This window comes from Histomonas meleagridis, assembly GCF_020186115.1.
Source record: "Histomonas meleagridis strain 2922-C6/04-10x chromosome Unknown contig_104, whole genome shotgun sequence".
NCBI classification, from domain to species: Eukaryota; Parabasalia; order Tritrichomonadida; family Dientamoebidae; genus Histomonas; species Histomonas meleagridis.
This window is the reverse complement of record NW_027150750.1, coordinates 328,166-400,254: the sequence shown is the minus strand read 5'-3', so window position 1 is coordinate 400,254 and position 72,089 is coordinate 328,166. Positions and strand designations below refer to the sequence as shown.

The 72,089-nt window shown below is 29.0% G+C and overlaps 15 protein-coding genes across 15 annotated transcripts; 9 read left to right on the top strand and 6 right to left on the bottom strand.

Annotated features, from left to right (window-relative positions):
* Window positions 1-10,819: 10,819 nt before the first annotated feature.
* On the top strand, window positions 10,820-13,450 carry GO595_000579 (Clan ME, family M16, insulinase-like metallopeptidase; the record flags this gene model as incomplete). The annotated part of the gene is made up of 1 exon (XM_067919063.1): window positions 10,820-13,450. The coding sequence occupies one exon, from the start codon at window positions 10,820-10,822 to the stop codon at window positions 13,448-13,450; it is 2,631 nt and encodes an 876-aa protein (XP_067779359.1).
* Window positions 13,451-13,904: 454 nt separating this feature from the next.
* Window positions 13,905-14,291, bottom strand: GO595_000578 (Adenylate and Guanylate cyclase catalytic domain containing protein; the record flags this gene model as incomplete). Its single annotated transcript, XM_067919052.1, has 1 exon — window positions 13,905-14,291. One exon carries the CDS (start codon window positions 14,289-14,291, stop codon window positions 13,905-13,907), a length of 387 nt encoding a protein of 128 aa, XP_067779358.1.
* Window positions 14,292-19,255: 4,964 nt separating this feature from the next.
* On the top strand, window positions 19,256-21,151 carry GO595_000577 (RasGEF domain containing protein; the record flags this gene model as incomplete). Its single annotated transcript, XM_067919042.1, has 1 exon — window positions 19,256-21,151. The coding sequence occupies one exon, from the start codon at window positions 19,256-19,258 to the stop codon at window positions 21,149-21,151; it is 1,896 nt and encodes a 631-aa protein (XP_067779357.1).
* A 1,682-nt stretch (window positions 21,152-22,833) lies between these two features.
* On the bottom strand, window positions 22,834-24,675 carry GO595_000576 (V-type proton ATPase catalytic subunit A; the record flags this gene model as incomplete). The annotated part of the gene is made up of 1 exon (XM_067919031.1): window positions 22,834-24,675. The coding sequence occupies one exon, from the start codon at window positions 24,673-24,675 to the stop codon at window positions 22,834-22,836; it is 1,842 nt and encodes a 613-aa protein (XP_067779356.1).
* A 9,708-nt stretch (window positions 24,676-34,383) lies between these two features.
* Window positions 34,384-34,998, top strand: GO595_000575 (small GTP-binding protein; the record flags this gene model as incomplete). The annotated part of the gene is made up of 1 exon (XM_067919020.1): window positions 34,384-34,998. One exon carries the CDS (start codon window positions 34,384-34,386, stop codon window positions 34,996-34,998), a length of 615 nt encoding a protein of 204 aa, XP_067779355.1.
* Window positions 34,999-35,475: 477 nt separating this feature from the next.
* GO595_000574 (Beige/BEACH domain containing protein) lies at window positions 35,476-36,771 on the bottom strand (the record flags this gene model as incomplete). The annotated part of the gene is made up of 1 exon (XM_067919009.1): window positions 35,476-36,771. The coding sequence occupies one exon, from the start codon at window positions 36,769-36,771 to the stop codon at window positions 35,476-35,478; it is 1,296 nt and encodes a 431-aa protein (XP_067779354.1).
* A 7,248-nt stretch (window positions 36,772-44,019) lies between these two features.
* Window positions 44,020-45,843, top strand: GO595_000573 (ABC transporter family protein; the record flags this gene model as incomplete). The annotated part of the gene is made up of 1 exon (XM_067918998.1): window positions 44,020-45,843. The coding sequence occupies one exon, from the start codon at window positions 44,020-44,022 to the stop codon at window positions 45,841-45,843; it is 1,824 nt and encodes a 607-aa protein (XP_067779353.1).
* Window positions 45,844-53,533: 7,690 nt separating this feature from the next.
* GO595_000572 (ribosomal protein L40-like) lies at window positions 53,534-53,935 on the top strand (the record flags this gene model as incomplete). Its single annotated transcript, XM_067918987.1, has 1 exon — window positions 53,534-53,935. One exon carries the CDS (start codon window positions 53,534-53,536, stop codon window positions 53,933-53,935), a length of 402 nt encoding a protein of 133 aa, XP_067779352.1.
* Window positions 53,936-54,113: 178 nt separating this feature from the next.
* Window positions 54,114-57,685, bottom strand: GO595_000571 (STE family protein kinase; the record flags this gene model as incomplete). The annotated part of the gene is made up of 2 exons (XM_067918976.1): window positions 54,114-55,336; window positions 55,807-57,685. 2 exons carry the CDS (start codon window positions 57,683-57,685, stop codon window positions 54,114-54,116), a joined length of 3,102 nt encoding a protein of 1,033 aa, XP_067779351.1.
* Window positions 57,686-58,329: 644 nt separating this feature from the next.
* Window positions 58,330-58,893, top strand: GO595_000570 (adaptin ear-binding coat-associated protein 1 NECAP-1; the record flags this gene model as incomplete). Its single annotated transcript, XM_067918965.1, has 1 exon — window positions 58,330-58,893. One exon carries the CDS (start codon window positions 58,330-58,332, stop codon window positions 58,891-58,893), a length of 564 nt encoding a protein of 187 aa, XP_067779350.1.
* A 184-nt stretch (window positions 58,894-59,077) lies between these two features.
* GO595_000569 (methyltransferase-like protein 13) lies at window positions 59,078-59,668 on the bottom strand (the record flags this gene model as incomplete). Its single annotated transcript, XM_067918953.1, has 1 exon — window positions 59,078-59,668. One exon carries the CDS (start codon window positions 59,666-59,668, stop codon window positions 59,078-59,080), a length of 591 nt encoding a protein of 196 aa, XP_067779349.1.
* Window positions 59,669-59,955: 287 nt separating this feature from the next.
* On the top strand, window positions 59,956-61,806 carry GO595_000568 (nicastrin; the record flags this gene model as incomplete). Its single annotated transcript, XM_067918942.1, has 1 exon — window positions 59,956-61,806. One exon carries the CDS (start codon window positions 59,956-59,958, stop codon window positions 61,804-61,806), a length of 1,851 nt encoding a protein of 616 aa, XP_067779348.1.
* A 984-nt stretch (window positions 61,807-62,790) lies between these two features.
* Window positions 62,791-64,161, bottom strand: GO595_000567 (uncharacterized protein; the record flags this gene model as incomplete). The annotated part of the gene is made up of 1 exon (XM_067918931.1): window positions 62,791-64,161. The coding sequence occupies one exon, from the start codon at window positions 64,159-64,161 to the stop codon at window positions 62,791-62,793; it is 1,371 nt and encodes a 456-aa protein (XP_067779347.1).
* Window positions 64,162-64,784: 623 nt separating this feature from the next.
* GO595_000566 (EF hand family protein) lies at window positions 64,785-65,216 on the top strand (the record flags this gene model as incomplete). The annotated part of the gene is made up of 1 exon (XM_067918920.1): window positions 64,785-65,216. One exon carries the CDS (start codon window positions 64,785-64,787, stop codon window positions 65,214-65,216), a length of 432 nt encoding a protein of 143 aa, XP_067779346.1.
* A 5,433-nt stretch (window positions 65,217-70,649) lies between these two features.
* Window positions 70,650-71,690, top strand: GO595_000565 (uncharacterized protein; the record flags this gene model as incomplete). The annotated part of the gene is made up of 1 exon (XM_067918909.1): window positions 70,650-71,690. One exon carries the CDS (start codon window positions 70,650-70,652, stop codon window positions 71,688-71,690), a length of 1,041 nt encoding a protein of 346 aa, XP_067779345.1.
* Window positions 71,691-72,089: the final 399 nt, after the last annotated feature.

Genomic DNA, 72,089 nt, shown 5'->3' with positions numbered 1-72,089 from the left:
TATCAACTCTATCCTCATCATAATTATTTTTAATTTCATATGAAATAGGGTAACATTCGAATAAAGATGTGTTGTTCACTAAATTAATTATCGATAAAATTTTAGTTCTACATGCATTTTCTGATCTAGTCGGTATTTTAATATTTGATGTGTTACTTGTTAATACGAGTTTGAATAATAAACAATAAATTTCATCATTTGACCAGTTTTTGTTTTGATTTGGACTTCCATTTAATAATGAATTATAATGTAACATAAAGTGATGAATTGCAGATAAATTTTGATATAATTGAAGCATATCAAATTTATTGACTATAATGGTGTAGAGCTGAATTGAGCTAATAATTTTTTCTAAAAATAGTTGGCAAGAGAAAAAAAATTTAATCTTATCATCGAATTGATATTTTTTATATTTTTCGAAAATGTTACTATCGCTTATGATTAAGTAACTAATCACTATATTTTCTGATTTTTCTTGTGAGCATTGCTCACCCATCTCGGAACGAAACATTTTCTGCTTATCGAATTTGCTTTCGAATTTTTTTCGTAAAGTATTAAAATTTGACTACCCGTAATGAAATCAAAAAGTTATTTTTTCTTCTTTGTACAGAGCCCTTAATAATGAATAAACTGCTTCAAGAATTTATAATATTCCTATTTACATAACAAATAAATTATAAAAATTTTCAAAGACAGATTTTTGAGTTTTTGATCTTGTCATCATATATAGAAAATCTTGTATAACTTAAAAACAAGATTAAAATGAAAAAAATTTATATAAATTTATATTGACTATTATTATTTTCATTTATATTTTGAATTTGAACTTTTGTTTTTTATTCGAAAGCCCAAAAAAGCATTTTGAAATTTTCGAGATCGATCATAAAAAAATAAGATAACGAAATTTAGTCAGATTAGTTTTAATAAAGAAGATTACAGGCCATTATATATAGAAAAAGGGGTGTACAATGCAGGGAGGTAGAAGTTCATGAAAAAAAATGTCCTGAAAAAGGACTTTTCGGTGGAATATCAAAATGATACAAGACAAATCTTATAATATTAGAGCGTGGAACTGTTGATTCTTCAACATATATTGATGATCTTATTGATGGATCTGATATGATTCCTGCAATGAACAACATTTTTAAAGATGGATTGGTTTTAATGCAAAATGGTGCTTCTGCCAACACTTCATTTGAGACTATAAATTACCTTAAAAATTATGCCAATGTATTGGAAGGCTGGCCTTCAATGTTTCTTGACTTAGATCCTATAGGAAATCTATGGTCTATAATGAAGCAAATAGGATCCGAAATGCCCCCCAGAACAAAAGAAGACTTAATTACATCCATAATTTTTTATTGGAAAGTATTACTCAAGAACTAATAAGTAATCTGATAAATTCTATACCCGAACGCCTAATAGAAGTATCTAAAATCATTGGTGATCACATAAATTATCAATAAACAATATTTCAGTCACTTTTGCAGAAATATTTCCAAACTGTTTCGAGTTTTTGAATATGATTTAGATCATTTTCCCTACATTCGATTATATTGTTGGGAAACTTTTCTGGGACCACTTTATTAGAAGAATGTAATTGTGGAGTATATGATTTTTATTCTAAACGATATCGAAATAAATATGTTCGATGTCAACATACAATTGTAGATTTTTATCGATTATTAATATTTGAATTAAGAAATTCTTTTGTATATTGAAAGGTATGAGATGATGCTCCATCTTATTGCCATATCCAATTACGTTTGCCGAAAATATGATCAAGTGTGGGGAATACTGCATGTGTTTTTAATATTTCAACATACTTTTCGAAATCTTCAGTCCCATTTATGAAAATCAGATCACTTTTATAATTTCACTCCAATGGCAGAGACTGCCATTAAGAATATTGAGAAAGAATTACATATTAATTATATTATTTGTTTATTAATAGCCAGGATGAAGCGTCTTTAAAATAAAGTGTTAATTCTCATATATTATAATCCAGCATTTTATAATTTCCCAACTTTATTCCGTAATCCGTCATATTAATTAACTGTATATTTTTTATTATGTCTTTTTCTTCCTCATCACATCGTTCTTTAATAGTTTCGTCAGAGCTTCCATTTTTATTTTTATATGGACATGTTTCTTTATGGAGTGTTTTAATTCTGCCTTGTATGTTAAATAATTCCATTACGAGTTTCATCTGATGGACCCATCTAATTATTATAAAAATCTCGAGTGGTTGGATGTGTGTGAGAGAAATTACTATTGATTAGTTTAACTATTTTTTTAAACATGATTTTGAATTTGATATCAAAAATATTACTTTTACATCTGTATTTCTTCAGAGTACTTTTTGATTTTGCTCTACATCTCCCTCCAGAACGGCATTTATATTCCTAATATTCAACATTTTCATAAGATTTGGTTCGATATATGTGATATATGACTTTTCCCCCAATATTTTAGTTAGAATTTCTGGTGTGTTTTCATTTTCTGATTGATATGATATCTCCTAGTTGGGGGCAATGCAGGGCCATCATCATTGGTTCCATTTTGTTCCATGTTACTTTTTGATTGAAATCATCGAAAATTTTGAAATTTTTACGATATTTCAAACGAATTACAATATTTTAATCACATTTTCACATCACCTTTTAAAATTTCGTGTTGTGTACGAAAATGTCATGATGACGTGTCATCTACAATTCCTGAAATTATTTTATTAATTTTTATTTTTTAATTTATTCTTGCATATAAATATGCATTTATTTTTGAATTTGCAGAATCATTGTGATCATTTATATTGACACTCCATACATTTTCCCAAGCTTTTGATGAAATTCAAAGTTGAATTTTTTATTCAGGAAAAAAAAATTAAATGATTTGAATTATTCCCTATTGATATATTCAAATTTATTAATATTTAATTTAGATCCACAAGGTTTCGTTATTTTACGCTGCCCATTAATATTATTAATAAAAATTTTTTTTATAATTTTTTTATTATGGATATCAACAAACATTATATTTTTAATACTGACTTAATCAATTTTTTATAATATTTTTTTTCTTTGTGTAAAAAACGGAACTTTTCACCTTTGAACATTTTTTTCATATATTCGAACAGAAAAAAGTCAGATGGTGAACCTCCGAAAAAAAAATTCAATTAAATTTTTGACCAACTGGGAGCATCGTTATTGATTTAACATCAGTTATAGACCATATAATGAATATAATCATTTTTTGGACCTAATAGTTTGTTCGGATTTCGTAAGTTTTTGCACACCAGATTCAATTCACATCGAGTTTCTTTAATTAACAAAATAAATCCATGTTTCATCCTGAGTCAAAATGTGCCTTAATCTATGATAATTTTATCTATAAATTTATATGAACTCTTTCTAAGTATTCGTTTTCCACTTGTCGCTAATAATTGTTGAAGTTTTGTCAATCATTTGTTCTATAATTGGTGAAAGTGCCCTTTTTGATCTGTATTTAACAGGGAAAAAATATACTGGTCCCCCTGGTACTTTGCTACAACCACCAAAAACCCATTGCTTTTTTACAAATCTTTCAACATTATATTTTTGTTTTAAATACAAATCTTCATCTATTTGTACAAATTATGAATTTAAAAGATTTCTTAATAATGTTTGTAAATTTTTTTTCATCATTTGTTTTCTATATATATTAAACCAATAAACAACGGTGGATTTTAAAAAATTAACAATTTTTCATGTATCTCTAATTGAAAAATCTGCACAGAAACATGCGAAAGTTAATATAATTTCTGAAAGATATGATTTAGAATATTCGGATGGTAATGGTGAAGAAAACCCTATAATCGTCGTTGAACACCTCAAATACGAATTTCCCAAATTATAAGGTGTCCAATTATGCTTTGTCCTTTCTATTTTAGGATAATTAATTTAATTATAACGATAGATATAAATATACAACTATATGTGTAGGTCATAAAAATATATGAAATATTTTGTTAATTCTATTCTTCTATTATTTTATATATTTTTAATTTTTTATTAACATACATTTTCAACGTACATTAAAATGTTAGACATTCAACAACGAAGTGTTATCTGATTTTTTTACCTTAAAGGGGAATCAAACCAATTTATTGCAGATAGTTTGAGAGAGGTATATGGGTTTGATGCATATGCATATTTCGATCGAAAAAGTAAAATATTGGACTCGCCAATTTAAACTTGGTAGGAGGAATGTTGATAACAATAAATCAACAGGTAAACCTCCATTAGATTATATAGATGCCAATATTTTGAAAGTTCTTACAGATTACCCATTTTCATCAGTAATGTCAAAGGCATAAGCATATAAAGAACCAAGATCAACAATATATGATCATCAACAGAAGAAAGCTTAGATATAAAAAATTACTCATTAAAGTGGATACCTCATGAACTGACATGTGCGATGAAACAAAAAAGGAATGATGAAGCAACCGATTCACTTAATGTCCTAATGACCGAATCTTTTAATGATTTTGATTTTGTTATTACAAGTGATGAATCTTGGTCCTATCGTAAAAATCCGATACATTCAATTTTTCTCAAACCTGGGTGCTTATTTACCATTTACCCATTATCTGATATTGAAATTGAAGACTTGAACTCAATTTGCAATTTAGGATCAAGATCTTCACTAGTGAGGACAATAGAAAAATTATCTCTATTAACTCGGCAAAAAATAAAATCAATACTGGAAAATGCTACAATCATATCTCTAGCTGAAGACGAAAGGCAGGATAGAATGAAAAGACGATATCTTGGTGTAACAGCAACAGCTACAATAGATATAGAATTTTAAGTTTAGCACACCGACCTATGATACAAGAGCATTGTACATCAGAAGTAATTAGAAAGCATTTAATGGAAATATTAGTTGTATATAGCATATCTGAAACACATAAAATGTGCTGTTACTGATGAAGGTGGTGCAGTCTATGCAGCATTTAACGATGAGCAAAATAACATCAATAATTTAAATTTCACTAGATTTCCATGTATTTGCCATCAACTTATATGCAAAAACATTTAATACTGTCATGAAAAATGACTATGATGAATTTTTTTATCTTTTTTATATTCATCCTTGCTTTTTCATACGTATCATAAATTTATTTGATACTCCTTGTTTTATTGCTTATTTGGAGAATGTTAATAGTAGTATCAAAGAAATTGCAAGTTACACGAAAATCTGATGGTCTTCTCTATACGATATGGTCAGTGATATTGGCTTTAAATTTCTTCCTCCTATAAAGCAAACAGAACTCACTCAATTGCAAATTAGCCGTTAACAATTTGGATATACTCTTCACAATCATAATATTGATTTTCCTAAAATTTTATTCTCAGATTAATCAAAAATGTCTCTATTTCCTGACAACAAAAATCTATGGAGGAAAGAAAATTCAAAAAATCAAAATTTATACCTGAAACAAAAAAAATTTATTCAATCTATTCTGATTTTTTAGGTAATTGGAATGAATTATCAATAAAAACTTGTTATTTCGAATATTAGTATTGATTCTGAGTAATATTGTTATAATTTAATCCAAAGTGGTGTTTTTTAAATATTCTGGAACAGATAATAAATTAATTTTGCAACAAGATGGAGTTACCTGTCATACATACAAACTTTAATTTGGTTAAAAAAACGAATAAATATTCTTAATCACTGTCCATCTAATTCCCCAGATTTATCCCCAATTAAAAATGTGTGGGGAATGATGGATAATTACATCAAACAATAGAATTCACAAATAAAAAAACAACTTGAGGATTTTTGCAAAAAAATTTTGGGGTAATGGATTAAAAATAGTTATTTATAACAAATTATGTAATGGTTTTATTATTATAATTAATGAGATGCTATATATTGAAGGTCAAAATATCAATGAATTTTTTCGGAATAACATGAAAGATGAAAAGACTGATTTAACTACATACCCGAATAAGCCATAAGAAATTGAGGTATATGATAATATTATTTTATGGATAAATATTGATTTGCATGACCAACAAAATTTCATCCAGAACTGAGACGTATCTCAGAGACATCTCAGTCGCCATCAAGAAAAGGTCCTTGGTCCCAAGAAGAAGACGAAAAACTACACCAGTTTATTTTGCGATATGGAAATAATTAGCAATTAGTACCACTTATGTTTGGTTATGCGAGAACTTCTGGTTGACTAAGATATCGTTGGAAAGTCTTTATTATGAAGAAATTGAACGGAGATTAATTTGATGATCGGCTAAATATATTCTGTATGTAAGATGTAGTATCGGCTGATGAATGTTCGTTTTTTTGTATAGTTTACGTGTTAAATGAACGGCATACATTTGAAAGTATTGAAATAATGAGGTTAAAATTTCAAAGGATATCGTTTCAATCGCACTACGACTTATTTGATACCAGTTTATTTCATATAATTTGAATGATGAATATCATCATATTTTTCACGACTTTTTGGTAGAAAATCATTCAAAAAGTGGAAAGTCTCACAACTTTTTGTGTAAAATCGAAAAAATTGAAAGAAGAGAAAAATTCAACAAAAATTTATTGTCACACAACAAGAAATTCAGAGAAAATTCATATCCAATTTGTATTTGCTTGATTCGTATTTAAGGATTTTCGAAAAAAAAAAAAATTGTGAAAAAAGTGGTGATTTTTAGGTAATACTCGGTTTACATCGAAAAACTGTTACGTTTCAAAAAACCGTTAAGTTTCGCAAAAGGTCTTTAATCGAAAAAACTAACTATTTGAGTGATTTACTCGTGAAACAAAAACTCAAAATTTTGAATGGAATTTTACATTAATTATACAAAAAATGCATTGAAGATATTACTTTTTTTGTTAACTTTTGGTTTATTAAAACTAGATTTTGTTGATGTGCCACTTTAAGTGGATGCTCTGAAATATAAAAATTATCAATAATTATACATATTCTACATAATTGATGGAAACGATTTAGATCGATCACCTCTATACTGTTGTCCCAAGACTTCAAAATTCGATTTTAGTCTACCAAAATAGTTTTCCACTATTACACGATCTCTTTCGATCCGTGTGTTGGTAGCTATTTCTTCTTCCCTTTGGCTTTTTTATAGTGACGATAGCCTCCTAGTACCCCTGTGAGTTCAAATTAGTATACCCTATATCGAAAAGTACTTGAAAATGACGTACAATTTGTGTTCTGTTTTGCATTGTCATGTGCACAGACAAGAACCTCTCAAGCCACATGACGATGCTATCCTTGAATGCTTTAAAATCATGAACTGAACCCGGGATCCCGACAGAAAAAAGTGTACAGAGACCGTTAGGACGAACGAGAGCTTGTATTTTCACTCCACACATGCCATGTTTAAAGGACCAATTACGTTTTTGGTCTTCTTTTGACTTAGGCTTGTTAATAATTATGAAGGTGGTGTCAATAGCACCAACAGCATTAGGGAAGTTTTGAAAATGAAGTTCATCTGGGGTTAGTTGGATAAGCATAAAGGTCGCACGATTCTATGTATCGTTAAATGTATCGTCGTATATACTAGCAGCGATTTTTTAATATTGAAAATTTGACCAATTAAATTGAATTTTGATCTTGATGCAAGAGATATTATATATAGCAATAAAATGTCAAAATAAACCATTCATATTGTCATTTTTTTGAATGTATATCATTTTTATGGAACTCGAACAAAGAGCAGTAATCTTTCTTCTCAAAAGAAAAGGCCTTAAACTCAGCCAAATTAAACAGGAATTGGATGATGTTTATCACCAAGATACACTTGACATCAATTCAGTGAAATATTGGATACATCAATTTTAGTTAGGGAGATTTGAGATAACACATATAAAAAGTCCTGGAATACCAGTTCTAGATTTTATTGATACAAAAATTATGCCTGCACTGGAAATGGAGCCATTTCATTCTACATACACATTAAGTGAAACTTTTTCTTTTCCAAGATCCACTATAAATGATCACCTTAAAAAACTAGGCTTCCAAAGCTATAGTTTAAGAGTGGTTCCTTACGAATTGACATGTGAAATGATAGCAGTAAGGGTTCAAAAAGCAATCGAACTTCTTGATATTTCAAAAACAAATAAGAGGAGGGGTTTTCATAATATCATAACTGGGGATAAATCCTGGTTTTCCTTATCATGATCACAAGCATATGTGGTCTCTATCAAGAGAGAATTTACCTGAAATAATTGATACAATAATACATGGTAACTATCTTTTGGTATATTGATAAATTCTTCATGATTGATTTAATGAAAGAAAAATTTAACTCAAAGTATTTTATCGATAATATGATTAAGCCATTAAAAGAAATTGTATACTTATATTAGAAAAACCCCTAAGATAATCCTTATACTTTACATCATGATAATGCACTCCCCCACACCTCAAATGCTTCTACCAAATTCTTGGTTGACAATGGTTTTGTAAAAAATTCACAGCCACCATATTCAAGTTTTGATGATATTTATAATTTAAAACCGTTATTCATTCAATTTATCTGAAAAAGTTGGATTATTTCGAAAAAACTATTTTGAGTCCATGTTTTTTTGATTTTCATCTGCTTTTCGTAATTAAGCGGTTTTTCGATTTTCAGCGTGTTTTAGATAAAAGTGTTCTTTTTTTGATATAAATCATTTTTTTGTAAATCGTCTATTTTTCGTCAAAAATTATTTGTATGAAATTGAAAAATGTCAATAAGCACTCATTATTATAAATTAATTTTTAGTGATTTTTAGTGAATTTTAATGATTTTTATTCACACAATATGATATATTTATTCATGCATAACATATTCATGTCTAATGTTGTGTATAACATATGTATTTATAACATATTTTGATCACATGTATAACATATTTCAATCAAATATATAATATCTTGTATTTCACATTAAAGTGTAATGCATATCAAAAAATATTAAAGTGGATAATATATTAAAATGAAGAATATATTATGAATATATAATTTGATTTTAATAACCACAAATTATGAAAATGTTATACGTGAATATGTTAAATTTGAATACTATATCTTCATAAAGGTTATGCCTCCTAATTCAATCATTATGGAGAATTTGAAAGAGGTGTAATTTTTATTCAAAAATTGGCTTTCGATTTGTTTTCTGAGACGTGATTTTAATTTTCTTTCATTTTGAATAATTTACAATTTTCGTCATGTTTTTTTTGAATAAAAATTAAATTCGGCTGAGATGGTGTGGAATGAATGTTGTAATATTTCATTTTTCGCTTATTGATTTTCATTGTTTTATGTCAATTCTCATCTATATGTGTCTATTTTCACTAACTGTATTCGTTCTCGCTTATATGTGTTCATTTCATTGTCTTATGTGATTCTCACTTATATGTGCTAATTCTTATTAATTTTTTAATATATATGTTTATTCTCACTTATATGTGCTTATTCTCACCCAAATGTGTTTCTTTTCATTATTTTACGTACCAACATTGCTCAAATCATTCAAATATAATTTGGCAAATATATAATTTGAACGACTTTCATTTGATATAGATAATACATAGTGAACATGGGGTTTAGTTAAAAATGAATTCAAACTTATTCTAATTACAGAAATGGATCTCATATGATTGATCAGATCCATCAAGTTTACAAATCAATGTTTACATTATTATTTCAATGAGCAATTAATTTAATTATTTCCATCCAACCTTTACATATAATCGTATATTTTTTTCTTTTTATTTTTATTGCTCTGAGCGTTGTAAAAATTAAATTTTATAAAATTTTAAACTAATAAAAAATAATTAATATGTAGAACATGACAATTCATAAAAATTTATATGCGAAGCTATTGATATTATTGGTCAATATATAAAATATTAATTAAGTCAAAAATGAATTTTAATGTAACATTGATATAAAATTTGTGTTGTAATACAGAGATGATTAAATATTTCACAATATCTTAATTCTTCACATTATTTTTTTCACTTCACCAAAATTTCAATTATTCATAAAAATTCATGCAAAAAATATTTTTATTTAACAATCACATTTTTTTAAATAACAAATCATATATTTTCATTCATAAATAAATAAAGACCACCGCCACTTCATATAAAACGTTGCACTAGATTTATTATCGACTAAGTTGATTTTTTCATATATTTTCACTTTTTCTCAAAATTTTTAATGAAAATGATAAAGGATAATAGTTTAGAAAATAAACACATCTAATATGCAACTTTAATATATAGGAAATAATCCAAAATTCCATAAAAAGTATGGTCGAAATCAGATCGAATTTCGAAAGATTGTACAGTGGAAATTTCGAAAAGAGGGTATTTTTGTAATCTCCTCCCAATGTTATCCTTAACATAAAATTATCGTTGAAAAAATATTGCAGGATTTTGAGTTTTAGTACCTCTTTTAAAACGTTAAATTGCAATCCCACCCGAATTTGAATTGAATGAAATATGATCGTTATGTCATAATTGGTCATTGAAGTAAATGGATAAGGGGCATCAATGCAACAACGCATTTGAACTTATAGAAGAACAAGAGTTTTCAAACCTTAATTTAACTGCTTTAATTTACAAACATAAGAAACACAATTCACCTTTTATTTTTCTCAAAACCACAGATGAGCATAGTTTTTTCTCAGTTACATTTAAAACGCCGCCTAAAGATGACTCAGGAATGTCGCACATGTTAGAACATTTGACACTAAATGGGAGCCAAAAATATCCAATTAACAATATATTCTTTGAAATGGGAAAAAGATCATTTTCTACATTTGTAAATGCGTTCACATCAAAAGAATGGACAGGGTACCCATTTTCTACAATTAACAAAACCGATTTTTTCAATCTTTTAGATGTTTATCTTGATGCTTGTTTTCATCCTTTACTTGAAGAAAACAACTACTTGAGTGAATGTCATAGAATAGAATTCGAAGATAATGATCCAAACAAACCTTTGACATATAATGGAGTTGTATATAACGAAATGGTTGGAAGTTTCAGTGAACCTCGTTATTACTTCCAGCAAGTTCTTTCTAGTAATTTATATCCTAACACATGTTGTCGTCATTGTTCTGGCGGAAAACCATCAGCAATTGTAAAATCAACACTTGAAGATTTACGTGAACATCACAAAGCTTACTACCATCCATCTAATGCCCTCTTTTATTATTACGGTAATATTGATATTGATGAAGTTCTTTCAAAGGTTGATAGTGTCATATCAGAAATAAACGTTCGCGACGTAACTTTTCAGAAGGAAACGTTTGAACAACCGAAATGGGACACCCCGAAAAAGGTTGTTTTCGAAGGTCCGAAAGATCAACTTGCACAAGATCCTAATAAACAATATCGTGCAGTTGTAGGTTGGATTGGTCCTGATGTTTCCGATATTGAAAAATGTGATGATTTTGATTTCTTATCTGATCTTCTTACATCATCTGCAAATTCACCACTTTATAAGGCACTCATCAAGACTAACATTGGTACTAATTATGCTGGTTCTGGATATTCTGATGCCCAAAAAACAACATCTTTCACAATTGGTGTTCAAGGCGCAACAGAAGAAAATGCTGAAAAGGTTTGTGACATTGTTATGGATACACTTAAAACAGTTTATGAGGAAGGCTTTGATAAAGAAAGAGTAGATGCACTTATTCATACAAATGAAATTGAAAGCCGTGTTATATCTGCAGAAACGGGCCAAACTCTTTGGCTGAACAATCTTAGTCAAACCTTACATGGTAATAGTATTTTAAACTATCTTGATCTTGATAAACGTATCAACAGATTCCGTCAAAACATTAAAGATAATCCCAGATATTATGAAGAATTCATGAAACGTGAACTTATCGACAACAATTCTCGTGTTTTTGTCATCATGAAACCAATTGATAATTTCTTTGATTCCGAAAATGAGCGTGTCAAAACTGAACTCCAAACCATCAAAGAGTCTCTAGATGAAAAACAAAAGCAAGAACTTGTTGATCAGATCAAACATATGAATGAAGTAATTTCCCAACATCCAAATGTTGATATACTTCCATGTATTACACGTTCTGATCTTGATGAACAATGTAAATATAATGAGCTTGATTCATTTGAAGATAATGTTGCGGTGTTAACGGTCCCCCTTAACGGTCTCGTATATTTACAATTTAATTTTGAAATACATTTTGGACATGAACTTATTTCATATCTTCCAATACTTGCTCATATTATTGATTTAGTTGGTGCGGCCAATTATAATGAAGAAGAACTTCCATTATTCCTTAAGAAGTATACATCAGGAATTAATGTTCATTTAAATAGTGATACATCTATTGATGATCCTAATGCATCATTTGGAGTAATCACAATGACGTCATATTGTTTAGAGAAAGATTATCTTAAAATGCTTGAAGCATTTAAAATTATTATTGAAAGTCCACATCTTGATAATGTCCCACGAATTAAAACGCTCATTAACAAATATTATTCATACCTTACACAGTCATCATTACGACGTGGCGATGGATTAATTTCGAAGTTATTATGTTCAAGCCTTAGTAACAAAGCAGCGTTAGATGAACTATGGCGTGGATCGACATTTATCAAATTATTATCGAACATAATAAAAGAAGATGATTGGGAAGGACTCAGTAAGAAATTACAACGAATTCATAAGGAAATATTCCGAAGGTCATATTGCAAAGCGTTTATTCATGCGACGAAAGTAAATTCCGAAATTTTGGATCCATTAAAAGAAATGGTCAACGAAATGAACAAAAATGAAAACGTTGAACGAAGTCAATTAATTGATCGAAATATTTTTTCGAATAATGATAAAATATTTGTACAAGTCCAAACTTCGACAAGTTTCACTGGAAGCGCGTTTCCAATTGTCTGTTATTCTGATCCAGAATCATCGATATATTCCATTTTATGTTTGATATTGAAGAACGAATTCTTGAATCAAATGATTCGAGTAGAAATCGGCGCTTATGGACAATATGCTTCTTATTTATCGATGTCCGGAATTATATCATTGACATCGTATAGAGATTCGAATCCTTTGTTAGTTTTAAATGCGTTTAAGAAGGCTTTGGGTTTAATAGCTGACGGTAAAATTGACGACGAAATGGTCGAAAGAGCTGTGATAAGAAGATTTAGCGTGTTGGATACGCCATTAGCGCCGAAAGAAAAAGGCTTCACTGCATACGAAGGAAAGACAAAGGAAAAGGTGCAAAAAAGAAGAAGCGCGTGCTTGAATTGTACAAAGGAAATGATAATAAGTTTGGCAAAGAAAATAATGGAAAAGAATTGGAAAATTGGCATCTTGTCAAACGATAAAATTTGTAAGCCACCTGAAGGATTTAAGGTGGTGAGGATTACGGAGTAAATAAAGAAAGTTAACTCTGGTTCACGTGTTTTGTTATTATGTTTGATAATATTTAAAAATATGTAAATTTTATATCAAATGTTGCCGCCAACCAAACCATAAATCCTCAGAATTTCACCTTCTGTTGAATACATATGTATTTAAAATATACTATTTATTGATTAAAATTCCTCGTGGATATATATTTTTTTCTAAATTCTAAGATAAAAGAAGTAATAAAGAAAACATCACTGATATTTTATTCTCAAAAATCCATAAACAGCCGATAGAAAACCCAAAGCAGTAAACTATATTATTGTTAATAGAATTCCCTTGAAAAGTAACGAACTAATTCTAATTCCTTATGAATGAACTATGGTAAACTTACTGTAACTTAAAAATATGAATTTATTTCCATTTAAACACATTTGCACTATCATTTTATGACAAAAAATATTTCTTAATATCAATAAATTTATTTAACATCTACATCCACAGTGTAAGTTCCATCTTCTTCCTTAATAAATTTGAACTCTTTATACTTTTTCACTACTTTATACAGTTCACTATTGATGTGAACTTTCATAGGTTTACCTATCGCTTCCATTCTCTCCGCCTCGTTCACCGTTTCGCCCCATAGATCGAACACTGGTTTTGATATACCCATAACGCCACCTCTCACAGGCCCTCCGAACGCGATTCCTATTCTTACTCTCATATTCACATCCTTACTATTATTTACATTTAATTTTTCATTGACATCTTTCATTCCTCGAATAGAATCAACGCAAAATCGCGTCATTTGTAAAGCTGAAGATTCTGGTGTTTCATTATTACTTAAGAATATACCAGCGCCAGCCATATAGCAATCGCCGATACATTTAATTTTAGTCACCATTGGATATTTTGTTAAAATTTCATCGAATTTCATGAACATTAAATTTAAAGCTTTCACAACGAATTCAGGCGAATGAGATGCGCACCAAGGCGTGAACTCGACGACGTCACAGAACGAAATTGATATTTTAGGTAATGTCATTGATATATGTTCTTCATTTTGTAATAATCTTGAAGCGATTTCCGGTGGTAAAATTTGTTGTAATATTGATATATGTTTACTAGTTTCTTCTTCAATAAGATTTTGTTGGCGAACTTCATCACCAATATCTTGAAATATTAAAACGAAATTACGTGATTCACGAATATTAGTAAACATATGGCCATCATTTTCATCAAATATTGGTGAAATTGTTAATGATGACCAAACTGTTTTATTTTCGAATTTCCCTTCAAGTTTATATTTAATGACATTTACTGTATCGAACATGAAATAATCGGAAATTAAATCATCTAAAGTAATAATTGGTAAATCTTTTTCTTCGATTTTATAAAATTCATATTGTAATGAATTAAACAAATTTTGACCAATTGATTCTTCTTTTAAGAATTTATTTGCTGATATGTTATTATAAATAATAGTTTTATTTATATTAATAATAATGATTGAATCAGGTAAATTAGATAATATTGTATCATAATATAAATCGATTTTATCTTGATCTTTATTTTCGATAATTTGATCTTCCGCAAATAATTTTATTGATTCTTTAGTAAAGTTATCATCATTAAATTGTAACATAAAATCATGAATATATTGAAATGGTTGATCAGCAAAACGTACAAAGATTATTAATGTTATTAAAAATGCTATCAACACAATTATATTTATACACATTATTATGATATCTATAAATAATGTTTCAGAATAAGAATCATCAACTAATTCACTTAATTTATCTAAAAGTCCAATAAAATATGGAATAAATTCATAAAAATAAAAATTAAATATTCGTGGTAAATATGATATAACTATATGATTTTGATTAAAATTATGTACAACTATTTGTAACATTGACAAAAATTTTAATATTACATTATTTTGAGTTTCATCACCAAATACATCTTTCGTCATTCCTTGACAAAAATATTGGATATCTTCATCAGCATTATTATAAGGTCCATCGTTATACATACAATATTCAGTAATTATCCTTATAACTCTATTCTTTATATATTCATTATCTATATCAGGTAAATAATCATAAAATTCATATGTAGTTATTAATTGGAATGCATTAGTTATATTGATGAAATTACTTGAATAAGCTGCATAATATTGTACATTCTTTTCAAGTTGTGTTATTTTAGTTTCATGTACATAATAATTTGAACATAACGTACCAAATATACAAAATAATAATATTAATAAAACAACAATATAAATTTTACCAAATGTTATAACTTGTGGATAAATTTGTTCTTCAGATTTATCATTTTTAACTTGAAGTTTAGATTTTAATTTATCCAAAAAGTCATATACTTCAACTAGTGTAGATTTATTAAAATCTCGCGTAAGTTTAAAGAATTGTACATTCTTTTTAGCGGATAAATAACCAATCCAAATGAAAAACAAAAATGCTAAAACTAATAATATTACATCTACTGTTAATACGACATAATCTTTAGGTAAAAATCCTTTTAATATATGAACTGATTCAAGTTGTCTACCAAATTTATTAAATGATTCATTTAATATATCATCGATTTCATATAAAATATAACTAAGAGATGTGAAATTAGTATAATTTGCTAAATAAACAGAATCATTAGTCACAAACTCAATTGATACATATATGACTGATATTAAACTCCAAAAAATCGAATGATCACTATTAGGGAATAATGAAAAATTAACATAAGTATTTTGGAAATAATCTGATAATTGTTTAAATGTTTCTTTATCATGTCCGACATCATTACCAAACGCTAAAGCGATATGATTAATTAAGTTTAATATATCGGGATATTTTAATAAAACAAAATCTTTCCAAAGACTTGAATTATAATCTGAAAAATCTTCAATATGAAAACTTGGAATATTATTCGGTATATCATCAAATGTTTTATTCACATCGAAAAATGCAAAAATATAACTCGAACTTTGCAAAACTTCAATTTTCCATGTTAATGACCAAGATAATATTAACTCATGTGATTTATGATATATTTCTTTACAATCAATTATACCTAAAATAGTAAAAGATAAAGGAAAACATAATAAAATAAAACCAATTAAAAATACATAAGAACGACAAAACTCAAAATGATAAGGGCCATTAGTAGTTAGAGAATTAGTTTTATTTGTCATTAATTCATCTACTTTAGTTAAACCATGTTTTAAAGGATTACATAATTTTGGATGTTTAATATTAAATTCTAATTGTGAAGGATAAAAATCATAACAAATAGAAGTAAAATCAGGTTTTAAATCATGCCAAAATTTAATTTCGGCATAATCATCATTTTTAGGGAACAATTTTTTAAATAATTTTAAATAAGTAGTACTTTCATTTGAACCAGGGAAACGTTGTTCAAAATCTAAAAGTAATATAAATAATTTATAATATTGTCGTTTAGATATTAATGACATAAATGAAATTTGACTAAAAAATTCATTAATAAATGTATCACAAATATTTTTATGAGATGTAATTAAATCATTAAATCCTTGATTAATATCTATTATCATTTTTTGGAATATTTTTAGTTCTTTTCCTTCTGGTGGGAAATATTTAATTAATGAATGATATACATAATTTTGTGTTTCAATATTATATGAAAACTTTTCGGATATTTCTTGTATAGATACATTTGATTTATATGCTAAACCAAATCGTATTAAGAATAATTGTAAATCAAAGTTATTTGGATATTTCTCAAGTAATTTAGCATTAAGTTTTGATTTCATTACAGCTTTATTTGCATGAGAAAATCCTAAATATAAATCACGTATTATAAATTTTATAAACTTCGAATTTTCTAAATAATCTTCAGAATCAAGTTTTTTAGAAATTGATTTTACTTTAAAATCAAAATATCGTTTTAATAAATCATATATTATATAAAAAACTATTAACCCAAAAAAAACGGTAATTGACCGAAAATTATAATTAATATAATTTTGGATAAAGATTAAAAAGGTACTAATAAACGCAGTAATAAGTGCTGAATATAATAATGCAAAATGCCAATTAATCATTAAACGAATATTTACAAAGCCATCAATTATAAATATAAGATAAACTATTAATATTATAAAAATATAATATCGACGATAATCAACACCACCATAATCTCGAATAGAAAATAATATAAAACAACAAAATATATAAAGGCTTTTGGGGAATTCGGGCGTCCATGTATGAAATAAGATTTGATTATATGAAATAGAATTTTGTAATATCCGAATTAAATTATGATTACTTCGAACACATAATATTAAAACAATGGCTAAAACAAGGCTGGCAAATATGTCGCTTCTATTAGATGAATAAAATTTCTCGGAAATAAAAGAAGAACAATAATAACAATAACATGGATACAACATAATATGCATAAAAATGGGTTGATAAAGTGCAATGGCACGTAAGTATTTGGGCAAGTGATGAGAATCATAATATAATAAACGAAATGCAAACTCTAAAATTAATGTTAAGATTTGAAAGGATGTAAATACCCATAGCATGACATTAAAAATAGCATCAGTATAGAAAGCTGGAACAAATAGGAAAAAAGAACCAATTATTTGAATGATATTATATAACGAGCTATTCACTGACCAAAAAGAAGAAAAATTGGGTAAGAAACCCAGAATCACAAAGTTTGCTGATAGAATCATGATTATGATATGGGAAACCCATTTTGGAAAAGGATGAATATTTGTAAGATAAATAAAATAATATGGGTCATTATCACTATGATAGTTCCACCCAAAAATATCGCTTTTGTTTTTAATCTCTTCTTTACTGGGTGGTTCGTCAGTCTTGGAGGTATCAATGGACGCGCTGCTCCTTCTCGTTCCACCCTTCATTGCTATCAAAAAGTTCAAACAACGAATTTGTAAGGATTTTATCCTCAGAAATTGATAATGAGACGGTTTTGAATGATGAACGTTAAAAATATTTATAGAATACGTTAATTGTTGTAAATTTCTTCATGCTAAAGTTGTAGCTTTCAATGGAAGTGGGCGCAAAAATGGTAACACAGCCCAAATGCTCAAAAAATTCCTTGAGGGAGCAAGCTCTCAAGGTGCTCAAACTGAACTTGTTCATCTTTCAGATATTAATTTCCAAGGTTGTTTGGGTTGTCTTGCTTGTCATAAAGATGAAGGAAATTGCCAACTTAATGATGGCCTTACAAAATATTTGTTAAACGGTGAGAAATATACTGTAATGTGCTTTGGAACACCACTTTTCTTCTACTGTGAAAGTGCCCTGATGCGAGGCTGCTTAGAAAGAATGATGTTCCAGTATTCACCACTGAAACTTTCTTGAAGAGGAAATTGTGAAACTCTCAATGCTTATGACACACTTCAATGTAATGACTATAAAAAATATCACATTGAATCATTTAACGAAGAGCATAAAAAAAAAGATACATAATGAACAATTTCCAATTGATTTACAAAAAGCATATGATCTTGGTGTAAAATTAATCAAAGACTCCAAGTAAAACCTTGTAAAAATTCTAGTAAATCATGAGATATTGGAAAAATATTTTTGAATTTTGAATATATAAAATATATATATACATTTGATTAATCAAGATTCTATAATATTTAATTTCTCGCCTATTTAATTAAACCGAGTTGTTGCAATATCTTTTTTAAATCTCTCATGGAAATAATTTTTATAATTAGAACAAGGTTACAAAAGTGCAATATTTTTTAACGTTTTCTGTTTCATTTTTCCACTTTTTTGCCAAAAGATGAACCTTTCTGTTTCTCCTGAAGGCTCACCTTTTTTTTCAGGCTCGAATTTTCTAAGCGTATACTCTCAATCTCCTCTACCAAGTCTAAGTCCAGTGAGTACTTTTGAATCAAGCGAAGAAGATAATCCAATATCGCATCAACAATTACCAATTAGCTCTGAGTATGATATGGCAATGGAAAACTTTTTTGAGAAAGATGGTGTTGATAGGAGTGAATGGAATAAGAGGCTCCTTCAAGAAAATCCAGATATCAAAGATTTTATTGATCGTGTAGATCCTGTTGCGCGTGCCACCAACTTTGCTCGTATGTATCTTCCTTCCAACCGTCTTGTTTCACAAGATCTTTTATTAACTCTTATTTCTCAACATCTTCGTACATTAGGTCTTATTGAAACTCAATCTTCACTACACGACGAGTGGAGTTCTCTTGTTCAAATACCAACACATCTTCTTCATTCACAACTTGCATTAATAATTCAAAGAGGCATTACCAAAGCCGAACGATTTTGGGAACTCTCCATGCCTTCTGTCATCCAACCCGAGAACCCAGCCAAGCTTCTCGATGAAGAAATCTCTAACACCATTGGGGGCACCCCATATGTCGTTGAGGACGATACTCCGCTATCGTCCGAAGACTTTGGCGATCCAGCCTTTTTCAAGACAGCTAATGGCCATCCTATAGAAGCCTCGTTGAATCAAATCATTTGGCTTTTAACACTAGAAAGTGAATATAACGGCTCTGCACTGATTCCTGCGATATGCTTAACATATAAATCCTTTACGACACCGAAAATATTTTTCACGAAATTACGTGAAAGGTTTCGATTAGCGTTTGAAGAAAACGAAACTAAAAGAGGGCATTCAATAATGTTAACGTTTAAGTTACTTAAGGCTTGGCTACGCGATGGACAAAACACTATCGATCAACCAGTGCTTGAAGCGGCGCGAAACTTTGTTGAGACGGAACTTAAGCCGCAATTCCCAAACTATTGTAGTAACTTGTTTGTCCAAAGCAAGCGACATCATTTTATGGATTATTCACGCGCGCCTAAAGTGGTATTAGGAAATTGTCGTAACATATGGCAAAAGGACTTTTCCATTTTCGATATTCCGCCGATTGAAATCGCACGACAATTAACAATTCTTACATGCCAATATTATTATGATATCTCACGAATCGAATTACTTGATAACGCTTGGAATATCCCAAGATTTAAACATAGAGCCCCAAATGTTTGCGCTTTATATCTACGTACTAACAAAATTAGTTCATGGGTACAAACGACAATATTAACTGAGCCAAGTTTGCAAAAGCGATTATGGAAAATGAGGTTTTTGCTTGAAGTAATGTCCGAACTTGAAAGAATTAGAAATTATTTCGATTCTTTTGCGATTTTTGGCGGATTTAATGCAAACCCAACTTTTAGATTAGATGTACATAAGGAATTACTTCCAGAGGACTTACGTGGTTTGTTGACTAAGGCCCAGGAAACGTACGCGCCTGGCGACAACTTCGCATACGCTCGAAAGATGCAGGATGAAGCACTCGCATCAAAGCAACCGTCGCTCCCAATATTTTCAATACTTTTGGGCGATATCGCTCTTTACAACGAAAACACGGCGGTTTTCTCTAACGGTCTGATTAACCTCAAAAAGTGCGAAAGAATGCTCAAGCTGATACAGGCGGTTGAGGACTTCAAAAAGTGGAAGTACAGCTTTTTGCCGATAGATCAGGTGCTGAATAAGCTAAAAGAATTGGACGGCTTGGACGAGGATTCATTAATGGAACTTTCATTTGATGTAGAACCTGCTAACGCAACACCTGCTATGTTAAAGGACGTGACACAGCAAAATGATTTGGTGAGATCTACATCGGTTAGACATCTTGATTAAATAAGAAGAAGAAAATGAATAAAGGAAACTAAATTGTGAATAAATCAAAAGGTTTCGTATTAATGTTCTTGATAAATTCCATAGTTTGGTTCTGCTTATAATATCTTTTAACTAATTTCGTATTGTTCAAACATTTTTGCTATTTACAAGTTAGTTACATATGCATATATATGCTTCTTTTATGTAAATGATAAAATATTAATTATATTATTAATTGCATTAATCAGGTTAAGAACTGTGAATAATATTGAAATGATGAAATAAATAAAAATCAAACCCACAATTGTGTAAGAATTTAAAGAAACGAAATTTTAGATTCAAATGAATTCTCATCATCTTTAATTAAAAATAAAAAATATTAATATTTAGGTTATAGAACAGATTTTCCAAAATTTTCAATAATTTTTTCAAATTAAGAAGATCTCACTTATAAATATATTTAAATAAAATCGTTATTTTTATTCACTATAATCCTCTTCTTCTAATTCACATAAATGATCAATCAACGCTTGTGGGTCAACAAATTGTTCTTCATACTGAGAAGCATCAGGTATAGGAAATTGATAACTTTTCAATATCGTTTTTCTTGATGGGATTATGTTTGGATTTACTTCCATCTCTTGCATAAATCGATTCAGTTCTTCATTCTGCAAAACTGAAGATATCTCAATTGGGACCATGGATTGTTTGTTCTGAATTGTTCGATTAGCACCAAACGCTATTAAAACCCGAGCGATTTCAGGTGTTGATATTGCCATTGAAAGATGGAGTGACGTGTTTCCTTCATTATTTGGTTGATTAGGATCTGCACCTTTGTATAATAGAAAAACAGCCATCTCTACATTTCCAGTTGATGCAGCGATATGAAGAGGAGTTGCAAATTAAAAAAATATACTCCAATAAATATAAAATAACATTATCTGTTTTAACATCAAGTTCTTTTATGTCTTGAGAAAGAATGAAATCTACAATTTTTGTTTCCTGAACTGCAACTGCGTAATGGATTGGATGCCAGTTGTAAACTGGTTTTTGAATATCAGCACCAAGTTCAACAAGCTTCTTTACAACTTCGAACTGGTGGCACAAAATAGCATAAACCAATGGAGTAGGCCTAGATATTTGAGGAAATACGAAGCCTTTTTGAGGTAATTTTGTGGTACAATTAATCTGTTGTTAAAATTTAAAAATACAACTTCGTTAGCAGATTCTTTTTCGATTCCAAGAGAATTAATTCCTTGTAAATTCCCATTGAGAATAAATTGTGCCAAGGAATTATCAAAATCCATTGATTTTATATAGTGGAATTTTAAATTGAATTGTGTTCGATTCCCAACGTTTATTTTTTTTCTCATTATTTTTGGGGTGCCTTATCCTCAAATTTTTCGACTATAGTTTAATCGTTTTTGTTTACCATGCAATTGATGAACTTCTACACTACAAGTAATAAATAACAAGTGTTTAAGGATTTTAAATATTATTTTTTTTAAACTTCAAATTAAGGATAGTCAAATAAAAAAAATCATCACATAAATACCCAATGATAAAGTTTTATGTTGTTATCTACATATAATATGAAAGCTAAATTATCATTTATTATTGGAACTATGTATTGTATTAAAATTACTTATATACATATGTTATAATTATATGTTAAAATTAAAAACTTATAAAGAAATCATTTTTTAGTCTGTAAATGCTCTGAATCTATCTTCGATTTCGTTGTACAATTGCTTATAGTGGTCGACACATTTCTCTTCTCCATCTTTCGGATCCACGAATTTCATTTGGATCAACTTTTGTATCTGTGGTGCCAAGAAGTTCGCTATTGATTCGTATGTCACTCTTTTCTCTCCGGACGCCGCTTCATTCAGTTCATGTTTCGCCAAGTCATAGAAGTGCAGCATGTTCTTCAGCATCCAAAATGTCTTCCACATCGGCGACACCTTATCGTACGGCGTGTAGCTGTTTTGCTGCAAGAAGTCCTCTCGAATCATTCTCGCGACTTCCAGTGTCAACTTGTCAGGTTCCGCCAGCGAGTCCTTGCCGACCAATTGCACAATTTCCTGCAGTTCTTGTTCCTCCTGAAGCAGTTGTCTCACTTCAGTTCTTAACGATGGGAAATCGGGATCAAACGACACGAAGTATGGCCTCAAAACGTCGTCGTACTTCGAATATGATAATGTCCACGAGACAGAAGGGAAGTGTTTCCTTTGCGCAAGCTTCTTATCGAGTCCCCAGAACACTTGCACGACTTGCAATGTGGCTGTGGTCACTGGATCGCCGGCGATATCACCGCCCGGTGGAGACACAGCGCCGACAACAGTAACTGATCCTTCGCGTCCAGGGTTACCGATTGTGCGCACTTTGCCTGCGCGTTCGTAAAATGAGTCCAAACGAGCGCCCAAGTACGCAGGGAAGCCCGAGTCTGCTGGCATTTCGGCCAAACGACCGGAAATTTCACGTAACGCTTCTGCCCAACGCGATGAAGAGTCCGCGAGCATTGTCATGTTGTAGCCCATATCTCTGTAGTACTCGGCTAATGTGATTCCGGTGTAAATTGAGGCTTCACGCGCGGCAACGGGCATGTTCGACGTGTTCGCAACAAGACACGTGCGGTCCATAATTGGATGCTCGACGCCATTAAGTTCACAGGTAAGTTCGGGGAACTCCATAAGTACTTCGGCCATTTCGTTTCCGCGTTCACCGCATCCGACATAGATAATGCCATTGGAGTTGGAGTATTTGGATAACGCTTGTGAAATAACAGTTTTACCACATCCAAATGCGCCGGGAATTGCACATGTACCACCTTGGACAACTGGAAATAGACAGTCGAGAACACGCTGACCAGTGATGAGTGGATATGTGCCATTAAGTTTCGATGCAAATGGACGAGGTGTACGTACGGGCCATTCTTGAAGCATTGGATACTCGCGTTCTTTGCCATCGAACTCGATACAGACGATTGGTTCCTTAACTGTGTATGACCCAGACTCTGCAAGCCATTTAAGTGTTCCATGTGCTTTGGGTGGTAACATAATTTGATGACGAATTAATGACGTTTCTTGTACATAACCTACGATATCGCCGCCTGTTAATGGATCTCCGACTTTGAGTTTGTCATTTGGTACAAATGGCCATTGACGATCCATATTTAAAGCAACAGCATCTACACCACGTGGAATGAAAACGCTTCCGCTCTTTTCACTGATATCTTTGAGTGGGCGTTGAATACCATCATAAATATTTGTCATAAGACCTGGACCTAATAAAACAGAAAGTGGTTTTCCAGTACCTGTAACTGGATCACCAACTGTAAGACCTGATGTTTCTTCGTATACTTGAATTGTAGCTGTATCGTGTTCTAATTGAATGATTTCACCAACTAATTTTTCTTTACCGACACGAACTAATTCATACATTGCAGCACCTGTCATCTTTTCAGCAATAACGACAGGTCCACTAATGGAATAAATTGATCCGCAAAGCTGTTCTTGGCGATTTGCTTCTACCGTTGTAAACATTAAATGTTTAGACTTGACTATCGGCGGAGGTTATAATTATTATAGGACATGTGATGTGAAACGATAAAAATCAAACAGAGCTTTTCAATTTAAACAGGAAGAAAAATAAATTTGTTAGCGCCATATATATTTATTCAACAAACAACATATATTTTTATTATGAATGCATATAAATATTTCAATAATGTGAAAAATATTTTATATAATTTTGCATTTGGTGAATTAAATTTAAATTTTCATATTCATTTAAAACAATAAATAATTGCTTCTTATGGGCTTTAAAGAATAAGTATATTCACAATTAAATTTATTACTATTATTTTTTTTTTCCTGAAAAAAGCTGACAAACAATTTTCAAAAGATAACGGTCATGAGCCATATTACCTCCCACAACTGTCTACTGCTTCAAGCAATGTTTCTCTTGTACTAAATAGAACCGTTAAATAGAATACATTCAATAATATCACAAGGATCTGGTTGCCGTACTTTCTTCGATATTTTTTATGTTTCAAAACCAAAAAAACAGATTTTAATCATTTCATCCAATGCATAGGGACTGCTGTCATCTGCCAGTTATTGTGTTTTGCTTTTGACTGATTTATTTAAACCTTATTTTCACCAACTCAAATGTATACCATTTTCCTTATTTGCTTAATATTTCCCACCTACTCGTGCCACTTTTGCAACACATGTATTATTCCTAAAATTTTTTCTGATAAATATTCATTTTTCAATGTTCAAGAAAACAAAAACAATGCTTTTTCAATATCTAAAGAGCACACATACCTCTCTGTTGGAGAACTATTTCATCTTTATGATGATTTTGATGTAATTCCTCCTAATTTTTTAGATTCATCAAATCATTTTTATTACTTTAACTTAATTTCTTTTTGCTTTTCATCACTAGCTTGTAAATTGAACTCTTCATTGTATAGCTTTTGTGTTCATTTAATCTCATCTATTTTTTCAACAGATTCATATTTATTACTTCACCTCAATACATACTTCGAAAATGGATTTGTCACTAAATATCTTTTATTAATATTATATTTGCTACCCATATTTTTATGTTTTTCTAAAATCTTTTCAGATTATATAAAAATAATTTACAAAACTGAAAACTCAATTTCAACAAATTTTCCTTTTATATTTATAATGACTTCATTAGCATCATCAGTTTTCTTTGAAAATGGAACACTTTTAATCTATAACGAAAACGATTTCACTGATCAAAATTTAAGTATCGTCACAGATGTAATAATTGGCGTCAATGTGACTTCAATTCCATCAGGTGAATTCAGTGAATGGCCGCTCCTTAGAAATGTTTACATTGGTGATTCAGTTATATCTATTGGAGGTTATGCTTTTTCTAGTTGTTCTAATCTGGAAACTCTCATCATTGGAAATAATGTTAAGGAAATTGGGGGTTCTGCATTTTCATTCTGCATAAAATTAACAAATGTAACAATTCCAGACTCAGTTACTTTGATTGGAGGTTCTGCTTTTTCTATTTGTTCAAATTTGGAAACTCTTATCATTGGAAATAATGTCAAGGAAATTGGGGGTTCTGCATTTGGGCTATGTTCCAAACTAAAATGTATTTATTTTTATGGAATAGCCGAACCATATATTGGCGAGAGCTCTTTTTTTAACGTTTCAACAACAGTTATGGTATTAAATGGATATAAAAATACATATTTTGGAATACTGAATGTCACCACTGACGCACCCGGTGATTGTTCGCCAATAATTACATACACATTTTCACAATCGAATACATACACTAAAACAAACACATTTATACGATCAAATACATATACAAAATCTAATACATTTACAGCATCTGCATCATTGCATCTCTCAGACACAATAAGTGATTCAGGTATAATTACGTTTTCTAATTCATTTATTATTACACAAACAGTTTTACATACGCAAACAATAACTATTTACTATTCAACACTCACAGACTCATGCACAATATCATTCATTGTTTACATATTTTCATTCTTCGTTCATTTACTATGAGTACATTGTGATTTCATATTCGACAATTTATATTTTTTATTCCGATTTTTATACACTTTTTTATATAAGCGATTCACAGCCAAATGATTCCAAAACAACAATCATTATCATTGCTGTGTGTGCAACAATTGGAGTAATCATTGTCATAGCGTTGTTAGTTATATTTTTAATTCGCTTTAGGATAAAGAAAACAAATGAAATGAAGCAAGAATCAAACAGAAGCGAATATAATACACCGGAAATAGATACAATTGGCAATTGTTCGACATTGTCAGACATCAAAGAAGATCCTTTTGCGGATGATTTTAAAGAAGAAAAATTTGTAAATCAAATATAATAATAATAAAGCGATTTAGTAAAAATAAATACATAAAATTTCTTTTTCAAAAAAATGTATTAAAGAAATGTAATGTATAACTAAAAACCATTAGAATATGTAGAAGAAAGATCAAAGGATTTAAAACAAAAATTTTTAATTGCATATATGATTCCATTTTTTTTTCCTGAATTCACAGATGAAATAATCAAAAGCAAAACATTTACATTGGCTACACCACATCAATAATGTAATTAAAATTTTCTTTAAAAATTCTTTGCTCTAAAGTAATTCACTACCACACGAACTCATTGATGTTAATAGTTATCGAGTTTATATCAAAAATATAAAAATTTTACTTTAAATACATTTTATGTGTAATTTGACCAATTTGATGACGTTTCAATTTTTGACAACGTATCCTTTATATCATTGAAACACGTTGGCTTCAGAATGAAGTAACTAATTCCTGATTCCAAACAATTTGTATCCAATCGATTTGTCGATAGGCCCACGATAGGAATAGAAGCGTAAATTTTTGCTGAATTTCGAATAATTTTTACAGTTGGAATTCCATTAATAAATTGACCGCAATTATCGATGAACAATGCGTCGAAATGTTCTTGGTTCAAAAGGTTTAAAGCTTCTTCACCACTATTTACGAACATTATTTTACACCCCAAAGATTGGAACAATTTTTCCAATAAGAAGACATTTGATTCTTTTTCGACAACGAATAAAATATTTCGTTTAATTGTAGCCTTATGCATCATTGAAGCGAAATATACTTCAGAACTTTGTTTATTGCTTTGAAGTTTCCTTCGAAGTTGTCCAATAATCAAAGGCTTAATTAAAGGCGTATAGAACATATTATTTTCTTTTTTCTTTGATTTTAATATTGGATCAACAACGACATAAAAATATGTACGTGGACTTTGGATAACTATAGTTGATTGTATTTGTTCTATTCGTGGATCACCATTTTCGACAAAGATAAATGTTGGATTTAATGGATCGAAAACAATTTCTTCGACTTTATCAAAGTTAACATATTCGATTTTATATCGATTTAATTCTTGAATGATTTGATAATATATTGATTTCTCTTTAATCGAGATGAAAGCAATTGATTTATCTTTAGTTAAAGGTTTAATTGTTTGTATTTGTTTAGTTGTGAAACATATTGTACATTTATTAGATTCATAATTAAAGACAAACCAATGTTTTATATTAATTTTTCCATTATGATTATCATATGAATATATTGAACTTTTCGATGTATTTTCATCATTTGAATTTGAGTTCGAATTATTTGGCATTTCTTTTAATTTGGAATGATCAACTTTTTGGACATCTAATGAGTGTGTTCGAGGATTTTTATTATCAAAGAAATCACTACCTGATGAAGATTGATCTATATGATATTCAGATCGATAAATCATTGAAGCATTTGATAATTTAATTTTTGGATGTGTAAAATGATAACGTTCATATCTTTCATTAGGTTCTTCAATATTAATTTGTATTCCACCAAAATGTGGTATAAAGTGAGTGAATTCATTTGTTAATTTATCAGATGATATTATAACTTGTAAATAAGTTATATGCCATTCAAATGTTATATTAATTTCTTTAGGATTATTATCAATTAATTTCCCTATGATTAAACATAATAATTTAAATATATCAACTATATTACCATGAATTATATCAGGGAAATTACCACGGAAATAAACATTAAATTTAATATTTTTAGTTAAACAATATAAATAAAAACTTTGGAAAACTGGATCAAAATAATTAAAAATATTAAATTCGGATTCTTGAAATACTTTTATAGTATTTAATGGATCAGTAAATTCTGTTAATAAATGATTCGATACATATTTAACAATTTCTAATATAGCAAATTGATATTGTTCAGTAGAATTTAATGATAATAAATCAACACATAATGAAATATCATTAAATAAATTTAACCAATTATGCATATTAGAATTATATCGAATTTCTGCTTCATTTTGTTTAATGTTACATTGTTCGATTTTTTCAGATGCATTAATGTTTTCTTGATAAACATCGTTAACATCAAAACATAATCCAATTACTTTAGATGAAGTAGAACTTAATTTACCTTGAAGTTGTAAATGTAATGGACCTGAATTAGGGATTTCAATTGTAATACATTTATCAAAATCATTAAGTAATCGAATACATGAATTCATTTCTTGTGTAAATCGTAATTTATCTTCTCCTTTTAAATATTTAGATACTACATACCAATTCATCTTAAATGTCGACTTAATTCCTGGTTCAAATATTGGTTCAATAGGATCTCTATTATCTTCAAATGTCCATATCATTGCTTTAGCTGTTTTAATTGTGGAATCTTTCTTTCGATAACTTTGATATAGTTTTCTTTCATCTTCTTTTTCTTTTTGTAGATTTACCATTAAACAACATAACCAATTTAAATTTGTATGACCAATAAATATTCGAAACCATTGATAATATCCTCCAACTTCTACAATCCTTAATTCCATTGAAAATGATTTAAGTTTTCCATCAAGTAATTTTAAGTAATTAATATAAAATGTATTCTTTTGATCAGAATGAACAAAATTAACAAACTTAGAAAAGTCTAAATCATTATCAGTACATAAAAATTGCCAAATCGTTGGTAAATTAAATAATGAATGAACTTTCTCATCAACTGGATTAACAGACCATATACAAAACAATTTTGAAAACACACTTTTTGTATTATGAATATTAAAATTATAATTATTATTACTAATTATATGTGCAGGCTTTGTTAAATCATTTTTAATTTTAAATATAAATCCTATAGAACCATTACTGATAGCTCGATACATTTGTGATTCTCCATCACTAGATATTAAATTTAATAATATACCTCTTTTACCGACTTTAGTAAGATCATTTAATTTAGGTAAATCATTTGATGATATTAAATCTTTTAATGATTGAATATTAGTTTTACCTAATTGTTGTGCTAATAAATCATTTTCTAATCGATAATTATCATTAACATTAAATTTATATATTCCAATTTCTTTCATTACTGAGTTAATATCTTCTTGGAAATCATGTAATTCTTTTTCTTCTTTTTTCATTGACGCTATATCTTCTATAAATAATGTAATAAGATTTTTACCTATCATTGGATCATATGAACAAATGGCTGTAGCTGAATAATAACGATCTTCATATTCTTTAGACTTAAATAAGAATTGTTGAAATGATCCATGTGTTTCAATGATTTCTTTAATTTTTTTAATTAATGCTCTTAAGTTATGTCGATTATTAAATTCTTCATTAAGGAAATATTTTGGTGTAACTGGATTTAAGTTATATTTTGGTGAAATCTTATTTATAATAAATTGTTCGAAATCAGAAGTAAAATCTGCAAAGAAACATGAATTTAATGTTTTCATTAATTTCAAAAAATGTTTTAAGACTAAATTATTATGATAACAACAATAAATTCGATATATTAATATACAACTTAAAAATGATATCGATGCAGTATTTGTTAATATCGTTGAATATGCTGGTATTGTTTTAACTGATATTATACATGTCATTGTAGAAAATGTAGCTGTAGCTCTACAAACATAACCATATGACCCATCTGGGAATAATGATTCAAGAAAGTAAAAGTTATTATCTTTTTGTAATCGTGATTTCATCTTTAATATATCTTCGTCATTTAAATCTGATACACCTGGCTTTACATAATGAATAATAATTTCACCTTTTTCATCAAGAAAAAATGCTCGATCTGCACTTAGACATTCACATAATAATGCAGCAGCTTTTGTAATGTTTTCTTTTAATAAATGTCCATCAAGTAAAATCTTGCCAAATGATATTAAATTATTTATCATAGTCGATGTAAAATTACCATATGGTTGATATGATAATGTTAATTCTGTTGGTATTTGTAATACTGCTCGAGAATTATCTGAAAATGAAACATGAATTAAATATGGACGAAGATCTCGAACATCTGTAAATTTAAAATGCGCATCTTTGACTTGAATAGATGGATCATCTGAACTAAAATCAATATCAAATGAAAAACTATCTTGTTCAGATTCTTCATTCCAGAAAAACGTAAGAAGTAAATCATCCAAAAGTGGTATCGTTGCACAGCGCACAAACTCGGCTGAATGTGGTTTACGTATAAACTTAATAACTGAGGCATATAATACATTGTTGTTAAGACGTGCATGGTATATAGTTTTATACGCATGATATTTCTCAAGTTTGGTTAATTCAGGATGATAAAAATCTTCTAAAAGTGGACTGTGTTTACGAGAAAATATAAGTGAGTTGAAATCTCCATGCATTAAAAATTTTGGTATGATTGAAATTAGTAAAGCAAAAAAGAATAAGAAACATAAAAAAATGACAAATGAATTTATACTTTGAGTAAGGGTTGGTGGACAAAAAATATACTTAACTTTATTAGGTATCTTGGAATAGACAAAATATTTTATGTAAAGTTCTTCAGAAAAAGAATATGAAAAATTAACATTGTCATTTTCTAATGATAAAATCCGATATTTTGCAATTGGCTGGTCAGACATTACCAAGCTAACACCATTTTTTGTTAAATAATTAATAAGAGTATTAAATTTTAATGATGGAGAAATTGAATATTGGATGGATGAATTAGAGTTCTCCTTAATAAGCTTTACCTGGGGGTGTTTAGTTTGGTAGCTACATTGATAATGAAAACCTTTTGGAATCATGAAATTATTAAAGAATGAATCATCTACCAAAATAACATCAGGAGTTTGTGTGGTTTTCTTGCTGAATTCGGTTGGTGCCATTCCGATTACTGAAACAGATATGGACCTAATCCAAGGAGCGAAAATCAGAAAAAACAAACCAAATTTAAACATACCAGAAAAAGCCAGATAATCTCTTTGTATTGAAAAAGTGGATTGTTGGGTATTTGATTGGAATTGAAAGGATTTCCCGCATAAGTTCTGTGGGAATAGACGATAAAAGAAACCGTTCAAAACAAAATAAAAATATTTTTTGATATAATTAAAATTAATCTTATATAAAATAAAAGGATTTTGTAATAATTTTGTGGAATTAAAATATTATCTTACAAATAACTTGACTAATGATCAAAAAAAACGAATTTATATTGATTATTATGAACGAAAATGTTGTAAAATGGTTTTAAATAAAAAACCGTGTTTTATTTTATAACAAGAAGTCATTCTTTCTTCATATAATTTGGATACCTTATATTAACTTAAACATACATAAATTTCAACGACTTTATATTAATGTTTCATACCCTTTACTCCAATTGCACAAAAATATTAGTAAATAAACAGTAACAAGTTTTTTGGTGCTAACACATTCCTTACAACTTTTTGAAATTACATTATTGAAAAAATCATAAAAATGTGATAAAGTTTCAACCGCCCAATCAAATGCAGTTTTACGACGATAAGGAGTTTTGCAAACTTTCCCAAATTATCTTATTGAAGAAAATGCTTTAGAAAAAGCATCAAAATATGTAGGCATGTTTGATACATTCTCTATTGATAAATGGATTGATAAAATTAGGAATTGTTCAAATGATATTTCATCTCAAAATTACGAATCTATCAGCAATTTTACAACCTATGTCGTAAAATGGAAAAACAGGGTGACCTTCGAACCATTTTTTGCGTCTCCATTGTATGAACAATTTTTTCAATATCTCAAAAATTTTGTTCAACTACAAATTCCAAGTACAAAAAAACTCTTAAAGCACATAAAAGAAAAAAATGAATCAACAACAAGACAAATGCCACCAAATGTCATTGATATTTTAACATGTTTGAAAATATCTTTTAAAAATCCAGTCAGTACAAACCATCCGTTAACCCGAACACAAGAATTTTTTGATATACTTTTTCGTTTTTCTCTCCTCAATCATTTTCAAGTTTCATCTTTATCACTCTCAATATTAGCTAAGATCACAAAACATTCACCAGAATCAATTAACTTTTTCCAAAGTTTCCAATATTTTGAATCTCTTTCAGAATTAATCCGGAACAGTTCGACACCATCAATTTTCCATTCAACATTAAAATCCATAATTTGCTTTTTTAGTCTTAGTCCATATGACATTCAACTTTTCCAACAATTTAAATCCAATTATTCACAATTAAAACCAAAAAATCGAGAACTTTTTCTCGAAGGAATTAATATTCTTCTCAACACACACAACGAATCATTAGAATATTTAATGCAAAATTCACTTTTCCCGATTGTCACAAGTAGTTTTATTGATGGCACCACAAAATCTAAAGAAATATCTTTAAAACTTATCGAAGTAATGTTTAATTCTCTTTCACCAGAACAAATTAATGCATTTGTTGAAATGATAACTCCAAATCTTTCGTTTAGCTTTCACAAACAAACGAAAGAACTTCACGTTATTCTAAATTTAATACTTTTGATTTCGAAATATTCGAATATCGAAATGATTATATTTAACGATGACATCTTCGACGCACTTAAAGAAGAAATAAAAAATGGAAAAACAAAGAAAAAAATAGTTTTGTTTTCTTTCATTGGACAATTAATGGCGTCGATGCCAATCGATTTCTTGTTTCAGTTTTTCGATCGTTTTGGTTACGACGATTTCGTAAATGATTTTCGAGCTTTGAATTGTTTCGATGTGTTCTTAGATCTGTTGGAAGGGTTAAAGAGAATGTTCATGTCGAACAATGAGCTAATGAACATATTCATCGAGAATGGAATTGTTGAAGTTTTAAACGAAGCTTTGGAAGATGGACAATTCGCCGACGAAATTTCTCAAATACTTTCATTTGTAAATAACGAATTTTAACTTTATTTTTTTGTTTGACTACATTAAGAGAAAACTTAAATTACAAATGTCGATTTTAATCATTATGAGAAAAAACACAAAAATTTGCTGTTATAAATAATATATCAAATAGATCAAACACAGAGGTTTAATTAGAAGAAAAATAAGCGAATGGTTTAATAGAATGAGATCCTTACAGACCTTTGTCACTTTTTCGTATTAATATACCACTTTACTGTTATGTTGACGTTTTTTTTTATAAAACTGCACAAATAAAACAAAAGGAATATATTTTTACAATAATAAACACTTAGCTTACAAACACTGAAAAAAGACAGCCTTTTTCATTCACTTTTTTCTTAATTGTGAATCGCGGTGTGACTGTGAGCTTCAATTCTTTCCCAACAATGGCCAAAAAACAAAACTGCTTTTTGCATTGAAAATTGTTTTTGAAAAGCAATTGAATTTGAATGGATTTATTAGACAGTTTAACATGGAAGAAAACGAAGTTAAGGTTGTTCTCCTTGGACAATCAGCAGTCGGAAAAACTTGCATCGTTTCATATCTTATCAACGGGAAGTACGATGATTCTGCATCACCAACATTAGGTGCTTCTTATGCTTCAAAGACTCTTGACGTCGACGGAAAGAAGGTATCTCTCCAGATTTGGGATACAGCAGGTCAAGAAAGATTCCGTGTTTTAGCTCCAATGTATTATCGTGGTGCTCAAGCTGCCATTCTTTGCTATTCGATAATTGATGAATCCACTTTCACAGAAATTGATTACTGGTCAAGCAACTTGAAAGAGAATGCTGGCCCAGATGTGGAACTCTTCCTCGTTGGAAATAAGTGCGATCTCGAAAAAGACCGTATTATCTCCGAAGAACAGGGCAATGCTAAGGCTTCTTCAATTGGTGCCCAATTCTTTGAGACATCTGCATTAACCGGTTCTGGCATAGAAGATCTTTTTACAACAATTTCCAAGAAATGTTTGGAAAATATGAATGATACAAATGCTGGTGGCAGCGCAGCGGGCGATGAGGAAAAGCATAAAACTGCTGATCTCACAAAAGCTGAACCACAAAAGAAGAGAAAGTTCAAATGCTAAACTCATTCCATTTATGAAATTCTTTTATAGCAACCGAGTTTAGATTTTTAAATAATCACTCAATTATTGTTTTATTGTTTTGTTTTCGAAAAGAATTGTGATCAAAAATTATATTTTTAAATTGAAATCTTGCCTAACGAGTTGTTAATTTTCTCAACTGAAGCAAAAGAAACTTTGATAAAAAATTGAAACTCACAGCCACAGTTAAATTTTTTTTTTTCAATCTGTTACACAAGAAAAAACGGGCAAATAATACTTTGTACAAAACAATTGCTGCCATAAGGACAACTGATCAAATTCAATTCAATTGTCTCCAAAATTTTCTATCGCATAATTTCTTTTAATTTTCAATCCGAAATAAGTCATAATAACAAAACAAAGCAAAAGGTGATCCTAAATTTATCTAAGTTTAGTTTGTCCAAATATCTTTTTCTCATTTCATTTTTCATAAAATGGAAATACAAAATCAATTTTTACTTATGACTTATAAGGAAACAGTATTAATTTCCCTTCAGTATTCACGCCGATTACAATTTGATTCTTCTTATCATAATTTAAGGAAGAAATTGGAATCTTTGATCTAAATACATTTTCGTTCAAATTCATATAATAAAGTTCAAATGTGAAAACTTTGTTTGTCGCTGAAGAAGTGTTCGATGTTACCACCGAAGCGAAGTCGAATCCTTCGTTGTTTTCCCATGTTATCATTGATGTTACTGTATCTTTCAATTGTATCTTCTTTAACAATAACCCATTAATATTATATAATGAAAGTGATGATGTTTTCTTGTTAGGATCAATAGAATGAACAAAAATAAACCCAAATGACTTCGAGATTTCGATTGCAACTGGTTTATCGCCCTTCAAATCAATACTTTGGATAATTCGTCCATTACGTAATGAAATGACATCGAGAAATCCATCATTGGTCCCTAAAACAGCAGTATCAAATACGCATGAATGTGCTGAGGAGATATATTCTTGATGTGGTGATTCAATGGATATTAACGGTTTCCGAATGTCAGAAAAGTCCCAGAAGTAAACTACTGAATCTGAGCCTATCGTTATGATTAACGGTTCGTCATATGAAACTGATACTATTTCACCAAAAACACTCGACGATGTTCTTGTTGTTTTTCTTTTGAAGTCTATAATTTGAAACGTTCTCTTGTTGTTTGATACATTGATTAAACAATATTTGTTTATGATTAATGAATTAGATGAAATTGATTCTTGTAAAATAAAACTTGCCGTTTTAGTTGCTTCAATTCCTTGGCCTCCAAAGCCAAAAGAGAAGTGTTGGATTTCATTTGAACCAGTAGCAAAAACTCCAATTGTCTTTTTTGATTTGAAGATAAATTTATATGATATAATTTTCTTATCCACCAATTCGATAATAGGATATGCTTTAGGTTGTAATTGTTGTTGTTTTTGTAAATTTCTAATTGGATGAGGATCATGAAATATTTGTCTTGGTACTTGACCACAATGTTTTCTTAATGAATCTGCTTCTTTTTTCTCACTTTGATCTTTAATTTCTGTTGTTGAAGGATACATAAATTTCGTGTAAACATTTCCTGTTTCCAAATTTCTTTGCTTTACGCCAAAGTGCATGTCAATCCAATGGTTTATATTTCTTGAAGTGAAATCACTTTCGAGTGCTTTTCTATTTAAATATACTAAATCCATTGGAGTTTTTGCCCATTTTGGTAATTCTACATCACCATTATCAGTTTGAATACCTAAATCGAAATTGTCCTTATTTACGAACATTTCGGGACAATAAAAGAATTCAGGTATTAATTCACAATTATCAGTTATAGAACTCTTAAAACATTCGGGCAAATTTCTAAAAATACGATTTTTATGATCGAATTTTCCACTTTGGAAGATGATATGTGCAGTAGTAAAAGGTTCTAATCTTACCATATACTTAAAAATTCTAGGCGGACAAATCGGACCACAGTTATAAAAGTATTTACAACTTGAATACATTTCTTTATGTTCTTCGAAATTTGTTTCAGATACTGAACCCATCGGTAATTTAAAGTTCCTATAAATCGATTCATCATTTAAGTCAAGTGTATCTTGAGAATAATCTTGAATTATCCATGGTAAGAAAGGATATTGTGAAAGATCATTAAAAGTTCTTCCACAAGAATAATTAATTCTCATCAAATATTCGAAATTAGATATTTTTCCTTTTAACCATTTGTTTGTATATTTCGGTAATGAATGTAAATAAGTTGAAGTTTGTGAAATTTTAATATGTCGTTGAATAGAAGTAAAAACGTTCACATTTTCGAATGCTATGAAATAACATTTTCTCTTTTTTGTATATATTTCCATTGCACAAGGTACAGTTAAATAATATCTTTGTTGGATTAAATCAATATCAGAAATTAAAATTCGTGTTTTTTTGGAACTATGTTGAATAGAATATTCATTTGGATATATTACGAAAATTGATTTTTCTTCTTTATTTTGTTTACAATAGATACAGTTATATTGTTTTAATGGATTCTTTTGACTTTTTTCATCTGTTATAATGTTTGAATTCTTATCGATTTCAGTAAATTGTTCTTCTTCTTGTTGTTGTTCATTTGGTTTACTTTCTTCTTCTTGGATTTGTTTAGTTGCCTCCTTTAAACTACCTTTATCACGTGCTAAAGAAGCTAATTTATGATTGTTAAAGTGAAGATTTGGTTTCATCTTCATAGGTAAATCTAATTTACCACATAAAGTCGAATCACGTTTGAAATGTAATTTAATTTGACTTTGATTTGTACTTTTCCATACACCTTTTGATAAAACGGCATTTAATTTCCTCCAATCATGAAAACTTTCTTCAGATTTATCACGTGTTTCATCATTCATTTTATCATATAATAAAATTACTTTTTGTTCGATTTCATTATTCATTACTTTCATAAATTCGATTTGTGAATTTTGGAGTCGTTTATGCCATTCGATTATAGCATTTCTTTCTTGTTTAAGTATTGTATTAAATTGTTGTGAATTAGAATATGTTTGAACGAAATTAAATGAAATTGTTGATGAAATTATATTATAATTTTTTTGGAATCCTAAATCCGTATTACATTTAATAGAAGACATTTCTAATATTTTAAATTGATTTGGATTTTGTGAATATAAATTTAAATATTGCATATTTTTAATATGATTTATAACATAAACTTTATCAAAACGTAATAAAAATGAACATATAATTATATCGCCATTAATAAATGGTAATTTATCATTAATCATTTCTAATACATTAATACATAACTTAGCTAAATTTAATGCTTTCCAATTGTTTTTATCGATGTTTAATCCAAATATTACTTCACGAGGTTGTTTTAAATATTCGATCATACTTGTAATTAATGTTCTAACATTTAATTTTGAATGATTAGAATAATTATCAATTTTATAATCAAATGGAGAATTCTTAAATAAATCAAATAAAAACTTGTTGATAGTATTCTTATTTTGAAATAGTATAAAGAATTGTGTAACTAAAATTAATTCTTTAACTTTCTCATCTTTAACAGAAGTTGTGAAAAATAAATATTCTAAATAATAATATATTTTAGATTCAATTCCAGTAACATAAGAAAATGCTTCTAATACTAAACATAATAAAAATATATTCGATGAAGATTTAGATAAAAATTCAAATATTAATTGATCACAATTCTCATCATTATATAATAATGAAACACCCCATAAAATCTTTAATAATGTATCCAACGGAATAATTTTCTTTTTCTTCAAATAATTTTTTACTAAATTCCCTTGAACTGCTACAAAACATTCTAAAGGAAACAAAGAAGGATTATCAAATTCTAATAATTGATCTAAAAATTCTTCAGTAGCTAATGATTTCGATATCGAATGTGATAATGCTACAATTCTTGAATCAAGTTTATCATTTGTCAGTAAAATTATTGATATTAATGAATAAGCAATTTCTTTATCATTATGACCAATTAATACATGTAAATAACTTATATACTTTGGTATGAATGAATAATTTTTTTGTGATATTATATGTATAATAAAATTAAGTAATTGTTTAACTAATACTAAATCACTTTTAGTTAATACTAATCCAATAATAATTTCAAGATTTTCTTGTGTAAATTGATAATCAGATAATTGACTTAATATTGAGATAATAATTGTTGTGATCGAATTATCAAAGTTTGGAAGTTTTAATAAAAGTTTATTAAAATCAAAATATTCATGGAAATCTTGTACTAAAACTCTACTCCAATGTTTATATATTCTAATTTTATGTGGTGATAATTGCCATATATCAAAATTAAGAATAATATTATCAAATAATAATTTTAATATGTTTTTATCTTGAATTAATTGAGCTAATTGTGTAAATTTAATATATAAATTATAATTAATAATTAAATCACTTTGATCATCTAAACTTTTTAATAAATATGAAATAATTGGAATACAATTATCAAATGATTGTGATGCACTTGATGAATATTGGAAGATATGTACTAAAAGATCAACTGTTAATTCGATGATATTTATAGAATCTAAACCATTCATTTGTTTCTTTTTCGATAATGAAAATAATGGAATTAATGTTTCAATTTTTACAAGATTAATTAAAACATCGAAAAATGTTAATTCACATTTCGAAAATTTTCCAGTTGAATTTATAATAATTTCTTTAAATTTTGTATAATTCTTTAAATAAATTTCATGATTTTGTTCAAGAAAAGTTATGAAGAAATAAGAATTTTTGGGTATACTTTGACAATTACTGATCATATTATAATAATGTTCTGATTCATGAAATGGAAAGAATGCAAATGATGATAAATAACCACATGTATGAAATGGTTCTTTTTCGGAATGTTTACAAACAGTAATTGTTAATGGAGCATTTGTAGGGAATCCTTTCCATTCCATAAAAGAGCAACAAAAATGTTGATTTTTAACTTGCATTGATACATTAGTTTTATTATTTCTAATTCTACAATTAATGACTACTAAAGTCCAAACACCTAAAGGTATACCTTCAGATAATCTATTTAATGAAGAAAACGTTGGCGTATTTAAATGTACATTTAAAAAACGACCACTTAATATTATAGAAAATGAAGATTCGATTTTATCTGATATTTCAAATAAATCTATATGTGAATTCACTTTAAAAGGTTCCAAAAATATCCAAAAACCAAATGAAAATCCTTTGTTAATTATATCGACTGGTAAATTATCAATTATAATTGTCGAACAATTTGATGAAATTTCAGTATAATAATGTGGATAATTCATTATTTTCGATAAAATTTCAATTAATATCTTAATAAAATTCGATTGATAAATTGATATAAAGTTCAAATTTAATGGAGTAAATAAACTTATATGTTTTTGTACAATTGTAGAAGTCGAAATTTTTTCATAAATTAATGATAATGTCGTTAAAATTAAATCGACAATTTCTGATCGATCTTCAGTATCTTCTTTGTATCTTAATAAACAATCTAATAAATATGAATCTAAGCCTCCTTCATGAGCAGAAAATCGATTTTCATATGAACCTATCATAACATTATGATAACATTGTAATACGCTTAAGAAATCTTCATCATTATTACATATTTGTAATGGAATTGGTAACATTTCTGGTACTTTAAACCTAAATATCATATTAATTTCAATGTTTTGTTTCGCTGCTAATATTTGTAATAATTTTGTCTTGATTAAAGGAAAACATTTTGGATCTTTAAAATGTGAACATCCATCAATAATATCAGAAGTATTAATATCATTACCATCAAATGATATAAATTGTAATAATTGTAAAAATAAATCAAATGATGATTTACTACCATCTAATTTATTCATTATTGTAAAAACATATGGTTTCAACTCAGAAAATAATACGTAAAAATCGTTTTTGTATAAAAGAGTTTCATTTATCATTTTAATCACAGATGATATCAATTCAGTATATTGTATATCTGGAATATAAGGAACACCAAATATTACAATGTTATTAAACTCATTTTTAAAATGTTCATCAATTTCAGAGACATTTTTCATTCCTGTAATAAATCCATTAATAGAATATAATATTAATGGACGTACTGGTGCTTCATAAAGTAATGAAAGAAAAACAGAAACAAAATGTTGATTAGATAGCCATATTTTACCCTTTTTTTGGATTACGTAAGTGATTAATAAGAATAATGATTTTCTTGTTATTTCAATAAGTGCTGAGTTTTGAGGCTTAGCATTAAAATGTAATTTTTGGAAATAAATTAATGAATTTGAGATTGCTTTAATTAAAATTGGATTTTCCAATTCTTTCTCATTAATATGTGAATAAAGTAATGCAATCCTTTGCATAACCTCACAAAATAATAACGGTTCCCCATACAACGAATTGATAACATAACTCAAATTGACAAAACCGCTGTTTGACATCGCTTCAATGGAATCTGATCGTAGTTGTAAGATGAATGACGAATAATCTGTATTATCAAATGAAGAAACATCAGAACGAAAAATTGGTGACTTAAAAATCGTGTCCCAATATAAGGCTAAGATTTCTTCATCCATTTCAAGGTTTGAAGCAAATAAAATAATTGTATAAAGTAAATCATACGATTTAGAATGGGATTCAAAGACATGAAAGATATAAATAATTTCGTTCTTAGAATGACCTGCAATAGATGATATTAACTTAATAACTTCTAAAAATGGACATGCAATTTCTGATATGAAAACAGTATCTTTAAGTAAATTAAGATCATTGACGTTGATTTCAGACTCGAAAGTTGGAGTCTTGTTGAATTTCATTTCAGTGTTTTGTGATGTTGGAATATAATCAAAAATAATTTTCGTCTTTTGAAATTCAGGTTCAACTATAAATGGTGATAATTCTTTCTCAATTCGGGAAAATAAACTGTTTGCCATTAAAGATCCTGTTATATCAATAGATGATATTGGTAAATGATTTGAAAAACTTGATATAAATTGTAGAGCTGTAAGATTAAGAACTTCGATTTTAAATGAAAGAAGTGTACTAATTTCACTTGTAACTTTTTCCGAAATTGTGAAATTTGGATATATTGATAATAAATAATCAATCGGTTCTTCAATAAGATCCATAGATGGATCTTCTGTACATTTGATATAGAAAGCAATGGTAAAAAGAAAAATATGAATAGCAAGTTCATAATATGAAGATTTTGTAAGAGCTGCTAGAGCATATAAAAAATCAACCATGTAATCAAAATTTTTTTCATCAGTAAAGAAAATCCAAAAGATGTACATATAAAATACAACCACACCAATATTGTCAATTGCTGTATTATTGGATTGCATATATTTATAAAATGTTTTAATTAGATCCGGCATATAGGGAAAGTCGAACCCATTTTTTTGCAAGTTTTCTAATGTTATTGGAAAATTAAGTTCGTCAATTTTAATTGTTGGCATTTTTTCTAGAATAAAACAATCTATTTCTGCAATGTCTGTTTTAGCTTGTGTTGATTCTGGTAATTGAATTTTAAGGATCTCCAGAACAAGCCTGGAAATCGAATTCATTTATATATGAACAAAGTTTGTTAAATAGAATTTTAAACGGTGTTTGGTGCACCCAAAATCTGTTATCAAAATCGGTCACTTTTTGGATTCAATGTTTAATTGTTGAAGTGACAAAATTTTTCAAAAAGTGGTATCGGGATAATTAATTTTGAAATTTGCATTCGCCACTTTTGAATGGCCCGATTTCATTTTATCTCTTCTCTCAGAAAGTACTTCCGTATAATGCACGGCTTGTGTTTATAAATTTGGAAGAAGAAGTTAATTCGTAACATTTTTTAAAAATATTTAATTGTTTTATATAATATATAAAAATTCAAGTAGATTGTTGTGATCTTCGGTTTTTATCATATTTGATTAGAGTTCTCATGGTTTTTGATTGTTTTCGATACAAATTCATACTTTTTCAGAATTTAGAGCTTTATAAGGGTTTTTACGTGAAACACAATTAAAAATTAACACTATCGTTACTATATTTGAGTCAACCGGGTTAATTATCTATAAATGGGAAACTCTGTTAGTGATGCACTATCCTCTTAACCAATTCATTCAGACTATCACTCCTCTGACAGAATTAGACTTATACTAGAATCGCTTGAAAAAACCATTTTTAAATTAAACGAAGATAATATTAATAGTTCTGTAGAAATAATTATGAACTTAGCAAATAATAATTTTTCAACTTTCCCATACTTTTTTATTTGTAGATTTATTTATTCAGCATTTCTTTCACAAATGAAAGATTGTACTATTTATTTTCGATTTATGAAAGAAGTCGAAAACAAAGAAAAAGAAATAAACACAAACAATAATGGTTTGTTTAATGAATTTGTAAGTTTTCTTCTGTCTTTAAATTCTACTGAATCTTATTTTCTTCTAGAAAAGATGATCGAAATGGATATGATTTCTTCAGATTGTGTAAAGAATAAAGATACTTTTTATTTTCTTCATTAGAGAAATGAAAGTGAACTTAGTGAAAACCTTGATAAACTTCCAGTGAACGATTGGGAACTCCATAAGAAATATGTTAAAGAAGGGCATAATCCATATGAAATTGTGAAAATAATACGAAATGATAATGTTGAAAAACTTCAAGATATCCTTAAGTTTGCTCATCATTTTTTCTGTATAAGTATGAATTAAGATTATCTTTTTAAAGCTCAAAATAACTTATTTTTTTCTTTTTATATTATAATTTTCCATGTTTGTCTAAAGTATTAAATAATATTTATTATATTGATCATTTAAAAACATATGAATTTAATAAATAATTGCATACAATATCAAGGCCAATATTATTACTTCCAAGCCTTTCATTTTTTTGACTAGGTGTCTCCATAATAAACATGTTTTACATTTTTGTGTTGCAACATATACGATAACAGTTCAAATAAACGGCTTCGGCGCATTGAATTATCGCACAAAAAAATGAAGAACGAGAACGAGGAAGAACTCGACATTGCTCTTTTACATGAAGAAGAATTCAAACCCCAAGAACCGCATGTTAAGAAATATAGGTATATTAAATGGATTCCAAGGGTTTATTGGCTTTTCTATCGAAAACCATTAAATTTTATTATCATTATAACCTCTTGTTTACCAGGTGTTACCTCTACTTTAAACACATACTTCATGGGTAAGGTTATTGATGCATTATCTGCTGATGATCCTTTAGCTGAAATCAAAAAGTATTCAATTCTCTTATTTTTGATCAATGTTGTATCTGCTGCTTTTTCATATATCAACAGTCGTCTTTGGGTTGTCATCAGTTCCAAAATAGGTATAAAAATCAGATCAATGTTATTTAAGTCATTAATGAATAATGACATAACATTTTATGATCAAAATGAGATAGGCCGTATGCTAAACTTACTTGGTAAAGATGCTACAACTGTCGAAAGTATTTTTAATCATTCAAAATCTTTCCAAGCCAGACTTGTTGGACAATTTTTCACTGCAATCACAACCTCACTTTCAATCAACATACCACTAACTCTTATCACATTATCTGTTTTACTTGCAGGGCAAGTTCTTATTCATTTATTCAAGAAACTTAGTCGTAAATATAGTAACAAAGCGTCACAGCTTATTGGAAATTCCATTACCATTGCGGATGAATCAGTTGCCAATGCCCGTGTTGTTGCATCTTTTAATCGACAAGATAAAGAACTTGAACGTTATAAAGAAGTCTTAGATGAATTTTGTAAATATGAAGGCAAGACCAAAATCAACCAAGGCATATCCTTCTCCATTAGTTATCTCATTAATTGGGTTACTGTTTCATTTGTATTAAGTCTCGGCTGCGTAAAAGTGGCAAAAGGCGAATTAACCGCCGGAGCACTTTTCACTTTATCTCGATCGTCATTTATGGGTTCGTTAGCGATTCGAAATTTCCTACAAACAATAGCACCTGAACAACGAGCTATTGATGCAAGTGAGCGTATATTTGAAGTTGTTGATATGCAACCTACAACACCAACAAGTGGCGGTATTACATTACCAACATTTAAAGGGAACATTGAGTTCAAAAATGTTTGGTTTAAATATCCGACACGAGATCCATGGGTATTACAAAATGTATCCTTTAAAGTTAATGCAGGAGAAATAGCTGCTTTTGTAGGCCATAGTGGAAGTGGTAAATCCACAATAGTACAATTAATATTACGTTTTTATGATGTTAATGAAGGCGTAATATTATTTGATGATGTACCAATTACTGATTTAGATCCGCATTGGATTCATAAAGTAATTGGAGTAGTTCAACAAGATCCGGTACTATTTGCTAAGAATGTTATTGATAACATTAAATATTCAGTTCCTGATGCAACATTTGAAGAAGTAGAAAACGCTGCACATGTTGCACACGCTGATGGTTTCATCGATGAGTTACCACAAAAATATGAAACGTTCATCGGCGAAAAAGGAAGTACATTAAGTGGAGGACAAAAACAAAGAATCGCAATCGCAAGAGCAGTGCTGAAGAACCCGCCGATATTCATCGCGGATGAGGCGACGTCTGCTTTGGACGCAGAAAGTGAAAAAGAGGTCCAGGAGGGACTCGACGCAGTGATGGAGGGAAGGACATCGCTGATAATAGCACATAGATTGGGAACAATTAGATCAGCAAAGACAATTTACGTGTTCGATAAGGGAGAAATTGTGGAATCGGGCGCACACGACGAACTGGTGGCCAAAAAGGGCCACTTCTATAACTTAGTGCAAAGGCAATTAACAACGAAAAGTGACCAATAAGTGAAATTATAACATTAAACGTATTGTTATGTTAATGTGTTATTTAATTTTGTTGTTATGTTAATGTGTTATTTAATTTTGTTGTTGTGTTAATGTGTTATTTAAATTTGTTGTTATGTTAATGTGTTATTTAATTTTGTTGTTATGTTAATGTGTTATTTAATTTTGTTGTTATGTTAATGTGTTATTTAATTTTGTTGTTGTGTTAATGTGTTATTTAATTTTGTTGTTGTGTTAATGTGTTATTTAAATTTGTTGTTATGTTAATGTGTTATTTAATTTTGTTGTTATGTTAATGTGTTATTTAATTTTGTTGTTATGTTAATGTGTTATTTAATTTTGTTGTTGTGTTAATGTGTTATTTAAATTTGTTGTTGTAATTTTATTGTTTGGTTATGTTACGTTAAATGGTTTTGCTGTTATGTTAATGTATTATTTGGTTTTGTTGCTGTAATGTTTGGTTATATTTTGTTTGTTGTTGTGTTTAGCTTTGTGTATACTTCATTATGTTTTGGCTTGATTATGCAGTCTTAATATTTCCTTTTTTTAGATGTTTTGCAAATTTTGGATTTTGGTATTTTAATATAGACAAAATATAATAAAAACAACCCTTATTTTTTATTTTAGTAAAAATTATTTATGATGCAATTTTTTGAACTTTTTTCTATTCCATAATTTCGAATCATTTTTGATCATCAATCGAAGGAGTGCCCCGCTAAAGATCGAAAAGAATTTTCCCTTTCATTTCCAAAATGCACCATTATATCAATTGTAACACACAAACTTGATATAAAATAAAAATGTTCAAATTAAAACTTTTTTTTATAAAAATTGAGAAAGATTTATCTTCAAAATATCTTCAAACTTTCCTAATTTCTTATTTATTTTTTGCTTTTGTTCTTTGTTTCTAATTTCCTTCATTTTCATTTTTAAAATGCTTCAAATTACAGATTTTATTCTTAAGCAAAAAATTATTTTTTTAGACGGAGCAATAGGAACTCTTCTTCATAGCTCAGGATATGATTATAGTTCCTCTATAGAAAGATTTATTCTTCAACATAAGGATTTGTATATTTCAATTTTGAAAGAATATGAAAAATCTGGTTCAAGCATTATATATACACCAACGCTTTTGAGTAACAATATTTTTTTCTCAAAAAATAAAATTTCAAGGGAAGATGGGAAACAAATGATTAAAGATATTATTACACTTATGAAAGAGCATACAAACTGTTACATATTTGGATGCATTGGCTCAGTGGATCCAAATGCTGAGTACACAAATGAAGAATTAAATAATATTTATTGTGACCAAATTGATGCATTTATTGAAACAAAAGTTGATGGTATCATAATTGAAACACAAACAAGCCTTAGAATAGCAAAATTTCTGGTAGATAAAACGCGCAATTTTTTTTCTGTTTTTATCACATTTTCACTTGATGATAGAGGAAAAACGTTTGATAACAAAGATATTACCGAATGTTATCAAGAACTTGAAAATGACATTGCGGGGTTTGGGGTAAATTGTACTTCTTTTGAAGGAACACTTCAAGCAATTCGAAAACTAAATATGATATCCAAAGTTCCTTTAATTGCAAAACCAAATATGGGAATTGATGGAAAAGAGAAAATGAAAACAAAAGAAGAATTTACAGATTTTTGTATCAATGCTTATAAATGCGGTGCAAAATTAATCGGAGGTTGTTGTGGATCGTCGCCTGTGTATATACAACATGCAAAATCAAAATTGTTTAATATAATATAAAAGTTATATTCTCTTGTTATTATTTTTTCAATTATGATTTATGGTTCTCATTATCTTGTTATTGTAATAACACATAGTTACTCATTTGAGAAATAATTCATTACACTATAATTTATCGATTTAATTTTAGTCATCGCGAATAATGAAACCAGTTTTTTATTGGCCTCGATTACAACGGTTGTAATTATTGCCAATTTCGTGTAAACTCATCAAAAAGTTGTCGGTAACGCTTTTCTCCGGTCAAATTGTGATTTGACCAAAAAAAAACAATATCGGAATGTCAAGAAATGAAAGGCAAGGCAATAACAGAAGAGACTACATTCCACCCCACCTTGATCCTCGATTCAGAGATCAATATCAATCACAAAATACAAATAGCGAACAAGTAAAAATTAGTGAAAGAATTTTATCAGGACAAAATCCCAACCAAGAACGCAGTTCTAATAGGAGCTTTGTTCCTCCAAATATTAGTAGTAATTCAAATAATTTCACTTCTTCATCTACAACAACCAGAGATAGTCATAGCATATCCTCAAATCGGAGCTTCGTTCCCCCAAATATTAGTTCCAATACAACACAAAAGCAAAGTGGCTTTTCTTCTTCATCATCAACAACCAATACATCAAATCGAAGTTTTGTTCCACCCAACATAAGCAGTAATGCATCACAAAGATCAAATAATTTTGAATCTTCATCGCAAAGTAGAGATACACAAAATACTTCTTCAAATCGAAGTTTCGTTCCACCAAACATAAGCAATAATGTATCACAAAGATCAAATAATTTTGCATCTTCATCGCAAAGTAGAGATACACAAAATACTTCTTCAAATCGAAGTTTTGTTCCACCAAACATAAGCAATAATGTATCACAAAGATCAAATAATGTTACATCTTCATCGCAAAATACTTCTTCAAATCGAAATTTTGTTCCACCAAACATAAGTAGCGGCGCAACGCATCGCCAAAACAATTTTTCATATTCATCTTCAAACGCAAATTCACACAACACATCAAACAGAAGTTTTGTTCCACCAAATACAAATAGCAGCACATCACAACGACAAAACTATAACACTTCTTCTTCATATTCAAGTTCAGAAGTTACTTCTTCAAATCCTTACTTCGAACGTCACGACATTGGTTTCCATAGCGATCCGCCAGAGCAAATATTTCCTTCCCAAGACCCATTAAGGTACAGCAATGTTTTCTGGTTTAGTTCAAATCGGAGGAACTCAATGCCAAAAAACACAAGACAACAAACACCGATCGCAAATAATGGAGAAGCGTGCCAAGAATTTGTGTTCTTTATTGTTGTGTTAGTTGTTATGATTGTTTTGATCATTTTGTTTAGTATATTTTTTTAAATAGTAATCGTTTGATTAAATCGTGAATTATTATTTATTTTTTAATAATTGAGAGAATAATGGAAAAATGTGATAATTAATTGTTTTACAGGATTTAAATCGCTTTAATAAGTACATATCCAAATCATTGATGACAGCATCTGAAATGGAAAATCATAATTAATTACTTTTTGATATTTATTATGATATTTTTTTTATCTAGAGATATTTTTCAAAAGTATTAGGGTTTGTAAATTGATAATCGATTCACGAATGTTATAGTCTTTTCGGGAAAGAATTTTTTTGTTCAGAAATTTTTTTTTGTTTTCGGAAAAGAAACATTTTTCGAATAAGTAGTATATTTGCAGAAAAACAAAGCTTTTTGTAAAAATAATTTCAGAAACACACATAGCTTTTCCGAAAAGATATTCTTTCCTGAAAATGCTATAAGATTTTCGAAAAAGACTATAGCATTCGCTAATTAATTACCAATTCAAGAAAAACTCTATTAAAATATGTTCTAAAAAGATATTTAATCGTTACCATTTTCATGAAAAAAAGATTTTTCAATTTTTTTTATGCTTATATATATTAAGGAGGATTTTTTTTCATTCTTAAAAAAGAACTTCTATCAAATCTTTTAACTCATGGATTTAAAATTTCGCAATAAATCATATAAAAATCTTTATTTACCATCATCTAACTCCTCGAAATTAAAATCCAAAGGCTGATGTACCGCAACATAAGTAGGCCAATGTTCCATTTGACACTTATGACTACAATAGCATCTTTTTAAACCTGTCAAATGATCCAAAGACACCAAAGGGTATAACAAAGGCCTTTTACATTTAGCGCATCTATACAAATGCAACCCTGTTAAACTATCGCAAATTCCGTTCATTTGATTTTTTATGATAGGAAAAGGCGCAATACATTTTGCCTCCAAATTTTCCATTTTTAACAACTCTTTAAAATCATTTCCTGATATATATGATAATATTCCATCATCATTAAAAAAGAATTTATCATCAGAATATTCACAACATAAGTCTTCTAACTTATAAAGAGGATGTGACCACTTCTTAATTTCATTTAAATGATGTTCATAATATGTACCATGTGTAGTTAAAGCTAAAACCATTTTTTGTGGATTAACAAGTGAACGAACCCATTTTATTTGTCGCACACAAAAACTTCGACTTAACTCAAAATTATGTTGTACAACTTTATTACCTTCGATTTTCCATATACAAAAAAAATCCATAGTTTCTTGCTCAATTAAAATTCCGATTTTTTCCGAAGTTGGATCAATTTCGACTTGGCGAATATAACAAGGAAATAAAAAATTATATACATTACTATTCCAATATTTGTCATTCTCTGTCGGTGATGAAAAACTCCAAAGAATTATTGTTGGACATAAATCATCTGACCAACTTACGCAATGCCATTTATGCGTTCCACCTGATGAAATATGTGTAACACGTTTCATATGTGAACCAGCAAAAAGGATTTCAGGGATTAATCTGTGATCGTAATTATTAAAATTTATTTGGTTACGTGGTGAATTAAAGAGAATAATGGATGAATTGGAAAGTCGTGGTAATGCAATGTATGAATGAATATATGATGAATATGTAAGATCAGAAATTGATAATAATGATTCAGCAAATATTAATTCTATGGAATTCAGCGAAATTTGGTAAACTCCAATAGATGGAATTTTTTTGTATATTATACCCGTGATAATTAAATGCTCCCTTTCTGGTATATATTCAATTTTTACATCAGAGGAATTGGATTTAAATTTAACTGTACCTATACAAACTGGATTTGATAAAAATGGATTGATGACATGTGATGTATCATAATTATCATGTAAAATTTCACCTCCCTTTATAATCCCTTTGATAAGTTGCCCAAAAAAAGTTGGCGTTGATAGATAATTTGGATATTTATAAATATTATGATCAGGTGCTAATGAAGAAATATAAACATTTCCTGATTCTAGAACAAATAAAATTAAGTGATTACGCCAAAATGATGTTTGCTTAAGGTATTTTGCAAACACCGGAAAAGGGTTCGACATGCAAATTAACGTTCAATCAGTAAAAGTTACCTAAAAAAATGAGAAAAAAACTTATTCGCAAAGCTATCTCAAAAATAGATTTTATTCGCATGCCTAAACTTGATGAAGAAGAACCTGATGATATTAATAAAAAATTTGATTCTGATGTATCTAATTTCTTCGAGATGCCAATATTAGAAAATTACTCAATGCATGACTCAGAGCTGGCCTCAAGAATACTCGGTAATTTATTTTATGTTTTACATGAACCAGATGAGCGCATGGAAAAATTAATTCCATTGTTTGAATCCTCAAAATTAATTTATAAAGTTATTGATTTATATTGTCAAACTACTGAAGTTCCAATTCTTTATCTCTGTCTTTTAATTTTTACTGATTATACCTATCACTTTGAAGATACATCCATGTTTTGCGACATTGGTTTGATTGAGAAAATCTTTGGCTCAACGACATCAGCAGAACCAAACCTTTCTCGAGCAAGCTGCAGTGCGATATTAAATCTTTTAGTAAACAAGGATATTTTTATGCTGAAAAATGTGAAAGAATGGTTTGAAATTTATGATTCCTTTAATGATAATCCTATGGCGCAAATTCGTTTTCTTTATGCTTTATCTAGGCATAATCCCCCACCAGATCAACTTTATACATTATTAGATTATACAACGACTTTAATGTTAGAAAACAAAAATGATTTTAACTTAAATGAATTAGCAATTGCAACAATGTATTACATATTAAATAATTCTGATTTTATTACACAAGATTATTTATCTGATCTTTTTTCTGATGAAATCTTTGAAATTATCTCGAATTATCTTGACTTCGAAGATATTTCACCAAAAGCTTTTGATATACTTAAAATTTTATATGGGTTTAATATAAATATACAAAATATTCTCATCCAAAGTGCATTACATAAAATGTTATGTGCATTACGAAGTGAACCTAATAAAAATTTAAAGGTTCCAATTCTTGATTTTATACGATTTTTAATGGAAAAATTAATATGGAGAATTACACCCGATTTTATTGAAGTTGTTCTTCTAGTTGCCTCTGATGGATGTTTCGATGAGAAAAAAGAGGCAATTTATATAATTAAAATTCTCTTAGATGATGACATGTTGAAGGAAACAGATCTTAATAAGTTTTATACAATTGTTTTAGATTTTTTGTCTTGTGAAGATAAGAACTTAATTATTCTAGTTCTCGAAATTATTAATAATTTATTATATAAAAATGAAAGTTTTAAGGAATTCTTGCTTTCATCCGAAGAAGAAATGAATCTGTTATATGGTGTTATCCATGATCCAACATTAATGGACTTAGATGATAGTGGCATTTTAAATTCAATAGATAAAACACTCGAATGTTTGTTATCTGAAGATGAAGAATAAATGTTATTTGACATTATACTTTTTTCTTTTTTGAAAGGAAATATTTTAAAAATAAAACAATCATGATTTATATTAATAAATAATTTATCAAAAAGATAGAATGTCTTTGTGAGATGAAAGTCTTTATTTATTCATTGATATAAATCTTTTTAAAGATTCCAAAACTTTTCTTCTTCTAAAATGACCTATCGTCAAATTTTAATTCTCTTTAAAATTGCTCTTACATGGACGAACAATACATAAAAATAATACCGTTGAAAACATTAGATCGTAAAAGGGTTTCCCGAAATAAAAATGATCCGCTTCAAAGAATAAAAGTCAATAATTGTACACAATTAAATAAAATTGCTAATTATATACAGCAATTAGGAAACTCACCATCTGAAGATACAAAAGTATTTTTATATGCAAAGCATGGGGATTCATATGTTAAATTGCCTCTTTTGCTAACAATTTTTGATTACTTTATGATTACAGAACTTGAAGAAGTAATGTATTCTTTTGGTGAAATTACAGAAAGTGGAAAAGAAAAAATTAGCAACAATTCATCTTCCAAGCAAAATAAGTTATATCAAAATATTTCGCATAAAAAAAAGAGCACACATGAAGTTAGAACAGATAATACTAATATCCCAACATTTCAATATCCTATGCCACCAGATGCAGATTTGACTTTTACAGACCAACATAATTCTAATTTATTTTCAAACGATAACTTTTTTCAGGCCTCTTCAACTGATTCCCAGATATTTCCGTTGTTCCATTCAGGGTTTTCTTTGTTTTCGAATTCATTCGGATTTCCACTTCCAAATATGGATTCACAACATTTACAAGGAAATGAACAAGAAAACAAACAGAACCTTAGTGAATCAATTTCACTTAGGAAGGATTTGGAACAAATTTTGCGAAGATAAATTCATAACAAATTTGTTGTATTCTTATATCTTTTAATAAATTAATACTATGTGTTCATATGTTAAATAAGTTTAACAAAAACTGCAAACATGCATGAGATATCCTAAATAACATAATACTAAAATCCTCCAAATTTTGGCCTGCCCCAAAAAGCGGTTTTGGTCCAACCCTTTCCCGATATGCAAATCTTTGTCAAGACACTCACAGGAAAACATATAACACTCGAAGTTGAGCCAACCGATCGCATTGAAGATGTCAAATCCAAAATCCAAGACAAGGAAGGAATTCCACCAGATCAACAACGTCTCATTTTTGCAGGAAAACAATTAGAAGATGGTAACACACTCCAAGATTATTCCATTCAGAAGGACTCTACCCTCCACCTTGTTCTTCGTCTTCGTGGTGGTGGCGGTAAAGATAGCTATGAACCATCCCTTCGTCTCCTTGCAGAAAAGACAAACGTCCAACGCAGAATATGCCGTAAGTGCTATGCACGTCTTTCAGCACGTGCTGAGCAATGCCGTCACAAGAGATGTGGTCATTGCAAGAAGATCCGTGCAAAGAAGGCAGGAAAGGACTAAACAGTAATAACCCATTTTTTGCAAATATCATTTTATTTCTTTTTCTCATTTTCTACATTTGACAATTCTAAATGACAAATCAGATCTGATATTACAGTAAACACTGAATTTTGAAAACAAAACAAAACATTATCAATTTAGTACATATTTAATATTAGAAATTTATAATAAATTAATATCAGCACAAAATATCAAAATTAAGAATTGCAACTTCTCCCGAGTGAAGACAAATTGATAAATATTTTCCATCTGTAGACCAACAAATATCATTTATAGGGACGTCAGTCATATATTTCACTATTAATTGATTTGTTTGGATCGACCAAATGGAAATAAAATTCTCTGCGCCAACACTTGCAATGTATCTTTCTTGAGGATCATATGCAACAATGTATGCAGCTGCGGGATGTCCATCAAATAAACTTGGTTCACTTTCATTTAAATCGATAACTTTAACAAATCCATCTGCTCCTCCAGTAGCTAATGCATTATTATTAGGTGACCATGATATTGAACATACACTTGATTCATGTAAGTTATGTTCATATTTAACTTTATCACTTTTATCAAGAAATGTGACTTTCCCAGATTCATCACCAACAGCTAAATAAGAGCCATCGTCGTTCATTGAAATTTGAATTATGTCGGTTTTCGCAGTGAAAATTTGTTTGATGGAACCATCAGAGTGACACTCGATAACATCTTTTGCACAGCCGACGAGAAGATTTGATTCGCTTCTCCATAAAACATCTGTTGGGTCTGTACCTTCAATATGCCATTCTTTTACCAAGGATCCTGTTCTTTTATCAATCATAAAAACATGTCCATTGTTATTAACAGCAGCTAAAAAAGCTGCGTTAAATTGCATTGATAAAATAGGAAATTCTTCGAAATTAAACTCATGTGTAATATTTTCTGTGTCAATTAATTTGATTGAACCTAAAAATGTCCCAACTGCTAAAAGAGGTTCTTCTTCACTCCAACATAATGTAGTAACATCGGAACCAACATCAATAATATTAGGATTGTCATAAATATAGTTTTCATTTGGATCAAATTTCCATATTATTACTTTTCCATCAATCCCTCCTGTTGCTAAAAATTCTGATTTGTGACTCCAACATGATTTTATTGCAGCTTGATTGTGTGCTTCTAAAATTAAAGCAGATTGTGAATTTAAATAAAATTGGTTAAATCTATTTTGTTGATTTCCCATCCCTATATTTATTTTACATGAAGCCGATGATAGTTCTTGAATCATCTCAACTGATTGTTGTTGAGAATTTTTTAAAGAGTCCAAATCTTCTTCAAATTGATGATTTGGTGTTGAAGCAGATGAAGAGGCAGCCTCTTCTATTTGTGAAAACATTATTCCTTTTTGTATTAAGTAAACTAATGACCCTGGTGGAACATATCTTTGATTAATATTTTCCTTTAAAGGAATTCTTGATTCAACTCCAAATGCGAATGCCGCGTGATTGTAACCAAATTCTTGCAAATAATTTTGGATTAAAAGGTTAATTTCATCGCTTGATAAGGACATTGAGGGAAATGTTATATGAAAATTACCATTTTTTGTAAAACACTCAAAATTTTCTTTTCGATTAAATAGTTCAATGAAATCGAAAACTTTTCAGATTCAAACGATGATATGACATTGAATTTCCTTATCGTCTCAACATTTTGAAATAAATGATGTTACAATTATTTTTATTTGTTTTGATCATTTTCTTTGTAATATCTCAGATAACATATAATAGCACGTATAAATACGTAAACCAATAACAATGCAAATGTCCCATCCATTCCAAACATTTTATGCAATACAACCAATAATAAAAATCTGGACAAATATCTTGATTTAAAGATACTTAAATCTAATTCATCTGGATTTTCATCAATAATATTTGCATCTCTTTTCATAACAATATTTTGAGGAGCATATTTCTTATAAGTCACAGTTGATTTTTCTTGTTTTTCCGTCTTCAATGGTACATAAGGGATATTTAAACTCATCATTTTTGTTACTTCTACAAATACATTATCTGGAATCTTTGCGGAATTAATTTGTTTTAATGTATGTACTGGTTTATGAGATTGAAGTTTTCTCGTATTTGGAGGTGGTGCAGCAGCATTCATAAAACGAACTGTTTTAGTATTAGGTTTTGGTGCATTACTTTGTGTATTCTTAATATTATTTTGTGAATTGTTATTATTATTAATGTTATTGTTCTGATTATTCATAATATTATCCATACTAAGTGAATCAAATGGTGAAGCAGAAGCAACAAATGTTGAATCAGCAGTGTTCATTTGTGTAAAAGGTGAATTCTCTGATACGAATGTTGAATCAGCGGTATTCATTTGTGAAAAAGGTGAATTATCAGAAACAAATGTTGAATCATTTATATTAATATTTTGTACATATGTAGAATCAGCATTAAAAGTCGAATCTAACATATTTGTATTGGCGAATGTTGAATTAGTATTCATATTAAAAGAAGATGGTTCCGATAAGAAATCTGAATTTGCAAATGATGATGAATCTGCATAAAATTGTTTTCTGTCTGGTATTTGTTCTTCATTTAAGTTTATCGAATCAACATATTGTTGTTTCTTTGCAGTTAATGCAAGCGCTATCGTATCAAAAGTGACATTTCCGGAATTCATATCAAAGTTTGATGCGGAAACTATATCTATTTGATGTAATCCTAAGTCGCTTTCAGATTGTGAGAGAAGATCCATTGTTCTAAATGTGGGTGTGTCTTCAAACTTCTCTTCGAATTGTCGTTCTTGTCCTTCTTTGATAAGTTCTGCCATTATTTCATTTCGATCAAGTCGTGAAGCGCGTTGAAGAAATGGATGATCAAGGAGTTGCTCAATTGTCCATCGATCTCTTGGATTCGTTTCAACGCAATGTGAAACAAAATCACAGAACTCTGATGAATGCATGTATGGATAACGAAATCCTGGAAATCCATTTAATGCAATTTCAACCATTGCTTTCGTAGGCGGAAGTTCGATATATGGAGGAGCGCCTTCTGAAAGTTCGACTGCAGTGATACCAACACTCCAGATATCAGCAGTAAAGTCATATGAAATACCACTAATAACTTCGGGCGCCATCCAATATGGAGTACCAACAATTGTCATCGTATGACATGTACCATTAGGTTCAAATTTACGAGATACTCCAAAATCTGCAATACGGATCCCACTGTCGGATGTAAGAAGGATGTTAGCAGATTTAATATCTCGATGAATAATTCGATGTCGAGTATGAATAAGATGAAGACCGCGAAGTAAATCAACTAGAACTATACCAATTTGATCTTCACTTAAAACTTGTTCACGTCGATCAAGAAGATCACGAAGAGAACCACAGTCACAATTTTCCATTAAGATCATTAATGACCCTTCAAATGGAACGCATCCATAATAGTGAACTGTGTATGGGGAATCAACGTAACGAAGTGATCGAATCTCGTTTTGAACTTCGAGTTTGGACTCTTCATTAAGAAGTGATGAATTAATAAGTTTACCTGCAAATAGTTTTTGTGATGGAATATGTTCTACTTCATATACAACGCCAAATCTTCCTTTGCCTAAAACTTTGATTTTTCGGAAGATTGTGGTTGGGTCAAAGGAATCATCAAATTCCCAGTTAAGTTCACTATCTATGTGAACAACATGTGATACCTCTTGTGGTTCTGATACTTTCGCCTTCCTTTGAAATAGTTTCTTGAGCATTTTTTGAGCAAAAACTTTAGGGGCGCCCTATTTTCACTCTCAAAAGCGATTTTTTGTGCGTCATTTTCTGTGAAATGAATAAAACGATCGAATTTAATTCAAGTTTAAATATATTGATTTCTGGAAAGTTCAACATAATTTTGTGAAATATATTTCCTCACCTTAAAAATGAGAAATTATATGTTTCACGAAAACGAAAATTTAGCTTTAACAAATTATCCAATAATGTATTAGATAAATACCAAATATTTTTAACCAAAAGCAATGAATTTAGATTTAGTGTGTATGTGCTTTCAATAACTTCTTGAAAAAGCATAATTTATTGGAATTTTTTTCTTTTATAAAAAGATTTCCCTTAATTCTTCTTTTATGAGAACATACTTTGTATTTATATGGCTTTTAGATCTAAAGGCTATAGCACACAGCACTTAAAATCATTCGTTTCAAAATCAATTTCCTGATTCAAATTTTCCTTTAACAATATAAGCATAAAAAATTAAAGCAGCTTCCAGTCTATTAAAATTAATGTCAATAATTCAAATAAATATATTTAAGAATGTTTAAACATGAAAATGATCATTTGTTGTCACTTTATCGTCGATAAAGTAATTTCATATAACATTTCAAACCGTAGGTAGTTTCTCATGAACCAAAACAATGCAGATATAGAAATCAACTTAGGTGCTGAATTTGAAAGGCAGCTAAATAGTGTTATGGTTAACGTATTTAGAATTCCACCACTTAATCAAGCAGAAGGTTACAGATGCACTGGATGGGAAGGAAACCAACTTTGGCATGGTCGCCTTCGTGTTCTTGTAAAAGGCAAAAATGCACGTATTGTACTTGATGAGCCTGATACAGGTAAATTTTTCGCAGAGTGCCCATTAGATCATCCAAATGCAGTTGAACCTGTTACTGATTCTTCAAGGTATTTTGTTCTTCGCGTTGTTCAAGGAACGAGACACGCTTTTATTGGTATAGGAATGCAAGAAAGAAACGAATCGTTTGATTTCAAGATTGCTGTTGAAAATGCACGTAAAATAGCAGCTGACTTCGAAGCTGAACAAAACGCACCACAAGCTCCAGTTGAAATACAATCATCCGGTAGAGACTATTCTCTTCACAAAGGTCAAAAGATTACAATCAATCTTCCAAACGGTCAAACAACACGAAAGAAGAGAACAGTAAATGGTGGCTTTAGGCTCTAAACACTTTAGCCCTTACACACTCTTTCCTTGTTTTTTCTTGAGATATCTTATTCTGATTATAATCAACAAAAATCTGTTCCAATATTTCGAATGTTTCCAATAATGTGATCGCAGGTTGCATTCTAAAAACATAAAATTGAGTTTTTTGGTGAACGAGCAAATTAATAATTTCAATCTTTTATTTTTATTTCTTCTTCATACAATAAATAAACGCAGAAGGATGGGTAAATGAACCGTCAGGTGGTTCGTACTCTTTCCAATCGATAACAGTCCAATTAAATTCAGGTTTCATGAAAATTTCATTGCGTTGCATAGGATGCCCACATGTAACGACGACATATTGACCACCAGATTTTAGAACTCTACTGACTTCTAATAACATTTTTGTTATTTGCTCGTTTGTTTCATCAAGGAAAAATAAACAATCTAAAGTTCCCTTGTCAACAATAGAATCAAATGACTCATTAGGATAAGTCATTTCACGTACGTCCATAACACTCCATTCTAATTGAGGGTATTTGACTTTCATTTCTTCAATTGCTTCAGGACTGTAATCCATACTTTGAATATCCTTATACCCTTCATTGTACATTTCAAAAGATAAATCAGATGTACCGCAACCTATAACAAGAGTTTTCTTATCGGTACCAAGATGTTTATGTATAAATTTTCTGATTGTTGAATATGGAACAAACCATTCAGCAGGTGCTTCACCTGTTTTATAGCCATCATCCCAGTAGGTCATATTACCAAAATCAGGAATCTGCTCGGACATCGGAGATGATTTTTTTGTATGGATATCTGGTCGACCAGAACTGAGTGTCACTTTTTAGACTGAGTTAGTAGTTTTAATAATTTTTACATGTAAAAAAGTTTTTGCAACAAAATGATGAATTTATGTAATTGTATGAATCTATGCAGAATCTTTTCACTTTTTGAATAAAAATCAATTTATTCTCATTATTATAAAAAAACCAAAGAATTTTTGGTTGAGATTAATTCCATCATTTACATTTTTTTCAATGAATAAAGTTTTCAAAAACTGCTTGCTTAATCAAAGGAATGCTGACGATTTTATTCTCTTTTTCTCTCAGTTCGACTCAATTTGCTGCAGATTTTGTATTCAGAACACATCATAGGGATGGCTGGAATGGAACAAACACAAAGTATGATGGTCATTCAGGAATTGCTTTATTATTAACAGATTCTATTGTTTCAGATCTTGATAAATTTTTCCAGAAAAACAGAAAAGAGCCTGAAATTGTTGTTGTTCCATTACAATATGCAACTTCATCAATCCTTAATAAAATCCAAACAATTTATAAACCAAAACCATTTCTTCAAGGATTTGTTATTCTTGCTAATGATGATGCTGATATTTCTCCAGGTGTTCCATTTCCAAATAAAGCATATTCCTGCTATCAAACCAATGATACATTTCAATGGAACCCTAAAGCAGATTCATTACAAAACCAAAAGTTTGATGTTCCTGTTATTTATCCCTCACATTCAACCACAGAACAAATTTATGAGCACATTCGTCAAAATGGTGAAAAAGCAGGTTTTTATCTGAACAACTTTATGATATCGAAAGGTAACGATGTTTCATGTCTCAGTGAAGGTAATTGCAAACCTATTGGTGGTATTTCCATGTATGGTTCATTTACAAATAATTATAATTCATCTTCTATATGGGCTATTACATCATTTGATACCTATGGTTTAATTCCATATGGTTCAACAGGTTCTGATTATTCCATTTCTGGCTTTGTTACGCTTTTAGCCGCAATTGAATTATTCCAAGGTGTTAATTGGTCGGAAGCCAAGCACCAATTAAAGTTTGCCTTTTTCGAGGGGGAAGAGAATGGCTATTTAGGGTCTGAGAAGTTTGTCACCGATATTACAAATTTCAAATGTCAAGTTGGTACCTCCGGTTCCAACACTTGTCGCGAGCCTCCACGTTCTGACATGGGCTTTCTAGATGTTTTTCTTGATAACATTTCAGCAATTGTTGAAATTCGTCAAGATGCCACATCATCAAATCTTTATGCGCATTCGATGCCATCGTCGCATAACTTTGTCGACACCGAAGTATTACCAAATCAGGACCATATATTAGTTGCCAATCGTTCATTACCCGGAATTCCTCCATCGTCCACGCACACCTTCTTAAAGCGTAATCCGAACATGAAACATGTTGTTTTGACAGGTTTCCGCGGCCAATATCCGACAGATAATCGCTATGGCAGTCCGAGCGATGTCTTATATGATGCAGTTTTGATTGCAAATCATTCATTATCATTAGCGAGAACATTAGCGAAACTTTGCGGCGTAACATTAGTCAAAGACGAAGTTAATGTTAGTCTTATCAATGAAATTATGGGACTTTTCGTTACGAACATTAGTGCAGCTCCATATGTTAATGAAGTCATTATGAGCAAACAAGGCGCAACATTACCAACAGATCATATCTCGTTATATGGCGGCGTATTTAATGGTTATACGCTATCATTGAAGCATGTTTTTGTTAGAGAATATTTGAAGGAAATAATCGCTTATAATGTGACTGATATTAATTGTAGCACAAATAATGACTGCGCAAATTGGTCAATGGAATGCGCACCAAGAAAAAATGTTTGCGTGAGCGCTCAGTTTAATTATCACCCGGCTTACTCAAACGCATACGAATATAAAGTGTCGAGCGGTAAGTTCGAAGTGGTGAATAACAGCGATGCGCTGCCGCGAATGACGGAGGCAGACTGGAAAACTACTGACTTCCAGATGACAATGTTCTCGACAAGTAGAACAGGAAGAGTGACCGTGGGAATAGGAATACTTTTGTGGATTGGTTTATCAGTATTGTTCTCATTTTGCTGGAATAGGAGTTTTGTAGAGCTGGTGAATAATAAATAATGAATTTTTTAATAAAAAAATTTTCAACACTGGAATTTATAAACGCATTTTATTGTAAATCGGAAAATTACTTTACGAATATTGGTGTTTAAAACATTGTATCACGAAGTAATAAAGTTATCTCTGCTTGATTAGATTTTGCACATTAGAAAAAAAAAAAAAATAAAAGCACAACTATTTTATTGTGATTTCGTGGAGCCAAGGCAGGAAAATTTAAATCCACGTTTCTTTTGGTATGCTATGTTTGAAGAAAATTGATGGAATTCAGTTTAGCAATCGATAACAAAATATGAAAGTGAACATGTTAAGATCCATAAACAATATAAACAGAAACAAATGTTGAGTATTAATTAGACATGAAATTTCTGGGAAAAAAATAATAAGTTTTTATAATAAAAACTTTGGGATATCCTAAAGTTTCTTATATTATATGTATCACATACTTTTTTATTGTATGCTTTATTAACATGACTGTATTCACTATTTTCTTACTTAGATTATAACTTTCTTTTGAAATAGATCTTTAATAAAATAAAATAATAAAAATGAGCCATTATAATACATGTAAATGAATCAAAAACCTGAGACTTCTGTAATTTAATTATGCTAAGAAAACTCAGATTTTAAATTTGCATCAAAACCTCACACAAAGATAAAAAGAAAAGAACAGAACACTTAGCAGCCAAAATCATGTAACCTTTTCAAGATATTGTTTAATCTTCTAATGTTTCATTTAACTTTATTACATACCAAATACCATATTCAAACACAATTCTAAAATGTTAGCTTCATATATGATTTTTCTTTAAGGTGATTTTAATCTTCGATCTAAAGATAAATATTTATTATCTAATTGGTTTAACAAAACATCTTTAAACAGGTTGATCTTTAAAAAATATCAATCCTTAATAATAAATGATTCAAAAGATTATACATTTTTACTATAACGAATTTCAAAAACTTTATTTATTCTTTACTCAAATATTACATACGAGCAGCCATTAGCATTGGCCAATGTTTAGATTGACACTGTCTACTACAATAACATTCTTCTATTTCACCATCCTCTGTTCTTGATACCAAAGGGTACAACAAAGGAATTCTACACTTTGCGCATCTATGCAAATGCAGTCCAGTCACTGATTCACCAGCGCCCTCATTCGTTATCCTAAAGAATGAGAATTGTCTGTGTTCGCAACCATTTAATTCCTTCATTTCATTACATAAGTCTTGTACATTTATTACATGTAATTCACAACTTTCATTAATGAAGAAATTAGTAAATGATTTTGTCTCTTCAAAAAATATAATTTTCGAAGATTCGTTCTGTGGACAAAATGAAATAGATTTCATTCGATGTTCAATAATTCCTTCATTTCCAATTAGATAAAATGAAGAATTATTTGTTTGTGGCGCTTTACCCCATTTAGCTGATATAAATTCGCCAATGGAATCTGCTATGAAATTATGTTGTATAACACTTTTCTCTTTGATCTCCCAGACACAAGCAAGCTGATGTTGTTCTAAAGAGATAAAAAGACCTAAAAGATTACTGTTATCACAAAATTTAACACTGCGAATAAAAGCGGGTATTGTAAAGCTAAAAGTGACGTTTGCCCATTGATCGTCATCTTTGAGTACCCAAAGTGCAATGTCTGGAAATTCATCATCAGACCAAGTGGCAAAGGCATAACGAGAATTGCAGTCAGGTGAACTAATAATGTGATCCATCTTTCGTGTATGACTTCCAACAAATGAAAATTTTGGAATAAGTCGATGTTGGATCTTACGTGGAATGTTTTGGGGAAGTGTAAGAATTGAAACAAAGCCTGAAAGAAGTCGTGGTAATGAATAAATAATTCGTTCAGTGGGATGAATTGTCATTGATGAAATGGCAAGAAGAGAGTCTGTGTAGATGAGTGTAAGTTTATAGGAATCTGGAGTTGGATCAATTTGGAATAAGCCATATGAAGGAATATTTTCATGCTTAATTCCAGCGATAAGTAACAATGTATTATTTTTTGATAGTTGAGCGTACATAATATCTGTATCTTCACATGGATCAAAAATGTATAGGCAACGGGGATCCTTAACAGTTGATGAAAATGCAACTATATCATCAAAATTAAGTGATGTACCAAAGTTGCTTTTTAATGACTTAGCTGATACTTGTGTTGTGTCATCAATCATTTCTTGTGTAGGTGAACTAAATATATAATCATTTCGATCTTCTTTAAGTTGAAATAAAAATATTTCCCCTGAACTGAAAATACTTAAAATATGCTCCGGGTTTCTGTCTTTAGTTTGATTATATGCAAATGATTCGAAGAAAATTGGGCGCTTTCTTCCTATCATTAAAGAACGATCATTTTAAACACAAATCCTATTTCTAAAACCAAAGCTATTTCTTAAATCCAACCCAAAAAGCATCTAATATGGTTAAAGGATTGTGCTAAACTTACCTTAAGAATTATGTTTAATAACATGAACAAAAAAAAATAGTTCAAAGATAATTTATTCAAATGATATTTATATTGATGACGTTTTGTTATATATATATAGCATGTGTTGCTTATTGAGTTCATGATAAATTTGCTTGCTTATTACTTTTCCTCTTTTCATTCTGGTAATTTTTCAAAAAATTCTACATTATAATAAAGGAGAGCAATGGAATAACACTAGTAAAGGCTCTTTGAAGGACACAACAATGAAAACCCCAATCGTTACAAAGTCTTTATTATTCATTATTTAATTCGCATTTATTCGAATAAACTTTAGCGAAACAATTTTAGCAAAAATTTTTAATAACGACTTCTAATTGGTATTTTATTATGGAAACAATGAACTATAGTTAAAGGGAACGTTCGGGTTTATGATAAAAAATAACAGTTATTTTTTGTCGATGTTTCAATTGGCTGGAAAACCGGCGGGCCATGGTTGAAAAATTGAATGAAATTTGGTCTTTCATCTCACTTTCCATGAAGGACGGAAGAATCGAACACGCAAAGAGCTTCAGCCCAGAAGAACTTCAAGAAGTCAAGGAAATTTTCATGGGCATGGATGCTGACGGAAATGGAGTTCTCGATAGAGAAGAAATGAGCGAATTCCTTACAAAATTAGATATGGAAGGAGAATTAGCTGACTTAATGTTCGCTATCTATGACCATGATGGAAATGGCGTTCTTGACTTCGACGAATTCTGCCATTTTGCAAAAGACATGATGCAGACATCTGAAAATCCATTATACTTCGTAGGCGTTTTGTTTTCAGCTTTGGATACAGACAAGTCAGGTGCACTCTCTGGTGACGAACTTGCTCGTTTCCTTAAATTATTAGGAATCAACTCTAATCCAGAAGACTTCGGAGACAAGGAAATCACCCTTGCAGAATTCCTCACAATCCTTTCCTAAATCAGAGTTTTGGGATAATTAAAAAAGTCAAGTTATCGATTTCATTCTTTATGATCAGGTCTCATTAATTAAGTGATATTCAGTTTAATGGGGTTTGATTTTCTGTGTAAAATCCAACTAATGCAAGCCACATATGTGACATTCCCAAAATTGTTTGTCCAAAATATTTTCTCCACAACATTGTAACATCACGATATTTCATTTGTTTCAACGTTGTACAAGTTTAAATTTTCTTTATGAACATCAAAAATTGGGAGCTAAAATTGAGTCAGAGATTTTCTTTATCTAATAGAATTCTTACAGACCAAAAGAAAGAAATTCATTTTCAAAATTGTTTTAGTAAAATATCTTAAAATAAATATATTATACATTATGATCAAATTAAAATTAAAAAATACATAATTATTGATACCTTTTCGGGTGAAATTTTTTTGAGTATTACTAAAAACCATCAAGTGGAACCTCGCTATTTTAACACATATGAACATAGAAGCAAGAATTAATTGGCGTTGGAAATTAACTTTTTGTGAGGAAACAGAGTGTGGGAGATGAAAGAACCTCACTTTTTATCTGTAAACGTAACTTTCTGAAAAAGTCAATCGATGGAAAAATTGAATGCAGGCCCAAAAAATACCCATGCCACAAAAATCGACCTTAAAGCAATCATTTATGGGTGATGATGATGATATGGTCGAAAACGCAGAAGATGACAATGTTAATGTTGAAAAAGAACCTTTAGTTTTTAAAATTGAAAAATTTTTTGTCATCCTAGACATAATTCCAATAATAGCATGGGGAATATCTGCAACATTTGGGTCATTAACAAATTCCATTGTAAACATTCTTTTTATGTTATTTTATTCAGTTTCAATTAATTCACCAAGAACTGTTACAAACCTTACAAAATTTTCTCCATCTTTAGTTGCAATTTTATCATTAGTTTATTCAGTAATTTTTATTGCTGGATATCTAGGTCTTCATTTATACACAAAATCTCATCCCATTTCTTCTCCAAAAATTCTTGAATATTTTGATCTTTTCACATACCAACAGCGCCAATGGCTACCTCCGATATTCTTTTCTACTATTGCAGTTTTAGTTGTTGATATTTTATTTTTAATTATCTGGAGCAATGTTAATATGAAATGGTTCAAAAAAGCTAAAGCATCAGTATTATATATATTCCAAAAATCCATAAGTCTTTATTTTTTATTTTTCTTATCAATTTGTGTATCAATATCAAATCACAAATATCTTCTTGTTGCACATTTTATTTTTATTATTTTTTGTATATTATATGGACTTATCACGAAATACTTAAACCCTACTTTAGTTATGATATTTTGGAATGTTTTTATTGTTTTAATTTTTGCTTTTTATGTTGTTATTAGTTCAGATCTTATTATTAAATTTGAATCCAAAGTCATCACTAAACCTATACGAGTTTTGACGACATATATTTGTGCATATTTTGCGTCAATTTTTTGTGCATGTAATCGAAAAGGATATGTTTCACCAATTCGATTATTCAGTAAAGCGAATTACCCATTTTTTATACGAATTATAAGTCCATTTTGTATATTAATACTTTCATTTTATTTTTGTTTAGATAATCTTACATGGATATCATTTGCATCATTTTGTATAACATCATTAACAGCAATGTTTGGTATTAAGTTTCTTGTAAGAACTTCACCAATAGTATTTGTAGTAAATCTTTTATTAATCCTTTCACAAGTATGCATGCAACATTTTGTAAAAGGATATAATTTTACTTCTGAAATTGAACAAATTATTTTTTATATTGTAATTGCAGTTTCATCATTCCTTATGAATGGATTACAATCAAATAATGAAATTAACTTTGCAAATAGAGATCCAAATTCACTATTTGTCAAAGCACAAAGCATTTTTAGTACAATTTTTGTTATTGTTCTATTTTGTTATGCAGCATTATTTGCAGCGAAATATTCTGTTTTGGTTATAACAATTCCGATAATTTTCCTGATAATAATTGGAATTTTCGGTCAATATAAACAATATATATTTTCATTTATTATGATTATTACTAACATTGCTTCATTATCACAAATGATTATTTGTTTATTAATTCGTAATAAAATAATTAAAATGAATTTGAATATATATAAAATATTATTTATTAATAATGTTGATCCAAATAATAATAATATATCGAAAGATCTTGAACCTATTATAATAATATATAGTTTAAGTTTTGTTTGTAGATCAATTTTTACTATTCCAAAGAATTTTATAATATCATTTTTGAACTCAATAATTTATCCAATTTTAGTTATTTGTTCATTTATATTTTCTAATAATTCAATATTTAAATTCATTTATTTATTAATATTTGTATTTTATTTGTTTTCATTATCTCATGTATATCTAAAACGTAAAAATATTTTGATGATAATATATTTAGTAATTGCTATTGTTCATTTAATATGTAATATTATATATAATTTCGAATATTTTAGAAATGCATTTCCTTATGAACGTATTTTAATCATTTTTGGATTTCCTAAAAATGGTGGAAAAGTTAATAATATTTCTGATTGTATTATCTTAACATTAATTATATTTACGACAACATTTTGTTTTACATTTGATAAAGAAAATGCATTTAATTCTAATATGATATTTCATACCAAAGTTTTCAATAATTTACGTTCATTTTTCCATACATTTGCGTTTTATTTCTTAGTAATTGCTATTTTCTTATCAACTATTATAAGTAATGCTACATTTATTAATATTACATTATTTATAGTTTTAGGATTTCAACGAATATTTTCTAAAGATAGTCATATTTTAGGAGGAATATTCTTTGTAGTATATTTAATTGCATTACTTTTCCAAATTATTATTTCATTAATTCCAATTTCTTCAACTTTCCTTACAATTGTTACATATATTGGACCTTCTGTTGATAGTGAATTATCTAATTTAGCAAATATTTTAATTATATTTTCTGCTTTCCATTTAGCTAAAAATGAATTTATTGAACCATTAAAATTAAATGAATTTGTTATACAAATATTACAACGTAATATTTCATTTTTACTTTATATTACATTAGCTATTTCATGTCTATGTTCTTCCGGAAATATAATTGCGCCAATTTCAGGTATTATACTTTTAATATTAATATTAAAGAAAAAAATATCAAAACCTTTTGCATCAGTATTAAATATTTTAATGACATTAATGATTGCAATTGTATTAGTTTTCTCAATAATAAAAATTATGGAACCTACAGATTATAGTAATTACTTTTTAATTACAAATGCTTCAAAGATGTCAATATTTCATTTGTTTTTGCATTTATTTTCTACATTAATTATATTGGAATTTGGTATAGATCAAAATCCTGGTTTTGGTGAAACTATATTAACAGCATATGCATTTACAATATTTTCGCCAATTATTTTAATACTTTCATTTTCTATTCATGATTATGCTATGTTAATTCATGTCATTTTCTGGGGATTTATAATTCTTTATTCATTTTATCAATGGAAACCTTTTACAAAATGTATTTCATATTGTTTAGCGTATGTTATATTAATATTTTTAATGGCGTCATTAAGAAAGGCGCCATTTTTCACTAAATCAAAATCATTTGTTGAGATATTATTTGATTCTTCAGATGGAAGTATATCTAAATGGATTATTTTATTTACATTTGAAATATTATTAGTAAAAATACTTGAAACTAAAGATTATACAGAAGTTCAAAATCGACAAGAAAAACGAAGAGAATTTCGGAATAAAAGATTAGAAATATTTCGGAAAATATATGATAAAGATGAAGAATTTATTAAATTATATTTTAATGATCGTTTAGAATATCTTCAAAGTAATTCTACTGAATTAACTGTTTCTTCTACTTATGTTCCACATCCAGTAACCAAAGAAGAACTTGAAGAATTAGATCAATTTTATTCAAATAATCCAAATATAAATATAAATAATAATAATAATAATGTACAAGTTTCATTAGGTGTTAAAATACTTCAAGCTATTTATAATGCATTAAAATCATTTTGGTTTTGGTTAGTACAAAAATTTATTGCACTCTTTGTGTATTTGACTGATATTAATTTAGAAAATGGTATATCAATACCTGCGTTAGAAAAATTTTATCAATTTTATTGTGATACTATTGATTATTTTGATATGCATCGAAAAATTATGGTACCACCACAATGGGTTGAATATTCTAAAACGATTCCTTATTCATTTACGTTTCATTTACGATTAATACGTCGATTACATTTATATAAGAATTCTAATTTAAGTTATCTTTTATTATTAAAGAAATATGTTACATTATTTTTACGTAAATGTTTTCCTACAATATTAATTATTTTAATATTATTTACTCCATTTATTCAACCATCATTAATAACAATTGGATATTTATTAATAACTTATATTTCTATATCAATGAAAATTACTGCATATAAACAATATATGTATTATACTATATTTGTAATGTTATATCGATTTATTGTACAACTTCCAGGAATTAATTCATTAATCGAGAATTCAGCTATGGCTGTTTTACAATCACAACAAAAGTTATCAATATTACAAGTATTTGGATTATCTAAATTTGATAATAATTTTATATATGATTCACTTATAGTATTATTTTCCATTTTCTCTGTTGTATCACAACATAATCATCCATCAATGAAAAATGTTGAAAAAGGTACAAATCGAATTGAAAAATTATTTTCAAGATTTACTAAATATTCTTCTTATAAAATACCATTAGCAGAATGGATATTATTTATCGATTTCATAGCATTTTTAGTATTAATATTATCTTATGGTTCATGGAATACTTTAGGATCTGGAATATTTAGTATGGTAACAGGTTCATCACCAGTTTCACCATTTTTCGTTGCATATTTATTATTACATTTTTGTTTTATGATATTAATATATATTTGTTTCTCATCACAAAATCATTTATTATCATTTATTTTTACTACGTTATCTGCTGTTTTTTCATTGTGTATGAATTTCTTTGCACTCCCATTAAATTGTCCAAATTGTTGGAATAATGCTTCATTTAAATTCTTTGTTTTTTTAAGAGTATTTGATCAACTTTTAATGTGTCTCCAATTTACGATCGGCTTTTTACATGAGCCACCATTATTCTCTAATAAGAAACCATTAGTCACATATATATTAGAATTATTATATTTAAATATACCATTTGTATTACCAATATTCGCTACTATTAAATGGGTATCGAAACCTACATCAATATCATTATTTAATTCACTTTTACTTCAACATTTAAAGAGCACATTAAAGAAGCAAAAAGCTTCAAATAAAATTTTACCACCTGAAAAATCTACGTCTAAAGTTCCTGGTGCAATCTTTTTGATATTAATGATAGCGATATTATTTGTACCATTAATGTTATTATCATCATCGAATCAAACTTCACATTCGAATTCTGCTACAATGGTTTCAGCACATTTTGGTATTTCAGGTTTACCTAATTTTTATGAGAATCAAATCACAGGCACTACATTAACATTAGAAGATCAAATTGAAATAAGTCAACTTTCTGATCCATTATTATTACAATTTTATTCAACAAATGTTGAACAAAATCAATACATTGATTTCTCATTTGGTTCAATGAATCAATGGATAGCTACACCTGATTCGATTAACTTAGCAATCGAAACATTATCATCGAATACAACTAATGTAACACCATTTGGTACATTATCATTTACATTTAAATATGCAACGACATCAAATAAAGCTCAATCAGTTGTATTAAATATATTTAGTCAGAAATTAACAGAAGAACAAAAACTTAATTTAACTAAAGCTTTAAGTAATGATGGCGATGATCAAATAATATTCATTAAAAACTTTATACCAATGTTCATAACTATACCTTATGATAGTTTAGCAACTTATGTTGATAAATATTATTATGACGCAACATTTAAGATGCAATATGAAAATAATGAAAAATATTGGGAATTATCAACTTCAATTAATCGAACTGATTTGCCTAAAATGTTCCTAAATAGAGATAATAAAACAAGAATTGTCGTATGGAGTCAACCTGTACTTGATGCATTACTCGGATCAATATTAAGTAACGCTGGTGGTACGATAATTGGTTTATACGCTTTCATTATAGTAACAATCGGTCATTCTTTCGTAACAAAATGGGTGGCGGACTTGTTCACGACGCTTTGGGTGTCGAGAATGCATGATCCAATGAAAATATTAAATATTTTGATGGCAATCGACGCTTATCAAATGTCAAACGATTTGGATAATGAATTTAAATTGGCTGAAATGTTGTTGGAAAACTTAAGATCAACGCAGAGAGTTATACAACTGACAGATATTACAAGAAATAAGCAAAATGATGATGGTAATGACCCAATGAATATGGTGTAAATTTAAATATATTTTAAATTTTTTTGTTCACAAATTAAATAAAAATTAAATTCAAATATTATTTTTAAATTTCTACTTATAACCATGAAAAATAACATTTTTATGTATAAAAAAAATTTTCGAAAAGGAAATAAATTTATAATTTACTTAAATCTTATGAAAAAAATTATATATTTACATTAATGATTAGTTACAAAATAATGCTGACAGTTTCATGTTCACCCCTCATTTGTGCCTTCATAATTGTCGTTTTAAATAATATGAATTATTTCCAAATATTATTTTGTAATCCAAAATTTAATGAAGAACATTTAAAAATAATTAAAAAACATCCTTTGCATTAATATCAATTCCTTCTTGTTTCAGAAGTAATTTAACTATTTCTTTGTGACCTTTTCC